Genomic DNA, 72,089 nt, shown 5'->3' with positions numbered 1-72,089 from the left:
CTAAAATGTAAACAAAGAACTGTCATTGTCAAAATACGATTACAGGTATTGGAAACCCTACCAAATTAACAAGAAATGCAAACTTTCACAAACTCAACAAAATATTAAAACTTAATAACTGCACACAATTTAAAAAATCTCGCTATGAAAACTAGAAAACATTTGAGTTCGAACACGATCACGAAAATGAATAATATCAACTACGAGACTTAAAAATGGCGGCACAAAAAATGTTTCGGCTCCCAATTGTGTTACCATTATCATAATTTGATTTTCTACCATAAATCTTGTTTTTTATTATTATTACTATATGAAATGAAATTGGGTTAATATAAATATTGGAAAATGTGAATTGATTTTAAATTATTTAGATTATTATGTTATTATTGTTGTATTAATTTAATATTGTCAAAAATAAGAAACTACCATTTGAAACGTATTTCCTTGATAGGTCAACACCTTTGTTTACATTTTGGACACCTAATTATGAATAAGACTATACATAAATAACATAGTAAACCAACACACACATTGATATAAAGTTCCTTCATATGTGTGTGTCACAAGTATTAATTGCTGGTAGCGTAATAAAAATTGTTTATCGCTCACATCTGCGCCGTTTATTTGTCGAGGGCCCGCGTTCGAGTCCCGCTGCAATTATTACTGATATACTGCAGCCCTTTTTATTGGGGTCTATGTATCTATGGTGCTATAAATCGAGTATTGGTTTGTAAATTTATGTTTATTGTACAAACTAAGATACATGAATCAGATTTTTGTCACTGCGAGCTAGCTAATGTAAGCCATTTTTAATGAAACCTATTAATAATTGATAACTTTGTCATATTTTAGTTCCATCTCCGGGATATAATCTTTAAGCAGACATTTACGACAAAGATGACTGAAAAACCAAGTTAACGATATAAAATGGGAGATGAGATGAGGTTGGTGGTAGAATCCTTTGTGGTGCGACTCCGGCGGCACCTCCACCACACTTATTTCTGCCTCGCAACAGCCGTGTTAAGCGCTGCTGTGTTCTGGTTTGAAGGGTGTGGTAAGGGAAGCATACTTTTCCGAGGCGGTCCAGGTCAGGTTCTTAGTCCTCAGGGGTAGCGGCGCATCTGTGGCCAACCTTAGGTAGGAATATCTAAACCCATCTTGGGTTGATTACAGATCTCCATGGGCGGCATTAGCCACTTACCATCAGATGGACTGCATGCTCGTCTGCTACTTGTATATAATAATAAAAAAGATATGATGTGATAGCATGGGATGGGATGAAATGAGATGTGACATGAATGGATGATATGAGGTCTTCATAATTTCTCTATTCTAATAAGCACCTAACATCAAAAAATAGAAGTGAGTTCCTGATATATGAATCGAACTCACAGTAAAAGATACTAAAACGAATACAACAAAGCTATAAATATATTTTGAATTATATAAACCGATAAATACTACTCCAGTAGGAGTAGTCTTGGCCGCGTTTCAAAGTCTAAAGTACCATTCTAAGTTATATCGAAGTTCACTCGACTGTCTACAGTGTCTAGACTAGACTGCAATCATGTGTTAACAATGACAAATGACGTAATAAAAAATAAAAATACATCGTTATAAAGAAGAAATGAAAAAATAAAAAGATACGAAAGAATGGTTTTGGTGCTAAAAGTTCGTGAAATTGCTGACCATATATCTTATACTAGCTTGCTGGCAAACTTTGTACCACCTCAAAATCTATTTATCAAATATATTTCACATAAAATATAGCCTATGTTACTCGTAGATAATGTAGCTTTCGAATGGTGAAAGAATTTTTAAAATTGGTCCAGTAGTTTTTGAGCCTATTCATTACAACCAAACAAAGTTTTCCTCTTTATAAAATTTATTATAAAATTCTCGTGTCACAATGTTAGTTACCGTACTCCTCCGAAATGGCTTTACCTATTTTCACCAAATTTTATATGCATATTCAGTAGGTCTGAGAATCGGCTACTATCTATTTTTCATACCCCTAAGTGATAAGGGTTGTTCACCCTTAACATTTTTTATTTATATGGCAACACAACGTTTGCCGGGTCAGCTATTTATATATACGTGATCAATTCTAGATAAGATTAGTTTGTATGATTTCTCACAAATGAGTTGCTACCTTAGAGGACTACATACAATTTATAACAACCTTACGTAAATTAACGATACTTTCCTGCCATAAAAAGTTGACACAAGTTTCTTTCCAATAAACAAAAAAACAAAAACATACCGATCGAAGAAAGTTTTTCTTCTTTTCAACTGAAGACCCATTGGAAGTTTTATCGGAGCAAAGTTTGCTGAAGTGCCTCATCAATGTCGAGTCTAGACTAGACCGCAATCACGTGCTCTAGTGTCTTGTTTTGTGTCTAAGAGGGTATAGGAGATCGGAATTCTTTTTTATTAAACTGAAGAAAATGCAGCCGCTAATGGACATTTGGTACCAAGTCAGGATTGGAGTCCTATCTAGGGTTAAAGACGTGTTGCTACCCCTGAGGATTAACTTGGACAGCTTCCTGTAAGGATACTTTTTATGATATAGAAGCAAACGAGCACGTAGGCCACCTGATGGTAAGTGGCTACTGCCGCCCAGGGGCATTTGTAATCAATCCCAGATAAGATTAGTACTACTTAAAGTCGGGCTTAGATGCGTTACCCCTGAAGACTAAGTTAGAATGCCTGAAATAACATCTTTCTAACCACACCCTTCTAAGCACAGCAGCGATTAACACTGTTTTAGGTGTTTTCCTGTCGCGCGTATACGACTCGCTGCAGTTTTTTCGCGACTGGTGTCCGTGTATGAAACGATAGGATGCAAGTGACATGCATGCGGGTGAGACAGACATGCGGGCACATACACGCGCGACAAGAAAAGCGTTCTAACTGCTTTCCTTAACACATCCTTAAACCGTAGCACATTAGCACTTAGCATAGTTGTTGCGACACAGAAAGAGATGTGTGGTTACTGAACAACCAAAGAAACTATTTAATTTAGTAAAATAATGATGTAATGTTAGATTAACATTAGCAAAAACATTTTTGCTAATGTTATCCCATAAACTTTCATTAGTTTGTCAACTTTTGACGTTTGTGTATTAATTCAAGTATTAATTTGCGAAGTATTAATTCAATAACCAGTTTTCTTATAAATTATCTATTCTTATTCGATAAATTAGTTTTATTCTAGACCTGAGAGACTCAATATCAATCGACCAGTTTAATTATTCCCAGAAGTCAATCTAAAGATATCGGATTACTTTTTTAAACGTTTCGGAAGCTAAGAAAAAATATTACAGCTATTAAGCTGAAGTTGCTTAATTGAAAACATTTTTAATTATCCCCAAAATAAGTGGAGACTGATGAAAAAATTCCGATCAGTAACTAAAGCAGCTTTGAGGCTAAATTTGTAAGTATAGGCCGTTGGAATGAATTAAAATTCAAGGCAGCAAATCTTTGACTTAGAGTGGTCCAAGTTATAAGAGATGAGGCGTGGTCTAAGGAAAAAAGTTGCCGTCTAGTGTTGGTCCACAATGACGTTATTGTGATATTATGTATCTTTTTTAACACGCTTTTATTAGCTTGGGTTGGATGTATGTATGTATGTACGTAACTACGAACGGAATCTTTGAACCCGTATTCTATACCGGAAAAAGTGTGGGGCGGTTTTTGAAAACTGTTAAATGGAGCACCCCACACTTTTTTCACAATTATACTATTTACTGTCCCTTAATTGATACCTAGATTTAAAATTATTTTATACTTTTTAGTTGATTTTAGCATAAAAGCGTGTTTTTTTAGTTTTTAAATTATATTTATTTTTTATTATAATACTGCTGTAGAAATCCTATGGTTTGAAAGGGGAATGTTGAAGTTAATGGATTGTCCTCAGAACTGCTATTTGGTGTTGAAGATAGAAAGAAGGAAAGAAATAACTTTATCACATAATCCAATGTACACACACAAGTAACAAGGTCAAATTAACTTAATCACAGATGTTGGCTATAAATCTCTATGGGTTGTAGTGACTTATCATCAAATGGAATGTATGTATATTTCCTTGTTGGTACCCTTACAGAATGTGTAGTAACTGTCCCTGTAGTTCCGGGACCGGAATAGGGCTACGGTATCTTCTGCCTGTCGTAAGGTTGGAGGTTGAACCGCACAGCCAGCGACCCCGGGATGGACGGCGTTATGTGTGATGGCATACCGTCGTGCACACCAGACACACATAACCCTGTGTCGCTCCCACGGCACCGAGTACCTTTTGAGGGATTCCCCCTCGTTAACAAAAAAAAAGAATGTGTAGTAATCATTAATAAACAATGTTCAAGTCTTTGATCGACTAGTACTACCGGTGACCACCAATCCTACATAACCACTTGTGACTCCCACGAAACTCGGTACCTTTTGAAGGTTTCCCTGTTGAAAAGGAACCGCAACCTAATTTTGACGGGATTTTCAACGAACAACAGACAACATCCAGAGAAAATAGGGAGTGAATGTTTCCAGATCCCAGCAGCCCTTACTAATAACTTCCCCGCTACCCCTCACCACTTAAATTGATTACCAAAAGCGTAGAGTGCGGACATTTCTGGAAGGATTAAAGGAACTGCCAGTGGGAATTTATTAAACGTTTCTGTGAACTGGAGATAAACTGAAACAACGATAATGGACGCGTCTGTGTTATGCTGTTTTGAATCTGGGACAATTGGGAAACTCGCGTTTTATTGCTAATCAGCATTGTTTTGGCGACATCGTGTGTATGTATGCGTGTATACATTTTTAAATAAAATAGCCTAGTGCGTGTTGTATTCGCACCGTTCAGTAGTACCAAATTTTCATTTATTTTTCATTTGTTTCTTATTAAAGTGTCCCATAATATAGTGTTCCGATTTTACCCTTTGGGTGCGGAACCCTAATAATGTCGTACTATTTTTATAGAATGGACGTTCAAAAAATATGAAATACATTTTGGCGTATAATTTTAATAATATTGTAGAACGATGACGATGAACAAACGACCATATAGTCCATTTGATCGTAATTGCCTACGAGGGAACATGGAAAGCGAAAATAAACCCCAGTTAAGATTAAAGTTCTGCTTGAGGGCTAAGCTGGAAAGCCTCAGATAAGTTAAAACTGGAATATAGAGGCGCTTAATACTGCAGTTATAGGTATGGCGCTTATGCCTTCGTAGTCGGACCATAGATGTCGTGTGGATCGGTAAACTTCATTAACCTTTTAGAACTTTTACTTTTTAAAGAACTTCAGTAATTATAGCTCACAATAAATTACAAAATATAGAACTCAAAGTTAATAATCATGTACCTTAATAGGCGTGTCAAACAAAATAATAGAAAGAACAGAATATAACGTAAAATGGCGTGGTTCCTATCAGAATAACATCAAAATGGACAATTGTAATCGAATATCCATTACAGAACACGCGACTCCACGCCATTAACAGTTTTATTTAGTTTAGCTTTTGTGGAATTGAAATTGAATAGATAAAACATATTTTGTACCTTTATCGTGATTACACTAGCCATCGTAATATACAATTATTTACATTAAATAATATAATATGTAATTTTGAGTTTAACTTTGAATTGAGTAAGGTAGTTAAAATACAAATAATTTATATATGTAGGTGTTAGAACCCTATGTGATTCGACCCCAGCAGCACCGCCGCTATACAGAGTTCTGCCTCATAACAGCAATGTTAAGCGCTGTATAAGTACCTATAGTTATCTCACCGCCTTGTAATTGAAGGAAGCCATTAAATGGCTTAAACGGCTGACGATTCTGTCAGCTATTTAATGGCTGTCATGGTGTAATTTACGCGAAACAATGCAGACTTGCGCAGTAAGTGGTGCAAAAACACGAAATCGAAGAAAAAGTGCGGAGAAATATAGTTTCATTCAAAATAGATGACAGTGACAGTTTCAACTGTCAAAACTGGTTACATTTTCTTGTTAGGAGTGAGTAATCTTTACCAATCTATGGTTGTGGTTTAAAGGGTGTGGTAATAAAGACATACTTTTCCAAACTGGAATAGCTCTAATTCTATGCTAAATCTTCAACGGAGCATCTGTGGCCGTCCTCAGATAGAACTCTTATCTAATCAGGGGTTGATTACAAATGTCCATGGGCCACCAGTACTCACTTACCATCAGGTGGATTGCATGCTCGTCAGCTACTCCTACATTATAAAAAAAGTAATGACAAAAAAACCTTGGATAGAATCTGAAAAGTGGTAGAGTAACTGCGCCACGCTTACAGTTCGTTACATTTAATGATCTCTACTTTTAAGAAAATTGAAATGGATTTGTAGGAGAGCGTTGCTAATGTAGAGGGATTTATAGCGACCTTTAGCACTTTATGTTGAGGTTTTATTAACATTTTTCTGTAATGGAATGAAATTACCCGTATTTATTGCATAATTATGTTAATCTGTTACTCTATAGCATGATTTAGGGCTGTCGGGATATTTGTCGCGACATTTATTTGAAAATATGTCCGAGAACATATTTTAATGAGCCATATTTATGATAGAAATTAAAGGGTTACGATTACCTTTTTTTTTCGAGGAACCCTTAAAAGTTACCCGGTGCCGTGGGAGCGACACGGGGTTATGTGGGACTTTTACCGCACTAAGCCCCAGGTGGCCGTTCTCGGCGCTGCGTAGAGACTCCGGGGTCTCCAAAGGAACGCGGCCAGAGTCCTCTCAGCGCACTGCCCCGTCGGGCTCCGTCCAGGTGAGTTTGTATCACCACACCGTCTGGTGTATATGATGGAATGCGACCACACATACCGCCGCACTCTTGCCGCCCGCAACCCCTTTTAGTCGCCTCTTACGACAGTCAGAGGATACCGTAGCCCTATTCTGGTCCCGAAACTACAGGGACAGGGTTACGATTACCTACATTGTCATCAAGTTGTTTTGAACAAGATTATTTTCAGACATTATACCTACAATGTTTTGTTTTACTAGAGTGATACAATTATATCTATTTCTACTCCAAAGTTCTGTTAGTTCTACGTAAAAATAATAAAAAAACCAATCAATTATTGATCAACCCTATTTAAATTTTTATCATGAAATTATTTTTGAACATGCAATTAGTAGGTATGACTTTTACTATACAGCAGTTGTCGGCGTCGCCCTATTTCAGTATTTTTATCAAAATTGAAGCCAAACGAAGCGTAATCAGCGAACGAAATAAATAAAAAAGATACGATAAGGCCCGCATCTACAACCTCGTAATCAGAACATTGTTTGGACGCTAACAGTTTTCACGGAACTATTTGTTTCCGCCATTTAAACCATCGCAATCACTGTAATGTGTGCACAGTTTGATTGGATTGACTTTGATTTCAATTTTCATTTTTAAGTTAGTTTTAGCGGGAGTGTGTGACAGCCACTATGGCAGAACGATGGTGGAAGTAATACGGTTTGACAGAGGTAGCATCTGTTCTTTGACTACGGCTGCACTACCACCACCTGTGTCTGTCTAATAATAGCAGTGTTTAGCGCTGTTGTGTTCTGGTTTGAAGGGTGTGGTAAGGATATTCTTTTCCGAGTTATTCCAGCTTAGTCATCAGAGGTAGTAGCGTATCTGTGGCCGACGTCAGGCAGGAATCGAATCTTATCTTAGTTTGATTAAAGATGTCCATGGGCGGTAATACCCACTTCTCATCAGGTGGACTGCATGCTCGTCTGTTACTCCTATATAAAAAATATCACGATAAAAACGGTTTACTGTGAAAGGACAAGGGTCTAAAAGAACCTACGGCATAAATATGCCCGGATCTCTTCATTAAACGGCACGGATTTACAAAAGATCGGCACATATTGTTCGAAATGTTTACTACTTTTGGCGGAAAACGATTTCAATAGTGGCGTTTTCCGGGTACAAACCGGAACCGGCGACAATCGTTGTATTGTGCGCCACTGAACACAATGGGTCGCCTGATGTGATTCAGTGAATTGATTGGTCGGAGAATAGGGTTGACGGAAAAATATTGAATTATTATATTTGTTAACTTTACAAGGTTTTATTTGTGTATTTTATTTCTTCGTATATGTGAGTGTTAAATCTTGCAAGTGAATTTTAAACCAATTATAGTCCGCGCCAAACTGCTAGTCCGCTCTGAAGTTGTTGCGAGCAGGTGTAGTTATACAATTTGCTATGGCGACGCGATCTATATTCAGAGCGGACTAGTAGTTTTACGCGAACTATACCTAACCCCAATTATTTCAGCTGAAAGTATTACACATTTAGTTTGGAAGATAATTAATACCCAGCTTAGTTAATGTTTATGCTACTCTAAATCAAATATGGCATACACGTTAATTTTTTTAAACATCATGACATGTGTAACAAATAAAAGGGATTTTCTGAGGAGAATATGAAAAATTTACATCACCAGAAGTTTGGTTTTTAAAACGTTTCTTATTTTGTTTATTTATTAATTATGTTTTTTTCTAAATTGAAATAGGAGATTAGCATTAAATCCACCTATGGTAGCAGTAGCCCATCAATTATTTGGGCATATATAATAAAGCCCCAATGTGATTGCATTAGAAGAAGTCTACCGCAAATACGTTGTTACCCCGGCTACCCCGAGTAAGTGGTGGTAATACCTGGTGTGTGTTGAACTAAACATCTTTCAAACAAAAATACAGCAGCGTTATTAAAAGGTAGAAAGTACTCTACAAAATTAAAAACCACGATGGTTCATACAGCAAAAGACAAACAATATATTATATTGGTACAATAAATTCAGCTTTGTATGTAGAGTCTGTAGACCATTCAATATAAAAGTTTACTCAATCAATATTGCAGGTTGTAGCGGTAAAAATATTATTATGATATTTACATAGCGAAATTGAATGACAGTAAAATTTAAAAGTTTGAGAACCCTTTGTTTTTTATATAATATAGAAGTAGCAGACGAGTATGCACTCTATCTGACGGTAAGTGGCTACTGTCGCATATGGATATGTGTAATTAACCCTAGATAAAACTAGAGTCCTACCTGAGGTCGGCTTGAGGATTATGATGGGATACCGGATAAATATGTCTCCTGTATACGTTTGGTGTATACCCTTAGGTATAGTCCGCGTAAAACTGCTAGTCCGCTCTGAATATAGAAATGAATCGCGTCGCCATAGCATATTGCATGACTTCACCTGCTCACAACAACTTCAAAGCAGACTAGCAGTTTGGAGCGGACTATTCCTATATTTCTTCTAGAGTGTTTTCTCGCATCTTTTAAAGGAATATGTCATTAATTTCTAACATGCATATAAGAAACTTCTAAGGTAGACTTGTAAATGTTAGGGCATTTAAATCTTGGACCCTTAACGTTGGCGAAATTAATATCACTAAAATATTATGACAAAAACTAAAAACCTTCATATTTTAATTTTACTATAAAATAAAACCTGATAATAGTTTAATAGTGGCAGCCCTAGCCAATTTCGCCATGAAGTAGATTATAGTTAGGCACAATAGCCTTCGGTTGAAGAGCAAATATTTATCATTTTCCGACAAACACATTAGTTGAACAACATCATTAGAAAAGCAAAAATGTCAAAACATAATCTTATATTAAGTGCATAAAATGTTACTTCAAATTCATTAAAATTAATAAATTTAACTTCTTACTTATATTATTTGAACTAGTATTAGTAGTACTACTGAAAAAGTATTTTATGTAGTCGATGCAGCAAACTGTAGTAATTTAGACGAAACCAACAACCTCATATGTTAAATTCATCAACCCGTTTGGGTACAGCCCAATTGGGGCATGCTAATAAATGAGACAATACAAATACAAACACTCGAAAAGAATACTCTACACTTTTAGGTAACAACCGGTATTTTTTCCTAAAAATTAACGATCGTACTTCAAACATAAATGAAAAACCGCATTCAAAAGAAGACTATAAATATCACGGATAATAAGAAATCAAAATACTTTCAAAATAACAAGAAATGAAAAACGGTATTTTGTCTACAATATCTCGGCCACCGTGCAGGGCTTGAGCGCCTGCCACATTAGTTACGAAACACCACCTGGGTCTGCTAATGTTTTGTAAACTTTTGTTTTGATTGCCACCGAAAAGGCGAAGCCTCCCTTTCAAGTAGGAAATATTTGTAAGCTTTTTCAGTTTTGACAAAAAAGTTGGTTGAATTACTTTTTGGAGGTTTTGGTAGAACCCTTTGTGGTTCGTTCCGGCGGCACCACCGTCACACCTATTTCTACGTCTTAACAGCAGTGTTAGCGCTGCTGTGTTCTGGTTTGAAAGGTGTGGTAAGGGAGATATACTATTCCGAGGCGTTTCAGCTTAGTCCTCATGGGTAGCGGCGCATCTTTGGCCGACCTCAGGTAGGAATATCTAATCCTGTCTGGGGTTGGTTACAGATGTCCATGGGTGGCAGTGGCAACTTACCATCAGGTGGACTGCATGCTAGTCTGCTACTCCAATATTATAAAAAAAGGTTGTTTAATAATATGAAATAATTTTTGATCCGAGATTGTTGTTAAACCATTGCTGTCCCACTGGCCACGGGTCTCCCCTGGAGACAGATAAAAAAGATAAACTTATCCTCTTAAATAAAATGTATTAAACGCTTAGAAGCCATCATGTGTCGTGGGTAAATATAATTCGATATGATATAAAATTTTCAGAATTAGCGACATTCTCGAAATCAAAATGCGTCATGGCGCACAAATACATATTCGCAAGTTGTATTTTAATGCATTGTTCTGTTAAGCGTTATTTTTTTTTGTCTATTAGTATAATCATCGACAAATTCATTTCCTACCAAGATCCGAGTAGCTAACGAACTGTCACATTTTGCCGCCAAAATAAGCGGCCAATGTAATTAGGTTCGACCCTCGTACTGCCGCTTAGCGCAAATATTTACTGTTGTGTAAATTATCTGTTTACTTTGTACCAACAGAATAAACTGTAGGAAATAATTGGCCACGAGCGAGTCGGATTCGAGTATAATCTTGGATTTTTTTTAATATAGCAGTACCAGACGAGCGTGCGGACCAGCTGATGGTAAGTGGCCATAGAAGAGAAAATCAAGTAAGTGGCTATTGCCTCCAATGGCAATCTGTATTCAACCCCAGATTAGATTACTACCTGAGGTTGGTCACAGATAATAAACGCTAAACACTTTCAACACTCACAGCCCCAGAACAGATTCCTGAATTCATCATTCAGATATGTTCTGTCTGGCCGGGGATCGAACCCGGAACCATTTGCGTGTCAGACCGGTATGGTGACGGCTCCGCCACGCGGTTCGTTGACGTGTTGCTACCCTGATTCCAACATGGTATTAAATTTATTTAAAAAGTCCTAAAATATTTGTTAAGTATAAAAAATTAAACATTAACACACACTAACATAATCTGTTGAAACTAGCACAGATAACAAATTCAATTTCGTAAAGTATTGCTACATTGATCACGGTTCGTTAGTTCAATGGTTTAATTGAGTTCAGTTTGAACCTGAGCCGCGGGTCAAAGGACGATTAACTTTGATCGGAATAACTCGAATCGAGATCTGAATGAGTAACTCAAATTGAGTGAATGAGAAACGACCCGTTCAGCTCAAGTTATTGATTTGGAACTGTAGATATGATATTTTTAGTAGCTCTACTTTTTATAGCAATAACAAATGTCCATTTAGTTCATTTGAAGGTGGGTAAGTGGGCTATTTTATAATTTTTTATAGTCTAAAAACTTAAAACCACGCTAAAATCGCACAAGGAAAATCGTTAATCCTGATTCCTGACGACCCTGATGAGGAGAATGGGATAAAATTATTAAAATCGTGTATTGTCATCGGTTCTTGATAGTTGTTCAAAATTTTAAATTAATCGGACCGTTCAAAGTAGGTAAAAATCGAGTTCAAAGATTCCGTTACATACATACAGATCAGGCTAATAAAAGCGTGGTAAAAAGAAACTATATTTTCAACCCTTATCACTTACTACTAGTAAAGCAAGATATTATTATAAGGTAAACCTATAGAAAAACATTTTAATAATCCATGGTTGGTGTCTAAGCTCGAATTTCCATAACAATTTACGAGGGGATACATAAATAAAGTTCATTAGGGGAAGGAAAATGGCGAATAATTTAATAAGGACTTTATTGCGTTCTGTTATTGTTATCGGAGGGTCGTCCATAAAGTATATTGAGTAGTGTCTTGACATATAATACGACTACCACAATTTTAAGTGGCAGTATATATAATAGTAAGGTTTTGATACCATTTTTAGGGTTCCGTACTTAAGGAGTAAAAACCCTATTACTGGACCCCACTTCTGAGCCTTCTTTGTCTGTCTGTCTGTCACGGGGCTCTTTCGAAGTATAATAGATATACCACACATCTAAATGGCATTGTATATAAGTAAGATATTGATACCCTTTTTAGGTTTCCGTACTTAAAGAATAAAATCACTGTACCAGTAGGGTATGTCTTACCATCGTAAGATGGTAAGGCTTAGAAGTATCAAAGCCCTCTTTGTCTGTCTGCCTGTCTGTCACAGGTCTCTTTCGAAGTGTAATAGACAGAGGTTTGATAATATTACAGTGTGTATCACTATGGCATTTGGACTTTAGGTAAAGCTCCAATCCTTGGATTGTACAAATTTCGATGGATAGCGAATACTTATGATTAGGTAAACTGTTTAATTACATTAAATACGTAAAAAGCTGATTAAATTGTAGAATTGAAATAGAAAACAAATATTGAGTCCACTTAATGGTTATTGGATAATGCCCACCATAGACATCTGAAAGTGACGTCAAAAATTATTAAATTCTTATCTGGGCCACAGATAGTTTGATACCCTTGAGGACTAAGTCTCCCTAACCACACACTCAAACCAGAACACAAAAGCATTTATCCACCGTTATTAGACAAAAAATGTGGCGGTGGTGTCTCCACACAAAGGGTTTTACCACCTTACATGTGTATTAGTAAAATACCCATTTACAACACTGCATTACATAATCTATGGCTCGAAGCTATCTTAGTCCAGGATAGTAGCAACAGGTGTCCACGTCATTGTTTCAGCTTGATTACTGACATACCATGATCCCTTTAATAAACTTTGTCACCTTTGGATATTAAGTAAAATAAATGATTGTTGAAACAATGGAACCAGGTTCACAATTCTTTGTGGTTTTACTATTTATTACTACTGCCTTATAATTCCGGAAAGCCGTTCATCAGTCTATTTCTATACTTAATCAAGTAATTCATTTATAAGTTGATATATTTCACTTTGTATTTTATTTTTTCGATAGGATAATATTATTCTATATATCAGTTTGATTGGGGCATCATAGGGCCGAGACTTGATGCGACATAAAAATAAATGAATGAATGATATGAATATTGCTAGTACGGAACTCTCCGTGTGCGAGTTTAGGTCGCACTAGGCAGCTTATTTCTTTCTTTTATTAATGACATCATATTGTTACATACAATTAGCCAATTATTCTACTTTATTTTAATAATTGACGTCATTATGTTACATACAATTATCAAATGAATAGTACAACCACATTCAGTAATATTCGTACTAAGAGTTGGTTTTTACACAAATACGATTAGTTACCACCACATCGCAGTCACGGATACCGGCTCGTTAGTTCGATGGTTTAATTAAGTTTGTGCCGGTTTCATTTAACTTCGATCGGAATAACTCGAGATCTGAATAAGCTTCAACTGAATGAGCCATTTCAGTTGGTTTTAATCGGTTGTATCTGATCTATTACTAAGAAAGTGGTTGGTTTCTGAAGTCAATAGGCCAACTAAATAACTTTTCGCTTAATGTACAAAGTTTTGAACAAGCTTTTTTTGTAATATACGAGTATCAGACGAGTAAACAGTCCACCCGACGGCAAGTGGCTACTGGCGCCCATGGACATCTGTAGTCAACCCTACTCGTAGAAAGGATGAGATATTCCTAGCTGAGGTCGCCCACAGATGCGCCGCTACCCCTGAAGACTAAGCTGGAACGCCTCGGAAAATTATGTCTCCCTTACTCCCTTTAAACCAGAACACAGCAGCGTTCAACGCTGCTGTTATGACGCAGAAATAGGTGTGGCGGTGGTGCCGCCTGAGTCGAACCACCGAGGGTTCTACCACCTAAAATTCAGCTTCAGGTGAATGAGCCATTCCAGTTAGTTTTAATCGGTTGTATCTGATCTATTGGTAAGAAATTGGTTCGTATTACTCAATAGGCCAACTAAATAACTTTTCGCTTAGTAACAGAGCTTTGAAGAAGCTTAAGTTGAATGAGCCACTTGAGTAGGTAGATTTAATCGATTGTATCTGATCTGTTTGTTATGAAATTTGGTATTAGTATTTAAACTCAATTAATAGGTGTAACGTTACTTAAACTTGTCTGAATAAATTTAATCACAAATTTGTCAAATCAGAGAGCTAAATAATATATGCCTTATGATATTTAATTCTTATTTACGAATGATTTTCTAACAAAATAACATAGTATGATTTTGATTGATTGTACGAGTATATTAATTGGTTACGCAGCGACATAAGCACAATATGATTAAGCTCTTTGATAATAGAAAATAACTTTTAGCTTTATCTTGTCAACATCTGAATAACCTAATGTTGAATGAGCCATTTAAGTACTTGATTATAATCGGCAATATCTGAATTGTTTTTCATTGAATTTATTTCATAATTGATACCTCAACTCAATAAGTGTCAGAATTAATACCAGAATTAAATTTACTAGGATTTGAATAGGCTTAAGTTGAATGAGCCACTTGAGTAGTTGATTTTGATCAGCTCTAGTATCTGATACGTTTATAATATGAAATTTGTGGTTGGTATTTAAATTTATGACAGAACTACGAGTATCATCAACTTTTGACTAATATTTACCGTGATTTAAGAAGCTAAAACTATTTAAGTAGTTAGTTTTAAATTACTGTTGTATTCGATCTATGTTCTGTGGCAGAATTATCTTTAACTTTGGATTTTAATTAGCCGACATCTCAAAAAGACGACTACCAGATATCTATCCTGCCGAGGATCGAACCCGGAATTCTTTGCGCATCAGATCGGGATGGTGACCCCTCCGTCACGTTAGTCGTGAAGAAAAAAAGATACGAAATGTAGAGAGTAACACATAAAAACGAGATTCGAAAATATATCAGAACGAGTAATATATTCACATTAATTTATCCATTCCACCCGTTCGATGTCTGAATTGAAGTATAGAGATCTCTTCGAAGGCAAGCGTGAATTGTGATTGATGATTATGTTTAGACTCAGACGAAAAAATAAGACTACGCCTCGTAGAACATTTCTTAAAGAATTGTAGTAGAAAAAGAGCATCAAGTCCACTTGATGGTAAGGCATAGTCCGCGCCAAACTGCTAGTCTGCTCTGAAGAGAAGAACTACAAGCAACATACTAACACAGCTATGTCCCCGTGGGCGAGAGCGGGCAATTTGCTTTTCTACGCGACTTGTTTCTATATTCAGAGCGGACTAGCAGTTGGGCACGGACTATACCTATGGATACATACTTCATATCGAACAGGGGTTTTAACTGAAGCCGATCATAGGTGTGTTGCTACTCACGAAGACAAGATCGTATTAAGATTTAGCAATATCGCGTGTGCAACTTACACAGGCACGCACACATGTGCACGCGCAAGTATGCATGCATACACACATGTACACATGCATACTTGCACCAACGCACACACGCAATCACTCAACATGCGCTTTAACACAAGGCACATGCGCGCGCGCACACGCATATACACTCACACCCATATAAAAGCCCACACACATTCTCATACCGACATTCAACTAGAAGCACTAAGAACTGATAAAAACATCTTTATAACTCAAAATTTACTTATTAGGAATCGAACCTGCTACATGAAATAAAAACCGTCATGGTGACAAGTTCCAAACCGATCGCACAAAACATCTTTGGAAAGATGCATTGCTTATAAAACATTCCTTATATTAAGCAATGGGCTCTTCTTTACAAATACGACACGACACGATATCGGCACTTCAGTAGCACTACCATGAGTTGGCATAGAAACGCCACTATAGAAATTGTAAATAGAAAACTATTGTCATTTCCTAGTGAATAACATAACTACTATCGTTACGGTATTTCTTGACAACGTCTGTCAAATTAATGACTCATGGGACCGAATTTGTATGGCAATAGATCATAATGACATTCGCTAGCGATTTGATTTCGATAGGTTTTTTACGTATCGAGTTACGCCACTACGGATTTTACTTCTACGAGTAACCACCAGAGGCGCTGTACAATTTTTCATACATTTATTTTACGCAGTCGCTAGCGAGTAATACTTTTGTAAACTCATGGTAGTGCTACAGACGTAATATATAACACCGTAAGTGTATGTACTTCGTGTTTCAAAGGCTACTTCGCATATGTAAAGGAAGAGTAAAGCTCTTATAGACTTGTTTTTATAAAAAAAAACAAATTGTTCAGATCGTTATTTCGATTATTTAATACAACCATCCGAACACCATCAGAGATTTATTCGCTAGTTGGAATCATTGCTTAGTATCGATAAAAGTCATCGGTACTTTTGGTACTAAAATCGGTTTTTGGTTTTCTATCTCGGGTCTATAATCCTTCATTGAATCTTTTTGCTTAGATAGAGAATCACTAGCGCCCGTTGTTAATAACCAATCTATCCAACGTTTTGCCTTTTTGCCATTTGTTTCTATTTGCAAACATTAGATAGATCGATTATTAATAACAGTCGTAAAACAACCTTGTTCGTCACTAGGTTGACAAATTGACAGAAGAACTGACAGAATTTACAGTATCGGTGCCGTGTCGTGTCGTGTCATGAAAACGCGCTCAATGGCATATCAAAACGATATTTAATATATTCCTCCCTATCGATGTATGTTAGGGGTTGTAAAAACCCGAGACGGTATGATTGATGGGTGATTCACACTCTGTAGATATTTTGTTCCAGTTATTTTAGCATCAATACTAAAGAATATGTAAATCTTACGATATTCTACATGGGTGTACGAATTATTTTTGCGCCGTTTCCTTTTTTGGAGCTCTAAATATTGTTTGGGTAAATAAGTACTGTACCGTAATGTAAACGTTCTCTATGAAGTCTTCTATCGTTCTGCGAAAGTGTCATAAAATCGAATTCAGCTGTTGTTAGGATACATTTGGCATACAAAAATGGCGTATAAACTTATTGAGATAGGTAGACACGATTTGAGTTTGAAAACAGTTAAGACTTACTATGGTACAGTTGAGTACAGATAGAAGTCTGAATGTCAGTAACCACTCACATAAAAAGGACTCTGCAGTTTCCATAAAATAAATATACTCGTATAACTCAGACGCACTGTACCGTAATCGTGATAATATTATTGGCGATTTTTTTTACAAACTGAAGCACCAAACGACCATGTTAATGAGGCCGTTAATACGACTACGTATATAAGAGAAAAAATAGAGGTGCCTACTCAGAGACCCTACGGCTGTTTGTCCACCGCACCGTCACCGAGCCGATACCGAGAACGAGATTATTTTGGGGCCGATTTTAATCTGTCGTGCCGGCGATAATTTGTCCACCGTGCGCGATATCGGCGGTTTATTTTGTTCCAGATGCCACGCGTGATACGGCAGTGTATGGACAAGTTCCAACGTGTTTTATTTTGCCGGCACATCGGCTCGTCAAAATCTCGGTGCCGATTTAGCGGTCACGCCGATCTACTCGAAATATCAGCGGCCGGGATAACGGTGCTCGGGCGAGGGGCGTGCGGTGGACAAGTTCCGTACAATCGAGAAGTGGAGTTTCAATCACTAGTTATCATGAGGCTATCATCGGGTGCATTTTCTACCACCTAATATTCAAATATTAGGGGACTATATGAGTGAAGCCGCTTCGCACTCAGCCAGTTCTAGTAACGTAATCAATTTTGAAGCTGCAGGGTACGGTATTCACTTGAACTGTAATGTTGGTCCCGGCCCTCATCAATCATAGGATCTGCCATGGTGGTCTTTTGTTCTGTAATCTACTAATTCTCTAGTTAATTTCTCATCTATGATTATCACTCTTTGCACCATATGACCGAGCCCATTTCGCACTTGGCCAGTTCTAGTAACGTTACCAATTCTGAAGCTGCAAAGTACGGTATTCACTTGAACTGTAATGTTGGTCCCGGCCCTCATCAATCACGGCTTTCAAGGTCTTTTTACTCATTGCCTTTCTGCCGTTTTATTTATTTGCTTTGCGAAAAAGAAAACACTTTCGAGTTTTTTTACAAACTAAGCGGGAACATCGAAACTTTTTCTGGAAAGTTTATGGTTGCTTTTGATAAGGACGATATCCTTACAGTTTCAATGAGATAACGATGAGCATAGATGAAACCTAATTATGAGATGTAAGGAAATTATGATGTCTTTATGATATAGTAATAGCCTACTTTCTTCATGTCTCATATATCTTTAACTCCGTCCAAAGGTTGTCTGGAAGAAATCGATCATTAGCGATAAGACCGCCTTTTTGTATACCGTCTCTAATATTATTTTATGTGTTTATAGTATTGTGGTGTGCAAATAAAGAGTATTTGTTGTTGTTGTTGTTGTAGGATAGGATTATGTAGTCTATTTTATAGCAAGTTCCCACTGCATCCCATTGACACCTGTAACCAAATTTCAGAGAATATCAAAGTCTTAAGTGAAGTCGACAGACGCATTGCTATCCCTGAAGACTAAGTAGCTTCATCTCGCTGGCGCACTTAATATGCTGTCATTTGGCAAACATGCGTGTGGCTTCGGAGTCGAATATAAAGGGTTTGCTAATGATCCAATGATGATGATTACAGATCTATTCGCTACATCTTAAACTCATAAAATATGAGAGCTGTATTATCGTTTTCTTATACATCTTAGGGCTCGTACACAACACTGCGATGCGACGTCGCATCGTAAAAATCTGCGAGCTCCCTCGACGCATCGCAAGAACTTGCGAATTAATTCGCATCGCACATTCCTGCGATGTTTCGTCACACTTGTTGACGCCATTTTTAGTTCGTTCTGAGACAGCGTGTGGGAAAGACGTACAGACCTGTATTTGTTGGGTGGGAAGACGTATGTAAAAAATTGACAAAGTACGTCGTTGACTTTTTTATATTACTGATTGAGGAGCGCCCTGTTCTTTGGGAAACTAAATATAAAATAAATGATATATGATAAATGGATGAACCCAAAAATTTTCTTTGTTACTCTTTCCTGTATCTCTTAAGCAATAACAAAAGTGCACACTTCTTTTTACGATCCATGTCACGACCTAATTTTCAAAATACGTTCCGTACGGTTGACGGTTGTCGAAAGAATGGTCACCCTGGGAGACGCTATGCCGCACGATATCGCATCGCAGCAATTCGTGTCGCAATTTTCTGCGTTGCGAATTCGCATCGCAGTTTTGTGTTCGAGCCCTTAATAAGAAATCTAGCAATTGTTTGGATAGGTCTCGTGCAATCGACGTGTTCAACTTCAAAGTAATTAATTATTAACGAATGATAAATTAATAATGTGGTTATGAATGCGCTAGTTCTTATTTTCGTAATGTCCATTTTCATTAAATATCGTTCAATAAGTCGGTATCGGCGGTATATCGGCGGTATCTCTTACATTAATGTATAAAGAAGGAATATCACCTCATTGTATCGATCAGGTCTCGATACATTATTAATGTCCCCAAAACGCCACCGGATTCCCCAAACCAAAAAGCTTCAGGATTTAGGTCCATATCTCTAAGTGCATTTGGGGCAATATCGTGTGCATTGGGTGAGAAAGAGATAGTATTACATAAAAGTATAAGCGTGTCCCTTTCTCAATAACAGTGTAAAACGTCTGATCTTAGAAATGATGTTATGGGAGCCCGGTGTCGTAGAATTCTTGATGTAAAACTTTGCTGCATTGCGTTTGAAGACAAGAAGGTCTTACATCCAAGATTTGTTGTTCTAAATTGGACTTTTTGTAATTTGTTGAAGGTCTAGATTAGAATGGTGCAAGAGGTGGAATTGTAATAATAAATGGAGTGTAAAAGGCATCGTGTACGGCATCATAAAGTCAACTTTAACACTATGTCGCAATTGCAACAATATCAGTGTCGTTGCAGAAGTGTCGTCACATTTTTTAGTATTGGCTTCTGAATGTGGTTTTTACGGTTACGGCGCTCACCAGCTGGCTTCTAGAGATTTTAATGTCGGTGTGCGATCTAGCGTAAAATGTAAAATGTACCCAGCCCGGTCTAAAGTTCTGTGGAATTCTTTTCACGTAACAAATACATTTGTTTCAGTGTAAGAGTTTGGTTTTCGTAAAATTCGCAGCTGACCCGTGATTTATTTTTATGTTACTGACAAACTCGGCAAAACGGTCACCATACCAGCCTCACATACAAAGTTTTGGATTCGATACCGAGTCAGATTGTCATATACATCATAATAAAAATCCCTTCTCGGTTATGATTTTTAGGCCTAGAATGAGGCCTTGAGTGAAATAATTATTATATCTACATTTATAATATGTGTGATTTACGCTGGTATATAGCATAATCTCTCATAATACAAACATTTTATTGAATTTAAGTTACTTCTTAAATAGATCAATTTATTTTCTTATGATCCTAAAGCTACTAAATCTATGAGATGAGAATTATTACCAATTGTGAAGATCCCGATAATCCTGATGATCAAACTATATTACTAATCTTGAAGATCAAACCAAGTTATGAATCCTGAAAATCCCGCCAATCCTAAGGATCAAAGATAACAAAAGCTAACGGTTCAAAACCGAACAGAGCAAAGGTGTATTTGCAGTAGCTTATTGTATAATAGACACTAGTATCTCTTAAATGGGACCTAACGAGGTCCAAACGAAGCATTTACTCACTAACGACTGCGATAAAATTTGTGCCCCCTATTTATGTGATGCGACCAGATTTTTCTCTTTAAAGTTCTGCTAAATTTTTGCTGGGAAACCAGATTGTGTAGGTAAACGGTTTATTCGATTGTATTAATTTGAAATATTATGAAATCTTTGAGTATTTGGTTACATTTAAATATGCTTCTATATTCATATTTGAAGGGCACCTAACGGAGATTCTCATATGAGGTGTTCCTTAAGAGCTCCTTAACTGATCCTGAACTTAAACAGTGGTGCTTCTGTGATCGAATATCGAGAATCGATAGGAATATACAATATAAGACAATGACTACATAAGATTAACGGAATTTTTTTTTTTTTTTAAATCTTGTCAAATCTGCGAGGATTGCAAACATAGAATAATATGTATTCTATAGTTTCACCAAGACTAACACGTAATATTATGTCCGTTTCTAAGATAGAACCCTTTGTGCTTGGACTCCGGCGGCATCATTACCACAACTATTTGTACCTAATAACAGCAGTGTTAAGCGTTGCTGTTTTTTGGTTTGAAAGGTGTGGTAATGGACATATAGTTTTTAGAGCCATTCAACTTCAGGGGTAGCGGCGCATCTGTGACCGACCACACGTAGGAAACTAATCTTATCTGAGATTGATTTCAGGTGTCCGTGGGCGGTAATAACCACTTAGGATCAGGTAAACTGCATGCTTATCTGCTACTCCTATATTATAAAAACCTAGATAGGCCAAAAGCAAAACGATCACCCTGAAGACAGTGGAGAGGCAAAAATAATAACGACGATCGGAAGCGCAGAATGTGTAATCGAGCGGCGCGGTGAATAAATCAACATTAATATACACGGAGGACAATGGGGGGCGGAAAATAATTTAATATACACCAACGACATTGGGGAAGACGGTTTGGGTGATGGATTTCTGATAATGTTTAGACGGGTTTTGCGGATCAAAATATTTTTGTACAATTATTATTGAACGTCAGTACCGTTGCTGTATTTCAGCCAACAGTTCACCTGATGGTAAGTGGTTACTGGCATTTGTGACCAATTTTATTTAGAACAGGTTCTACCTAAGGGCTCAGATGTGTGGCCACTCCTGCGAACTAAAATGGTTGCCTTATATCTTCGGCTGACTTAACTGGCATCCAACCTCTTCCAGCGAAATTGGGAACTACTAGGAATAAAATGAAACTTTTTGTAATTTCAGATATCTCCCACCTACATTAAGTATGATATTTTAGAATAATTGGCCAAGTGGATGTCGAACTTGCAGACGGAGTGGTCCGTATCACCAAAATTTTCATCTTTCTATTTTTAGTACTTGTTGTAATAGCGGCTAACCTTATAGATACTCTGTAAAAATTTAATTTACGGTTCAGGAGATAGAGAACCTTTGACAGTCGAACAGATCGCAGAGTCTTAGTAAAAGGATTCCGTTTTTACCCCTTGGGTACGGAACCCCAAAAACTATTCGCGGCGTGCGCTAAAAATTTAAATCCTCCAATAAAGAGGTCTCGAAAACATTTTGGCGAACGGAAATTTCGTATACGTTTCCAAGGTACTTGGCGTTATTTCGTTACAATTTCCCGTCCCACGAAACTCTTTTTCGATGCAAATACGTCATTAGGCTTTCAACGATAACAATTTGAAAGGACGAATTTTAATACATGGAAATTTCCGTTCGATCTCGTCTGCGCGCAAAATGTTTTTTTCTTTTTACATTATGAGGTCGGGCGGGCGTCACTGTAAGTCTATTATAATGGAAATAGCGAACCTACCTAATATAAAGACTATAGACATAAATAGAAATTGATAGTGAAGACACTTAAAAGGTGATAGAAGGGGCGAGAGTACCACCGCCACACCTATTTCTAGCACAGACTATTCTTTTTTTTTTGTTTACGAGGGGGAAACCTTCAAAGGGTACCCTATGCCGTGGGAGTGGCACGGGGTTATGTGGGATTCTTACCGCACTCAAACCCCCCCGGTGGCCGTCCTCGGCGCTGCGTAGAGGACTCCGGGATCTCCAACGGAACGCAACCGGAGTCCACTTGGCGCGTTGCCCCGTCGGGCTCCGCCCAGGTGAGCTTGAAACTCACCACACCATCTGGTGTTCACGACGGTATGCGACCACATAGGCTATTCTTAGAAAAATATCAAGCTCAAAAAATCGAATTTGAAATCTTTATGACCGACGACTTGTCTCAAATGCAAGCACTTCACTTTTTATTATTTCAGGTAAAAAAAAGTCTTACGCAATATAACACAATGACAAGACAAGGTATTTCAGTTATCAAAATCTTGTTTAAGGGCCGAAACATATAAAAGCGTTGCGATGTACAGCATATCAAGAACATTGTTCAAATCAAATCAAATCAATTCAATTTATTTGTGAATAAGATTATTGTTAGTTGTTACATATTTTTGTCACATAGTCGCTTATTCAGCCACTGAGTGGCTTACAAATATACGTCTCATCTATTAACTATAATTATAATTTTAATTCTAATTCAACATGAATCGATAACAAAGTGGATTACTGATTATATCGCTCAAAAAGGATTTTAAAGTTTAGTAGCATTTTTTTAAGATCGGTACTTTTTTCTGTATGTGTTTTTTTGTTCATAAAATACAAAACATAGTAAACACTATTACAATTTTTAAACTAAAAAACATTATTTACAGAATGTAAATATATACAAAAAAGAAAAACAAAAATACAAAAACAAAAACACTACGATACAAAATTATCGCTCTCACTGTCTTTGGGCAGGGTTCCCAAAATGCTGGCAGCATTTCCTCCTTGAATTGCTATAGCAATTCTTTAAGCGAAATGTATGCCAGCTCTTGAGTCCCCAAAGACGTCGACTAAACGAGTTGACAGTTGCTTAAACAAGTGCCAAGCATCCGGACCCCATGGACCCAAAGATTTAACACCAAACGCCGCAAATATGTAGTTATTAGATAAACTGACATATTTATGACGTTTAGTGTCTTCAGCAGCGGTTAATTAAACATTTTTTAGTTTATTTTTAAACCCATAGATGTCCTGGGTCCGGTTGGTTATTCAAGCAAACCTCGGAATGCACGTCGCGATGCACGCAAACTGTGTTGCCGCTACCGAATTGCGGCGGTACATGGCAACGCTTTTATGTGCTCCCACCCTTAAACCTGAGTGAAATTTTATTTTCTTCCCCCGTCTCTTTGGGAGCTTTAGCACCAAATGAACCTCAACACGGCTCATTAAAAATTAATTGGGTCTTACCGTCGGCTTATGATCTGAGGGTGTTTGAGTTGCCACCTAATAAATATAAAAGATAAGCAGCTTCGGGTATTTTCTTTATATCTCTACCGCTGTTTAGTGTTTTGTAGCAAAATTGGGAAAAAATCTTAATAAAAACATGTTTTTTTCCAACGTACAACAACGCAATCCACGTATTTGGCTGCGTCATGACGGCAATGTTAAGCGCTGCTGTGTTTTGGTGTTAAGGGTGTGATAAAAGACCCTTTTGAGAGGCAATCCAGCTCAGTCCTCAGGGCTAGCGGTGCATCTGTCACCGACGTTAGGTAGGAAACTAATTTTATCTAGATTTGACTACAAATGTCCATGGCAGTAGTCACTTATCATCAGGTGGACTGCGTGCTCATCTTCTCTTATATTACAAAAAACGTGATGGTAAATAATCATTGCCGCATACGAACATCTGTAACCTCACACATAAAGGACCTTAAATCTATAAATTAGAGTAATTTATAATATTACAGCTTGAACAAAGGATCAAAGTTTACCAAGCTTACAGCCTTAGTACAAGATCATTCAGTATGAATATAAAGCAAAATTAATCCTCGGCGCGGCCTGACGGCGTGCAAGAATTTGAATAGTTTTAATGAGATGGCCAGAAAACTTTGTGCAATTAGTGCCGGCGCAAATCAGGAAGGGTCGACAGGGGTAAGAAGGTTGCACACTGCACTGCTTCTTCGGGAACGTGAAGTATTAATTCTTCAGCCGCGAATTGAAAGACTAGAAATAAAAAATATATATATTTAAAATAAATGAGAAGCCGAAAAACTTTGTGCAATAGTGCCGGCGCTAATTAGGAAGGGTCGACAGGGGTAAGGAGGTTGCACACTGCACTGCTTCTTCGGGGACGTGAAGTATTAATTCTTTAGCTGCGAATTGAAATCGTAAAAATAAAATATATATTTAAAATAAATGAAATGCCCAAAAACTTTGTGCAATTACTGCCGGCGCAAATCAGGAAGGGTCGACAGGGGTAAGGAGGTAGCACACTGCACTGCTTCTTCGGGGACGGAAAGAATTAATTATTTAGCTGCGAAGGGCTTTCCAATGGCTAATTAAATCAATGAAATATTTTTAACTGACTTTTTAAAATAATTTTGAAGAAAATTTGTATCTAATATATGCGTGAAAAATTGTTGGCATTAGTTCCAAATAGTCTAAATAGACACATACATGCAGAAAAAAAAATGTTTTATACAATTCTTGGTATTTTTAAAAGTATTTTAGTTTTTTATGATGAGTTATTTAGAAAAAAAATGCTTATAATGCAGACAAGAACTTTAATGGAGTATTGCAAGTAGAAATGGAGTGGAAACCTGTGGTGGAAAATAATAAATATAATAACGAAGACGAGTGATTAAAATCTTCACATTTATATTCCCTATTAGACTAGTGTCGCGGCGATGTCGCGCAGACGCACGCGACTAGGTGACAGGAACCCGTTATTTCGCATCCAAAATGGACGACTGTGCAAGGGTTATTTTAATAAAGAAAAAATATTTTCAGAGCATGAAATTTCGAATAAAAATGTTCGATGATTCATTAAAAATTCACCATCATACATTTTATCCAAAAAAACATTAATACATTTAAACCAAGAATAAATAAAATAAAGCAAAGTTTCCGTACAATGTGTAAGCTCCCTAATCACGATGTTTTAATTATTAAGAGGCGTGTAGATTAAGTTAAAGACTCACTTGTGGGTACTTATTGTGCTAAAGTGCTTTCTAGGAATAGTTTTATAATTACCAAGTTCCTTGTTGCTTTAATAGTAGCGCGAATAGTTCCTTTCAGAAATCTACTATCGGGTACAATTAAGAGGTGTTTTACACATTATAAAATCATTTTGCAAGGTAGTTTTATTTTTTTCATGTTTATACCTAACGATAAGGCAGACGGGCTACCGTGTGGAAGGTCACCGTCGCCTATGGACATTTGCAACATCAGAGGGGTCGCCAAAGCATCGCCGGCTTGAAGGAGAGCTCTTTTTGCACCCCTCTTGAAGAGCCTCATGTCATAGCGCTCAGGGAATGCTTCAATATTTTTTTTAACATGATTTTATTAGCTTGGGTTGTATCTCTGTATGAATGTATGTATGTACGTATGTATGTAACTATGTAACGGAATCTTTGAACCCGATTTTTATCCATTTTGAACTTTCAGTTAAATTCAAAATTTTGAAGAATTATCAAAAACCTATGACAATATACGGTTCTAATAATTTTGTGCCATTGTCCTTATCAACATCCTCAGGATTAACGATTTTCGAGGCGAGATTGTTCAAGCACCTTAGATAAAGTTCATCGCAAAGTTACTAGCTCGCAACAATTATTACTTTTTAGTTTCAATAACAGTTATAGCGTGATTTTTAGTTATTTAAAATATATTTATTTATCTACTAGAAGTAGCAAGGTATATAACCTTACATTGTGTATTATACTGGCAGTATAATTAGATCTGGAAGGTATCAATATCACACCTTTTTCTAGCGTGCTGCAATTCTTGCGTTTCGGGATGGGGTGTGAATGTTAGGAAGGGTTAAGTTAGCTGATCTTATATATTAAGCGATCACTTAGGTCTTTTAAGTGACAATGCATCTGTGATTTATTTTAGGTGATTTTTACCCGACTGCCAAGGAAGGGTTATGTTTTTCGCGCGTATCTTGTATGTTTGTCTTTCTTTATTTGATCCGATCTAACAAACGGCATGATGAATTTCGACAGTTAAGGTGTCATTATATACGTCTCAATGACCCGAGTGTCCTTAGATAGGTGTTAGAAAAAAATAAATAAAATGGCGGATTTTCGGCGCGAAATAGTAACACATTTAAAAAAAAAAGCTAACCGAACCTATCGAATAGGGTATCATATGAAAGTAAATTAAACGAAGATTATAAAAACATATTTGTATATATATAAAACAGCAAGGTGACTGACTGACTGACTAACTAAATGACTTTTTCATTTTTTAGAAATCAAAGTACAGCCAAAACCACTCAACTTAGAGTTCTGAAATTTTGCACAAAGGTTCGCTATATAGCGTAAATAAGTACTAAGAAAGTTCTTTTGAAAATTCTACCCCTAAGAGGGTAAAATAGGGAAAAACAGATTTTTTGAAATCCTTTAATTTTGAAGCAACGGCTACAAAATTTAGTACTTGGCTTTCTGGATAGGAACAAGGACACACCTATTTATCCCCATCCGAAAAATTAACCCCGTAGAGGGTAAAATAGGGGATAAAAGTTCATTTGAACAATCGTCAATTTTGAAGCAAACACTATGAAATTTTGTATTTGGCTTGTTGGATAAAAATAATAAAATTCTACCCATTACGAGGTAAAATAATGACCGGAACTTTGAATTACTGAAGTTATATATTTTATAGAGCGTAAATGGTGGATTGTTTTTGCGAAACACGTTTTAAAAAAGTTAACCAAACCTATCGTGTAGGATATCAAAATAAAGGAACTTAAAAGAGATTACACATACATAATATAATATATACAATTATACATATATATAACTCATCGAGATGAATGTCTGACTAAATGAGTAGTGTTGCTGTGATAAAAATCAACGCAAAGGGAAACCGCTGAACTTTAGAGTGCTGGAATTTTACTCATTGGTTCTTTATATAGCGTAAATGAGCACTACGAGAATAAAATAGGATAATATGTTTTAACATATTTTGATTTTGAAGCAGACACCTACTATGAAACTTTGTACGTATTTGGCTTTCTGGATAAAAATAATAAAATGCCTATTTCACCGTTTTTGGAAATTCTACTTCAGCTTTTATAGTGCAGTCGGGTTTTTTGATTTTTTAATTAATTTTAAAGTGGTAGAACCCTTTGTGGTTCGACTCCGGCGGTACTACTGCCACACCTATTCTGTAGTAGTGTTAAGCGCTGCCGCGTTTTGGTTTGAAGGGTTTGGTAAGGTAGACATACTTTTCAGAGCCATTCTAGCTCAGTAGCGGCGCATCTGTGTCCAACCTCTGATAGGAACCTTATCAGGGTTTATTACAGATGTAACATAGGCGGCGGTAACCATTTACCATTATGGCCTGCATGCTCGTCTGCTACTCCTACATTACAAAAAGGCGGAACCCTGTTTTATATAGAGGTGGTCACGGGCTGTCCATTGGCGGCAGTAGCCATTTACCATCAGGCGGACTGCATTCTCGTTTGCTATTACTATTCCTTCCTTACATTTCTACTTCATTCTTCTTTTTTACTTTCGCTACTTCTTCTATATTTCTGATTGTTCTTTAAATAACATACTGTATTGTAGTAATTCTTGTTTAATTTAAGCATTGTAGCAGACGGATGAACATCCTACAACTCGCGTTGAGTTGGTGAAATCGTCAGATTGTTATTATGAAGGTGTATTCTTGTTTTGTATGATGCATTCTACCTGTTTATAAATATGATTTTATCGTTTTTTAATGTGATTGAAAGTAGTACAAACTTAGTGTTATGAATCACGGCTCTTCGTTTTTGGGGCCCAGAGTTCGAACACTAGAAATAACACTGATTTTCGAAGTTATTATTTCGAAGATCTGTGCGTTTAACGGTGACGGAGAACCTTGTCATTGTGTCAAGTCTATCAATTACCTATTTTTTTTTGTAATATTATAGCGTCCAACGAGCGAGAGATAGAATTATTGTTTTACCTGCAGTCGGTCGGTTGCAATGTCGTTGGTGGCCTCGGAGTCGAACGTTGAAGGGCTCTAGCTCATTTAAATTGTTATGTAGATCGAATCACACTACCATACCAGGAGTTTCCTTCTTGTACCTCGAAAGACTTTCCGGAATTGTTTCGCGGCGTGAAACTAATGAATGCGACATTCTGAGGCAACCGTGCTCGCTGCTCATATTTAGTCAATTTTGTAACGAGCAGACAAAAGGTAGAATCCTTATGCTTCGATTAAGGCTGTATCGAATCACACTACCGCACCCAGAGTATCCTTCATGTATCTCGGAAGATTTTCCGGACATTTTTGGCGTGAAGCTAACGAATGCGACATTCTGAGGCAACCGTGCTCGCTGCTCATATTTGGTTATTTTTGTAACGAGCAAACAAGGGGTACAATCCGCATGCTTTGATTAAGACAGTATCGAATCACACTACCGTAACCGGAATATCCTTCATGTACCTCGGAAGATTTCCCGGATTTTTATCGGCGTGAAGCTAACGAATACGTCATTCTAAGGCACCTACGTTCATATTTACTTATTTTAGTAACCAATGTACAAAGGGTACATTTAATATTTATTGTGTATCGAATCACACTACTGTACCCGGAGTATCCTTCTTGTACCTCGGAAGACTTCCCGGAATTGTTTCGCGGCGTGAAGCTAACGAATGCGATATTCTGAGGTAACCATGCTCGCTGCTCATATTTAGTTATTTTTGTAACGAGCGGACAAAAGGTAGAATCCTTATGCTTCGATTAAGGCAGTATCGAATCACACTACCGTACCCGGAGTATCCTTCTTGTACCTCGGAAGACTTCCCGGAATTGTTTCGCGGCGTGAAGTTAACGAATGCGACATTCTGAGGCAACCGTGCTCCCTGCTCATATTTAGTTATTTTTGTAACGAGTACAGAACAACGCGGCGAGTTTTAATTAGACCATACGTTGCCAGTTTAAATTGTTAATTAGTTGCTATGTGCTGTTTCAAACTAAAAAAAAAGATAAGAAAGGCGTTCCCAAAGGAACGTTGTATTGAAGCGGATTTCGTAATTATGTCAGTGTCTTTGAAAGCTGTGAGAAGTTTTAATAATGTATACACATAAAACCGTAGATTCATATTATGGCGGGACTGAGACATTTTAATATGTAACACATAACACACAACACACACAACTCACGCAGTTTTCAATTTCTTTATTGCTGATATTTCGACCTAGTTGCATGGATCGTGGCCGAATCTGTGGCGGGGAGAAACAGTTGACAAATTTTGGTGGTAGATTAATCTATCTACTTTAGATCTAGTTCCTTTTTCTCAAGGTTCCATATCACGACACGTAGGACACCTATCAAAATAACATCGAACAGCGTTTAACATTGTAGAACAGTGTAACAACTCGTCTGAGAATTTTGTGATAATAACTAAATGCTAGTCTGAGATTTTCCTTCGTGCAGACCGTAATCGGCGTACGGCATACTTCAATATGTTGGTAAGGCTAAGTCTATTTTTTGTTTGGTCTGAGTATGCTGCTTGTGCTACGTATTGGAATGAAAGAAGTTGCTTGGGATACTTTTGTTATAACAATCTTCATGCTAATTCAAAAGTTATGCAATGGTATTGACATGTACATACAAGTCTTACAGCATACTTGTGTACAAGTGTACAATTTTTATTATGAGCACTTTTTATTAGGATTGAATATTGCAAAATAAACGTAAAAATATATTACATGGAATTTATGTTCCGTATTGAATAAAAATATTTCGGCGGTCAGCCACAGATACGCCACCATCCCTGAAGACTAAGCTGGAATGCCTCGGAAAAGTACGTCTCTCTTACCACACCCTTCAAACCAGAATAGAGCAGCGCTTAACATTGCTATTGTTAGGCACAAATAGGTGTGGCGATGGTACCGCCGAAATCGAACCACAAATGTTATAAGACCTTCAATGTGTTATAAGAATCATTTATACATTATTATGTAACTTAACAATAAATTTTTAGGTTACCAACAAGCAGAAGCTTAAGAAATACCAGGAAATAGATATAAATTAAGTAAAAATATAAATATATTTGTAAGAATAATCTTGCAAAAACCCTAGCGACTTTCTTGAGCGAAAAAATTCCGGGAATTGTTCCACTCGTAGTTCCACTCGTATAGTTTTAATGAGACCATACGTCGCTTTAAGCGCTTAATTAGTTATTACGTTGCTCTGTTCGTTAGCGCTTCAGTTGGAAGAAGTTGCTGCATTTGTGAAGTTTCACATTATGCAACTTAGTGTGTGGGTGGATGTTGTGACTGCAAGTGGCCAGGTTTAGATCTCAGACCTTTGATTTTTCAAAGTTATGTGCGTATTAAAAATTAATTATCACTTGCTTTACCGGTGAAGGAAATCTTCCTGAGGAAACCTGCACACTTGGGAGATTTATAAAGAATGAAGTAAAAATATAAATATATTTGGAAGAATAATCTTGCAAAAACTTGCGACTTTCTTGAGCGGGAAAATTCCGGGAATTGTTCCACTCGCAGTTCCACTCGTATAGTTTTAATGAGACCATACGTCGCTTTAAGCGCTTAATTAGTAATTACGTTGCTCTGTTTGTTAGCGCTTCAGTTGGAAGAAGTTGCTGCATTTGTGAAGTTTCACATTATGCAACTTAGTGAGTGGGTCGATGGTGTGAATGTACAAGTGTGCAGGTTCAATTCCCAGGCCTATGATTTTTAAAGTTACGTGCGTATTAAAAATTAATTATCACTTGCTCTAACGGTGAAGAAAAACGTCATGAGGAAACCTGTATACTTGAGAGATTTATAAAAAAAAATCTCAAAGGTATGTGGAGTCTACCAATACGCACCTGGCCAGCGCGGTGGACTATGCCCTAATCATTCTTATTCTGAGAAAAGACCCGATTACTGTCCGACTACTAAAGATGGACAGTAATGACGACTACTGAAGCAAGATTTCATTACTTTAATTAAATAAATGTTTCTTTCAATTTAATATAAATGTATTCCTTTTCAGATGACCGAGATAATTGTATTCTCTAAGCTATGTCCACTGCAGTCCACGGGTAACGATGCTGACGTCGGGATTCCTCTCAATGAGACCTGTCTGAATACTGCGCTCAGCGCCACTCAATGGCGACCCGTCATAGACTAAACTATAGCAGTAGGTTAAGTAAGAACTATCGAAATAGTTATGGTTTTTGTTTGAGTAGCAGACGAGCAAGCAGTATATCTGATGGTATGTGGCTACTGCCACCCAGGGACTGCAATCAACCCCAGATATGATTAGATTCCTACCTGAGATCGGCCACAGATATGACGCTACCCCTGAGGCTGGAACGCCTCGGAAAAGTATGTGTCCCTTACCACACCCTTCAATCCATAACACAGCAGTACCACACTTATTTCTGCATAATGGAGGCAGAAGTGAGTGTGACAGTGGTGCCGCCGGAGTCGAACCATAGATAGTTCTATCACCTTTAAAACCCAAGCTAATGAACATGTAGCGCCTCTACCGGGAGTACAGGGAACTATTTTGATATTAGCGAAATTTTCTGATATAGCTTTTGGACCTATGCTATAGCCTTGGCTAGTCATGCAATGAAAGGAAAACAATTGGACTGGTTAAGAGGTTTCAAGCATGTGATATACAGATAGTAATGTACTGATAGATGCTAGATACCTTCGTGGATATTTTATAGTAGAACAGCAACAACACAATACATAATTGTTAGATTTCCATGGATGACATTTTTTGTAGGAAAATTCTTGGAAGTGGTTCAATTGTAGGTAGTTTTAGACATAACTACGGTCTGATGTCTCCGCCCTAGCTGTAATGTAGACACTTTTTGGTGGAAAAACAACGGAGGACTCGGTAAGTTCGCCGTAGGTATGAAAAGTTTAATTACGTACTTGTTGCAAAGTCTTCTAGTAGATATCATTTAATTATTTATTTATTAAAAGGTTGCCAACATTCTTGACACCTTTACATTTTAAAATAAACAATACACAAAAGTTCAAGGTAAGTGCTAGAATAATTATAGGCAACGAGAGCATGAAAAGGAGGCTTCAAATTACACAAAAATAAAGTTAAATTAAATTATATTAACATAAAATTTAATTATGTCACAATAAGTATGTATCATGCATGTATGTATCATGTCACAACTTAGTAGAACTTACTGAACATATGTGATCTATGTCCACAGATCAAACCGCTAAGCGGCCGCCAATTACTGAAAGTCAGGATTTGAGCGCGATCGCTTTTACAGCGATACCGACGCGTTTTTCACCGCTATTGCGGTCTGTAAATCCTCTGCAAATGAAACGCTGATTTTATTTTAATGTTTTATAATTTATAGCACCGTAGTCAGGTCGTTTTTGTTTGGTTTCAGACATTTTTTGCACAAGTATGTTTCTCTTACCACACAAGATGTCTATATGTGTGTAGAGGTCTCGGTTAGAATCTCATTTTGTTGTTATTAATTTAAATTTCGAATATCATTTACATGTAAGAAAATTAATAATCGTTTGATTTAACGGTAATGGAAGTCATCGTAAGGAAATCTGCATACCTGAGAGATCTACAAAAAATGATTAAAGGTAAGTAGTCTACCAATATGCACTTATCCAGCGCAGTTCACTAAGGCAGAAGGTCGCTTGTTCTAAGAGAAGAGTTGCCAAGAAGTGGGATAATAATAAATGATAGTTAATGTTAATTTGAATTTCAACTGTGTTATATAAGGTTTGAAGGTGGTAGAACACTTTATGGTTCGACTCCGGCGGCACCACCACACCTATTTCTCCCTAATAACAGCAGTGTTAGGCGCTGCTGTGTTCCGGTTTGAAAGGTGTGGTAAGGGAGATAGACTTTTCCGAGGCGTTCCAGCTTAGTCCTCAGGGGCGGCGGTGCATCTGAGGTCGACCTCAGGTGGGAATATCTAATTCTATCTGGGGTTGATTACAGTTGTCCACGGGCGGCAGTAGCCACTTACCATCAGGTGGACTGTATGCTCGTCTGCTACTCCTATATTATAAAAAAAATCAGAATGTGAAATCGAATAGCAAGATTTTCCACCAAATGGCAAGTCACTCCGACCAGATGACATTGCTAAGGAATTCCAAAGGAATTTGTACATTAATACGACTACGAGTATATTAAGGTGTGTGATAACGAGTATATTAAGGTGAGGTCGAACGAGTATATTAAGGTGAGGTCGAACGAGTCGAACGAGTATATTAAGGTGAGTTCGAACGCATAATAGATATTTTCTATCAAACCTAGATATCATTAGATTCCTACCTAAGATGAGCCACAGATGCGGTGCTAGCCCAGAGGACTAAGCTGGAATACCTCGGAAAAGTATGTCTACCTTACCACACCCTTCAAACCAGAACACAGCAGAGCTTAACACTGCTGTTATTTAGCAGAAATAGGTATGACGGAGGTGCTTCTAACCTAACCTAACCTACCTGAGGTCGGGCACATATGCGCCGTTACCCTGAAGTTTGAGCTGGAATGCCTCGGAAACGTATCTCTCCCTTACCGTATCCTTCAAACCAGAACACAGTAGCGCTAAACACTACTGTTATTAGGCATTGGTGTGGCGGTGGTGCCGCTGAAGTCGACCATACAGGAGGGTTCTACCACCATCTAATTTTAAAATAATAAATAAACACTTCTACTTATCCATGGACATTTTTTATACAAAAAAGTCCCGAATTAATATGACTCGTATATATCGGGTGAGCAAACCACATTTCACACATAAGAGCATTAATGTCGACTCAATGCGAATTCATAGTGTGATAAGTCGGGATCAGAGGGTGAGGTCGAACGCATAATCGATATTTTCTGTCAATCCCAGATAATATTTGATTCCTACCTGAAGTCGGCCACAGATGCGGTGCTAGCCCAGAGGAGTAAGCTGGAATGCCTCGGAAAAGTATGTCTACCTTACCACACCCTTCTAACCAGAACACAGCAGTGCTTAATACTGCAGTTATTTAGCAGAAATATTTATGACGGTGGTGCTTCTGGAGTAGAACACAGAGGGTTATCACCATCTATTTAAACCACAAAAAACTCTTCAATTTTCCAATGATATGCTTGATAAAAAAGTCCCGAATTAATATGACTCGTATATATCGGGCGAGCAAACCACATTTCACATATAAGAGCATTAATGTCGACTCAATGCGAATTCATAGTGTGATAAGTCGGGATCAGAGGGTGAGGTCGAACGCATAATCGATATTTTATGCGCATTCGGTTCACTTGCTGTCGAACTTCGCCTTTTATTATTATTAATGTTGGTATGTTAAGAGATTTGTGCAATCGTTTCATATTTTGTATTTTTTTAATTGTAAAACTTGTACATGTTATTATTACCTGATTGCGGAGGATAAGGTTTGATGGTATGTTAAGAGATTTGTGCAATCGTTTTTTATTTTGTATTTTTTTTATTGTAAAACTTGTACCTGTTATTATTACCTGATTGCGGAGGATAAGGTTTGATGGTATGTTAAGAGATTTGTGCAATCGTTTTTTTTATTTTGTGTATTTTTTATTTGTAAAAATTGAAATACATGTTTTTTATTATTTGCTTGCAGAAGGTATTTTTTCCGAGCGCATGTATGTATCTTTCTTTGGCACATTCTATAACGGCTTCACGGAATTTAACATATGAATTCGTCTGAATAACGGGAGTCAATATTTTTAAGTACTCGGGTTTGTTTTATAACAATTGGTAGTTTTCACTGATTTTTTTATTATTTGTTTATAGGAGTGCTGTTGACTTCAACATTCGTTTCAATAGTGTGTCATGGTACCGCGAATGACAACGGTCACTATGACTCTACTAGCACAGTTTAATGTAATACACTTTACCGAGATATTTGTTCCCATAAATATTGTAATCAATAATAAACAATAATAATCTAAGTATAAACTAGACAAATCTTTAACATACTTACATGTGATAATACAGACCCAGTTGACAAGTAAAAACTTCAAAAACGTGATAACTTAAAAACCCTAACTTACTGTAGCGTGCAATATTGGCAATAGATTCCCGACCTCCTGAATCCTCACTTAGTATTCCAGTCCGCTGTCTCTATAGAGTCAGTGGAGCATTGTGTGCGGGACATTAACAATGGCCGGTGTTTCGAAGCGGGACATCGGTAGCACTACCATGAGTTGGCATAGAAACGCCACTATAGAAATTGTAAATAGAAAACTATTGTCATTTTGCTAGTGAATAACATAACTACTATCGTTACGGTATTTCTTGACAACGTCTGTCAAATAATTGACTCATGGGACCGAATTTGTATGGCAATAGATCATAATGACATTCGCTAGCGATTGGATTTCGATAGGTTTTTTACGTATCGAGTTACGCCACTACGGATTTTACTTCTACGAGTAACCACCAGAGGCGCTGTACAATTTTTCATACATTTATTTTACGCAGTCGCTAGCGAGTAATACTTTTGTAAACTCATGGTAGTGCTACGGATATTCAAGACGCGGATTCTTCTGCGCTGAACAAACCCTATAGCGGCGGCTACGTTGCTTTATTGCATTTAACTGGTACGTTTTGGATGAAAAAAAATTGAAGAAAAAAATGATAAAATATCCTGGATAAACGGTGTGACCAGAATCCACATACAATAATTTAATTTGAATATTATGTATGTAGGTACTCTATTTTTAAAAAGTTAATCATTGGTAAAAAGTCAATAATTTAATTGTATTTTTTGCCTACATAATAATATATATTTTGATGTAGATTATACGTCAAATATTAGCTTCATGTCATCATAATTATAAATAAAAATAATATAATTATAGATAATTATCAATATCCAAATGATCAAATACGACATTTCCGTAACATTATTTTCTTAGCGCAAAATCATTTCACAAAACTTAAAATCTTAAGTGACAACTTAAAAATCCTAAATTTCCAATATTGGCAATAAATTCCCTACTTCTTGAAACCTCACTTAGTATTCCAGTCCACTGTTCCTATACAGTCAGTGGAGCATTTTGCGCGGGACATTAACAATGGCCGGTGTTTCGAAGCGGGACATCGGATATTCAAGCCGCGGATTCTTCTGCGCTGAGCAAACTCCATCGCGACGGCTACGTTGCTTTATTGCATTTAACTGGTACCAGTTTAATATAATAAATCTACGTTTTGAACCAAAAAAAATGATGAAAAAGATTATAAAATTCTGGAGAATCGCTTTGACCAAAATTAAAAAATATAAATAGAATACTACGTAAGTACATATTATTTTAAATTTTAAGCGTTGGAAAATGTCAGTAATCTTCTTTTTAGTGATTGCCTACATATTGTATATTGGTAGAGATTATATGAAAAACATTGCTTTAATATTATCATAATTATTTATAATTATCGCGTACTGGACCGATATTGAATTGATTCAGAACGCGATATCCGTAACAATCTTTCCTCATCGCCCCATATAACTTCAAAAACGTGAGAATTTAAATATCCTAAGTTTTCAATAATGGGAATACATTCCCTACCTCCTGAATCCTAACTTAGTATTCCAGTCCACTGTTCCTATAGAGTCAGTGGAGCATTGTGCGCGGGACATTAACAATGGCCGGTGTTTCGAAGCGGGACATCGGATATTCAAGCCGCGGATTCTTCTGCGCTGAACAAACCCCATCGCGACGGCTACGTTGCTTTATTGCATTTAAAGAAAGAAAGAAAGAAAGAAACCATTTATTTTACATGCTATACAAGTTACAACATACATAAGAAAATAATAACAATGGAAGGGATACAATAAAAATAATAACAAATAAAATAACACGTGACGTAAACGATACATTATAGCAGCAAAAATGGTCGCACTCAGTCTCTGCCGATGCCTGTGAGAAATAACAGACTCCGGCGACTGGTTTTCAGTATTGGTTTTTTTAACTGGTACATTTGATAAAAAATATATGAGTGTGTAAAGCATAAAAGATTAAAATCCACAAGCAATCTGTAGTATTATAGACACATCTCTTATGTCACTTATCAATTACTTTTTTATATTTTTGGAATATTCATTCAAAGCAATGGCTTTGTGTTATGAAATATCAGCTGATTTCTGCCGTTTGTAAGAGAAGTGTGATAAATTAGTGTATAAAGATGTATTATTGTAGTGTCGATGATTATGGAAGAATATATTATAGTATTTTTGGAACCCGTTTTGAGCGTTTTAATACTAGAAAGTGCTGCCTTCTTTAATTGGAATAAGGAAATAACTGGCTTTGGGTAAATTTCATTACTCTTCAGAAGGCACGTCTATACCGAAGTTTCTAGCATGTAGCAATTCATGCGTTTCGATGGAAAGGAATTTGTTACGGCTGACTTACGATAGATACACACAAAGCTGCAATGATTGTTTATCATTAGCATATTATTATATATTATATTGAAGGTGGTAGAACCCTTTGTGGTTCGACTCCGGCGGCACCACCGCCACACCTATTTCAACCTAATAACAGCAGTGTTAGGCGCTGCTGTGTTCCGGTTTGAAGGGTGTGGTAAAGGAGACAGACTTTTCCGAGGCGTTCCAGCTTAGTCCTCAGGGGTAGCGGCGCATCTGTGGCCGACCTCAGGTAGAAATATATAATCCTATCTGGGGTTGATTACAGATGTCCATGGGCGGCAGTAGCCACTTACCATCAGGTGGACTGCATGCTCGTCTGCTACTCTTATATTATATAAAAAAAAAAATATATATATATAAGATCGTTAGCTATTTTAATATTAAAAAAAATGGCTAATTGCGAGACGAACTCGCACACGGAGGTTTCCATAACCAAATGACAGACGGACTTTATGGATGCTTAGTAATAGGGTTCCGTTTTTACCGTTTGGGTACAGAACCCTAAATAGCTTTCAGTCGTCTTATAATCCGTTTAACAGTACATACATTCTATTAAATAGATGCACGCTTATGATATTATAAGAAACTGAGGCAATTTTATTCTTGTGAATCGATGAGAAAACTTGAGGGCGACATCGCAGAACTCTATATTACTTTATTATATTTGATTCTAAGTCATAAGCGAATGGAAATATCATTCCTGTAACACATTAGTGATCTTTAATTAGTTTCTATTAACTGGAAAATTGTATGCCTATATGCTATTTATACTTAATGCAAATAAGGAAAAGAAATATAAATTTGTGCCTAGGATTCGGACTTTGGAATCTAAGTGAGATTGCGAGGTCTCAAACAGGCTACCAGTGCTTTCTTCACATATACTGCTATTTCTATTCGTTGGAATCGCAGGCTATTTTATTCGTGTTTAGTACATACAAAATACAATGAAGTTTACGTAGTTGTTATGTGGGAAACGGTGTGCTGAGTAAACTTCAGCTGGACATTGCTTTTTGAGCTTGCACTTTATTACATGTGACCGCAAGTTACAAGCGTCCGAAACAAATGTTAGATACTGATATTATTTTTGGAAAATCTTTTACTTTATTAGTTTAAGTTTTGTGTACCGGTGGAAGTGTGTAGATGCAGTTTGTCTTACATATGAGGTGATAAATAGCAATGGAGAAGGCGAAAGCGATGCACAGTTCGGGCGGAATCTCTGTTTTATATGGACTTGATTACACAGGGTGGCGCAAATTAATCACCCTATTTTGTTTTTGAATAACTTTTGTACTGAATAAAAAAAAATGATTTTGAGTATATAGATTAGTAAAGATACTTCGCCGCCTTGAAATTGAATGAAGCCACAAACGGCTTATTTTAGTAAGTTCTTTTTTTGAATCCTTGACAAAAATGTTTTTACATTTTTAGAGAAAATTCACGAATAAATAACTAATTTACGTAATAATTACGTAATTTACGTAATAAATAAATAATTATTTCAAATATTTTAGGGACATTTTAGCACGGAGCCGTGGCAAAACTTTTTTACGCAACTATTTCAATTCTCAAAACTGGGTACATTTTCTTGTTAGGAGTGAGTAATCTTTACTAATCTAGTCTATAGGGTGATTAATTTTGCGCCACCCTATACCCATTGGCAGCAGTGAACTTTTACCATAAGGATTTTGTTTCTTCAATAAAATAAAAAATACTACTCACTAAATAATTACAAATTCTTATAAGTAAGTATTTCAGTATTGTATTTATTTATCTACTCGTATTATGTAAGTTGAATTTATTATTAGGCGTTTTATTATGAACTGAAAAACCGCTTCACGCTATCGCTTGTGTTATAAGCTTATGACTTACGCTATAAATTCTTTCATGGCCCAGAAACGAAGAATTTTCAAACTATCCCCTTTATTTATAAACGGTTTATTAGGAGTATCGAAAGTTTTGTAATATGGCGGCCACACGCACTGGCATTTTGTTTGAATAATATTCTAGAATTTTCCCGCACTTCCATATTTTAGACTTACACGCAAGAATATTACATAAATTTACAATAATATATTATCAGCATCAACTCATTACTGTCCCACTCTTGGGCACGGGATCTTTCAGAATGAGAAGGATTAGGCCTTCTCAGGTCAATTGGTCGACTTCACATTACTTTGTAATTTTTTTTTAAAGATTTCTTAGGTGTTTAGGTTTTCTTCACCTTGTTTTCCTTCACCGTTTAAGCAAGTGATTATTAATTTCTAATACGCACATAATTTTAAAAAGTCCGAGCTAGGATGGATAGGTTGGAGGCAGGAGGTAGGATAAACCTCGGACCCCTCCATCAAGAGGTCTAATTTCTTAACCACTAGAGTATGACAGCTATAAAATATAATCTGTATCTTTTCTTGGATTTCTTCTATCTGTATTTTTTTTTTCAAAATCGATTAAGCCATACATTTTTAGATGCATTGCTCTACAAGAGGACTAATTTATAATGCGTCGCATAAGTGTCTCTCTCTTACTACTCCCCATTACAAGAAGGCACGATCCACCGAAAGTGACAGGGGTTTGATTGGTAGACTTGCACCCTTGATACCTTTTTTAAGCTTTCAGGCAAACTTTCCTGACGATGTTTCTCCTCACGATTTAAGCAAGAGCTAAATCAATTTCTAATACACACATGCTTAAAAAATCAAAGATCAGGCACCTTTGATTTTCTCACTTCAAATTCGAAACCCGGCCGACTGAGAGGCCGACATTTAAAACACACTACTTACCATGTGTAAGAATAAGATGTTATATGTTACACGAGTGGAATACACCAATTTCTTGATAAAAATGCAGACACGCTCAGATCATCTTATAAATTCTCGTAAAACGTTTATACAGCAAACATGCAAACATCATACATACGAAGCTGGAGGTAATATCGTGGTAATGGCGACCAAGCGACGTCGCTTCAACAAAATATGATTTTCATAAAGAAATGTTTGCTACATAATATTTTGGACATAACAAAATGGCGGCATAAGTACATTGTTACACTGCAAGCGAGCGACGAGTGACTATTCTTTACATATTTCTTATGTGCGTGTGTATGTCGCTGAACTCCTCCTCCTCCTCCTCCTGATTTTGATGAAATTTGTTGTGTGTGTGTGAGGGGACTTGAGAATGGTTTAGATTCACAATTTAGTCCGTGGGAAAAGGTTTTTTTTTTAATTAATTTTTAATTCGTAAGTAGTTATAGAATCGGAAACTATGGATTTGATCAAGTGATCATCTTTAGCAAAGTTGTTGTCCAAGAGCCCACGAGGGTTTGGGAGTTGGTAAGACCAATTTTCGACAGATGGCACCACTGTCATTCCAATGCAGGTACAAATTTTCCGGGTTATGTATGTCATATTATTTCATTAAAATGCGGGCGAAGCCGCGGGCACCACTAGTTTAATTATATATTTGTTATACGAAAGTATTTGATAACTTTTTTATACCATTGAATTAGCAAGTGTGCATGCACTCCGTCTGGTGGTTGGTCACTGCCGTCCATAGACATCTGTAATGAACTCTATATCGAACAGGCTTTTACCTGATGCCAAGCACAGACGTGTTACCTTTCGTGTGGATTATGATGATTGAAATAGGTGTGGTGGTGATACTGCTTCGGTTGAATGAACTAGTTCCACCACCGAACCAATAACAAAGATTTCAGCTTAAATATGTGTGTGTGTACTCATACATACATTGATTGGAAACGGTTTTTCCCCAGGCCCCATTACTGAACACTTGATATTTCTGTAACTGTGAGAGATTTGAAGCATCTCGTGGTCAACCAATTGCTGTCTCACTGCTGGATATGGGTTAGGAAACCCAGTGTTAGGGAGCCCTTTGAGAGGGCTCAAAGAGGGGTTTAGGCATAGTCCAACTCTATGACCAAGTGTGAACTGAGACTTTTACGCACTTTTGAGATTTTTTAAAGAACTCGGAGGCGTATTCATCTTCGCCGTTGTACCAGTGGAGTTTAAAGACAAGACTAAACCAATGCTGATTGGTGAAGGAAGGTAGGTTAGTGATTATTCCGAGACGGATATGATCCAATTTCCTACCGTGCCCGACAGCTCAACTTCGTAGATCGGTATGATAAGCCACGGCTATACGCGCGCCAATTTACATATTAAATAATATTATCGGTTGCAAAATGGACAATATAGACAAGTATAACAGAAAACAACATTTCTATTTACTTTGAGCTTTATGTCTCGTTTTCATTATTTATGTATTGAATATGCAAGTATCGTTTCTATTTAAATTGTTTTAGCTTAAGCTTATGATTTGAATAGTATCATAATTTAATAAAATATCCTGTAGTTGTTATTTTGAACGTTTTCTGCCTATTAACAGCGCGTTCAGCGCTGCTGTGTTTAGGTTTGCAGGGTGGATTAAGAGAAACATACTTATTCAAGGCGTTCCATCCTAGTCCTCAGGAGTAGAATCTTATTCTTATCCTATCTGGGGTTACCCACAGTCAGATATCCATGGGCGGCATTTTATTATCAATTGGATTGCGTGACCTTTTCCTACTTCTTTATGGATAAAATAATATATACTTATATTACCTACTCTTACAGCTTTAGTTACTTATCGCCACTCGCTTATGATACGAAAGGAATCTAAATCATGACGATTAAATTACACGTCTTAATTTATATTATTTTTATAGCTTCATTCTTTAACAGTTTCTCGCTTGTAATATGCAAAGATCCTAACGCTAGACAAAAGAATGTCCCTTGCGTCTCGTCCTAATGAGGGACCGGTCATTTTACGTTCATTTCAATGCAAATTTAAGGGTTTCGCGATGTTTAGAGGGCTATGCAAATAAGACTAAAAGATTTTGATTAAAATTTATCAGGTCTAGTGGAGACGCGAAAAGGTAGACATTTTTTTGGGATGATTCTTTTATGTATAGTCCGCGTAAAACTGCTAGTCCGCTCTGAATATAGAAATGAATCGCGTCGCCATAGCAAATTGTATGTCTACACCTGCTTGCAACAACTTCAGAGCGGACTAGCAGTTTGGCGCTGACTATAATATGGTAAGTAGTTCCAAAAAAAGGTTAATGTTTTGCGAGCGTATGCTTTCTTTGTATAATATAGGAGTAGCAGACGAGCATGCAGTCAACCTTATGGTAAGTCGATACTGCTCATGTACATCTGTAATCAACACCAGATAGGATTAAATATTGCTACCTGAGCTCGGCCACAGATGCGCCGCTACTCCTGAGGACTAAGCTGGAACGTCTCGGAAAAGTATGTCTTCCTTACCACACCCTTTAAACCAGAACACAGGAGCGCTTAAAGCTGCTGTTATAAGGCAAAAATAGGTGTGGCGGTGGTGCCGCCGGAGTCGAACCACAAATTCGACTACTATGCTGTAATTCTTTTTTTCTTTCTTTCTGTTGGAAAAATAAGCAGTCGGATTTTTAATTTAAAACAAGTTGTATTATTGTTTGTTATGTTTATTCCAAAATTAGTGTATTTACTCACAGATTAGTAAATAATTAAAATAATAAATGTGTTGGCAAATACCTAATGTGAAAGGTTAATTATGAACTAATCAACATTGAATTGGACAATCAGTGTGGTTTAAAATAGTGGTGTTTATATAAGCCTAATATTTTAATAAGTAATTGCTTTACCGCTACACAATTAAAATAATGGAGACTGTTGATATTAGTGGCTTATAATGTAAAATATATAATACATAAACATTAAACTTATTACATAAGCCATAAAGGTACAGCCAGTATGGTTCGATCGGGAAGGTAGCACCGGCACGCTCTTTTCCGGCGTGAAGAAGTTCTTGCTTTCCAATGGATGAGTGGATATGGGTGTCGGGTTCGATTCCCGGACAAACCAATATTTAAATTATGAATTTTAATTTCTATTCTGGAACTGGATTTTTGTACTTGTCTTTGTCTATGTCTATGTCTATGGGTCCCACGACACAGGAAGAATCTTAGTGGTACTATGCGTGTATAAAAACGTGTATTTATATTATATAAATGTAATGGGATTCAAAAAGGTGCATTAAATTTGTTCTACTTGAACCGATTTCCATTCTTGACTAAGATATTCATTTTATACATACGTCAGCCGGCATCTACACCCTTCCGCCAAAACGCAGAACTGCTTCATGCTAGAAATAGCTATAGTGATGGCATTTCACTGTCCCACCTAGTCCGGTAAAATACCTAGTCCCTGAACCTGTTCCAGTATATACGCCTCACTTCTAACGGTTACACGCCTTTAAAAAAGTACTACACGTTATAATGTATATGCTATTGTTCATAAATTTGTAAACTGTGATTTGATTAATAATTTCCACATTTAAATTAAACAAAATGGCCTCCGTTCTGTATTAGTTGCGGTTCACCACAGAACTGATAATTTCGCTATCCCGCCGGTCGAGTTAACACAAAACCATATTGACAATTCAATGCAACATTCATAATTGTCTAATGTTATAAATTGACATGTTTTCATCTATAATGATGTTTGTGGTGTGATTAATTTCTAGACTATTTTTCGGTTCTAAAATGATGTAGACTCTATTTTAAGGTTTAATTAATTGTGTGCATAGTGTTAGAAATATATTCAAATTATTTAATTATAGTATTAATTTAATTATTTTGTGTTATTTTCATGATGTGTTATTTTTATAACAATAAGTGCCCATTTATATAGTCACTGGCTGTATGCGTTACCATAAAAAAAAGAAAAAAAGAACGCTCTTGGAGGGAGACTTGTATTTTGCGCGAGAAATAATAAAAGTTGTAAATTGGTCGAAGAAATAGTTTTATTGTATTAAATTCAGAAGTGGAGTAATCTCAAAATAGTAAAAGCAAAACTGATCTTGCTTCATTTACTTGTGAACAAAGAGAATACGCCTGGTTAACATCTTACAGGGTTCGAAGGGTATGGTAGGGTAAAGTACATATCTGTGCAACCCATCTTTGTGGGATTCCAATTATACTTGGGGTTGATAACAAGTATATAGCGGTAGTAACTAGTTATCAGAAAGCGTGACAGCAAAGTAAAGCTTGGCCTACAATTAGGGGGACTGAGGTCGAGGGCGAATCCCAGGCAAATTTTTAATCATCTTTAAATTTTAAAAGTTATGTGCGTATTAGAAATTAATTACCACTTACTATAACGGTGAAGGAAAACATCGTGACGAAATCTACACGCTACAATTTTTTTTACAAAAAGTTTTCAAAGATGTTTCAAGTCTACAAATTCGCACCGATGGACTATATAATAGCGTACATCCCTCTCAAGCTAATAGGAGTCCCATGCCCAGCAGTGGGCTCAAATGCGTTGCTGATGATGATCAAGTGGACTTCAACCTTCTTCTTTCTTAAACTTCAATTCATTTGCTTTTTTAATCTCTTAAAAAATCTTTAATATGAGATACGACTTTTTAAGAATTTCTTTTGGATTTCCGATAAGATTTTCGCTTTCAATAACTTACAAATCATTTTAACTTTCTAAAGTATTGGTAAAGTCTTGAAAATGAGATAACTCTTCAAAAGTAATATCTGGATTCTATCGTAAACTTCTGGGCTTAGGTTTTTGTAATTTATAAAGTTTTTTGAATTGCATATTTTTTGTATTTGAGAGGTTTTTTTTACAATTGGTGTAGTAAAGGAATTTTCAGTGCAATCGTAGGTAAGTAGCCTCTGTTGCCCATGGAATTGTTTGAAGGTGGTAGAACCCACTGTGGTTCGACTCCAACTGCACCACTGCCACTCCTATGTATGTATTTCTGCCAAATAACCGAAATTTTCAGCGCTGTAGTGTTCTGGTTTGAAGGGTGTGGTAAGGGAAACAAACTTTTTTGAGGCGTTCCAGCTTCGTCCTCAGGGGTAGCGGCGCATATGTGGCTGACCTCAGGTAGGAATGTAATCTTATCGGGGGTTGACTACAGATGTACATGGAAGTAGCCATTTATTCAAGTGGATTACATATTCGTCTTTTACTTTATTATAAAATAAAAAAAAATCTAGTTAAATTTCTGATTTCCCATGAAAATATAGCAAAAATAACAAAGATCCTTAAATAAAAGGGATATCTTAGCCCCGAGCTACCCAAGACTAATAATCATGGGGTCGGCCAACCCCTTCTCACCCCGGATTTATATTAAATTCCTCAGTAGCAATTTGTCGAAACAATTCCTACAGGACTATCGGCTGCGATTTTATTATTCCTAGCTATTCCACATAGTTTGACTCTGATTATTTTGGTCAAATATTTTCGAAATTTGTTCCTTGAGGTCGCATCTGGTTGGTTTTTTGTTGGTGTATGATGTCATTACAATTAGGGATGTTAGTGACTGATTCGTCAACTGCATGCTTGTCTGCTAGTTCAATTTAATAAAAGAAAGTGCATAAAGGTGGAGCGACAATCTCCTAAAATATGACCAACGCATTATTATGTTATATACTCATTTATACAGTAATATAGTACGACCATCGCCTACCATCAACCAAATTACATGAAAGTTTTATAAGCATAAAGGAGCTGTACTCGTAACGTAAGATTTAGTGTGTCCTTCCCCTAATATTACGTTTTGCAAGCTTTTTACCCTGACTTTGTCTATATATGCTGATATAAGTAGACAGTTATTTGAAAAATAATATACTTAATGCTTTGCACAGAAAGTATTCATAGGTATAGAGTGCTAAACTTAATAATTTTCTGTTACTTTAATACATGCAATTTAAAAATTGACTTGTTAAAATTACAAGGTACTTAAACTACAACTTTAGCTGTAACTATTTGCAATTTTGACAGGTATCGTAATTATACAAATTATTGCACAATATTAAATATACCAGTATTACAGAAATCGTCTTAGGAAATGAAATAATAAATTTCAAAATTTTACATTGTAATGAAAAGTACCAATGTAGAATTTAAAAAGTAAAATTATTAAAAAAAGTGTTTAAATTATTAAACGCATTTTTAACAATTATTTCATACTATTTATTGTATAATATCTTCTGTCTTGAAACAGTTATTTTGTAAAATTCTAAAATGTGTTTATAAAGAACATTGTACAAAAAATATTTAAGAACGTACAGAACATAAGAAATATCTTTGTAACCTTAAACATTACGTACTTACATTACATTACACAAAGCTACACGTTACATTACATTACGTAATATTATTTATGAAGCACTCATGCTTATTCGCCACGTCTAATAAACCCTCCGTTGTTATAAGGGTCGGTCCCGACTCGTTATTTGACGGTTTCGGAACTTCCCTTGATTTGGGTCGAGGTTTTTCGATTAAATGGGAATTTAGAATTGAAATACTGTGTCTGTACTATTACACTATATATCGTGGTTTGATTGGAGCTATCGCCACAACTATTTTTGCCCTTTAACTCAAGTTAGATAATTTACAGTGGTCGGCAACCTTTTTGACATGGGCCGCACAGTAACCTCATAAGTTAATGACGGCATTTGAAAGTACTCTCTGTTGAGGATAAAAAACGTCAATTAGAAACATTGATAGTTTCTAAAATTTTATCGCGAAAAAATATAGACGAGAAATTAGGTTCTAGGAAGGTACTAGTCCGCAATGAGGTTCTAAGAAAATCCATAAGCTCCAAAAAGGGAGTCGCTGGCTACATGCGGCCCGCGGTCCGCGGTCCGCGGGTTGCTGGTTGCGACCACTGATCTATAATATGATTTTTGGCTTCTTTGGCTAGGGTTCAAATATAATTCAAGGATATAAAAAACAAACGCAATACAAACACCAAATCAAATGAAAGGGGAAGTCCCAAAGTAACATTCGTGATATTCCTACAATATACATAGCATTACAAATGAAAAGTATGCTATTATACAGACAATATAACGTATGTAAAATTTAGTTAAATTCGAGATATCCCTTCACAACATCACTAAACGAGGAAGACCCAAGCGCTGCCACTCTTCCACTCCATCGTCATCCATCACGCTGCCCGCGCAAATCCCACGTCCCCACCTGATCCCCTGCGCTTTATATTCGCCCTGCAAACGCAGTCTCAGGTAGATTCAGTAAGAATGTACTCAGAATTCAGTTTCGCCAATTTAAACGAAATAGATGTGTACAATCCAACTTGCGGACAATAAGAAATTGCAGTTTAAAAATATTCTGAGAGCGGGTTTATTAATTACAGGCACGTCCAGGTGATATTGAAACATAAATTTAATAATATAAGGAAATGAAAATAAATATAATATTAAACATGTTTCTATTTCTGTTAGGTACAAGTGATTCTTGTTATATCAAAGAATTTAATACGATTTTAATAAAGTAAAATTCTTTGTATTTTAACTCTCCCATGTCTGCCAATGAGATCGCAGAGGAAATAACAAATGTATGATCAATCTTGTCATTTTCATTACTGGCTCACTGCTGAGCACGGGTATCTTCTCAAAATGAGAAGAGTATCAGTAAGATCATAATTCTATTCGCAGTTGATATCAGATGTTCATGAGGGATTACAGTGACTATAGCACTGCGTACTTCTTTATTACTTTAGTTTAATAAAAATGCGAATGTATTATTTAAAACGTAGGTAGTTTACAAATGATAGGGCCCAATTTGAAAGCAGAAAAATGCATATTAAAAGAATTTTTACAAGTCTAACACGCACCGGGCAAGCCATGGATGAACTTTTTTTTGTGCGATAAAATACCCCAGGTTGAAACGAACATTCCTGTAGTAGGGCGTTACTACTAACTACAATTCCTTTCATTTTCCTTGTCATCAATCAAGGTGGCTACACGGAAATCCTCACCTGATCCCGGTCCATTCTATATTTGTCCTCAGTTGTAGTTTCTACTTCATATTACTTTTTTACCTTAGACAGCAGGGAAATTTCAAGTAAAGTGCAAATTTTTATTAGATTTTCAATTGTATTTTAGGGAATACATTTTCGAAAATTATATCTATGTGCTCATCAACATCGTCGTTTAAGAAATTGAAATTGTGCAAAATTATATGCCCTATCACAGTTGGTTAAACTATTTCTGTTATAAATTTATCAAAATATGTAATGTTGGTAAATTCGTAATCAAAATCATAACCTTTAATTTAGTAAAATATGGTGTTGTACCATTTAATATAGTTTAATAATCCGACTAAATAATTACGAGTATATTTCTCTTTGTGAAATTTTCACGTAATATCGGACGATCATGGTTCAAAAGAATTACCATAATAATATATTCGCTACTATTCAAATATACAATATTAATAACGTTTATATTTTATCATCAGCCTGTATGTAAAAACTATATGGGCTGTTGCATAAATAATTTTATCTTCATGCCATACAATTTCAAATAATGCTAAACTCTTGATTCATCCAAAAGTAATGCCATATATTCTGGTCGCGTACTTAAAATATGAAATCTTAGATCCTTATTTTTCAGTCATTCATCTTCCCACATTCCCACCTGATCCTCACGTTCTATTACGTCCAGAAAATGTAGTTTTTCGGATATAACTCTTCCCCTCAAATCCTCGCTGAAAAGTGGTTCCTGGTTTTAAAGAAACGGAACAAATTGCGCCCATATATCATATTCCTGCTAGACTGATGGAATTCCACCGGACCTAATGGATTCCTTTTTCTTTGGAATTAACTTTAATTCCAGTGCGATTTTTACAATTTTAAACGACTTTTGTAATTGAAGATGTAATTGAATAAAATTCATATGTGCGTCATTAAATTTGAATATTTTAAGTTTTATCATTCCATGCTTCATTTATGCATGTATCTTTGTATTATATACAGTTGTATTGTAATGGGTAACACGTGAATAAGGATACGAACATTAAGTTTTACATCTTTCTTAAAGTTTTATTATAAAATTACTTGAAGAGGATTTTTACGGCTCATGTGAGCTTCCATAAAACGGATAATGGAAAAAATGAAGACTCAAAATAAAAATTAAAAAAGTAATGTGCTTTAATCATTAGTTCTGTGTAATGAAACCAGTTATTTTGCTGACGGTACAACTAACTATGATGTTAACAAAATATTTAATGACCTCTTGTAATGGTTAAGTGTAAAGTAAGCAACAATTACCACAACGTTTTTATGAAGTGAAGACATGAAATATGGCCGTAATAAATAAGTTATTGTTGAGGCGACGAACTGACTGATTACTAAAATTTTACGAAAGGTCGAAAATATACCGGATTTTAAAATTTTAAAATTATAACATTATAAGTAATTCATTTTTTGTGTATATATTTTAATTTAAAGAAACCCAATAGACACATACATAAGTACCCAGACCAATATTAAAAATCTAAACGCTTCATATAGATCTTATAGATCATATAGATCTAATTGAGGTTTAATTTGATTATTAATTCTTATAATAATTTATTATAAAACATTGGAATCATCTATTTTAATATACGCGACAGAGCATCTACGAATAATATTAATTGATTAATAACTGATACCAGTAAGTGCAACCAAAGGTTTATTTTTTGCAAATGATAAAACACGATATAATAAAACAAAATTAATCAAAAAAGCTGTCATCAGTATGTTTTACGTCTGATAAATCGTCGCAATATAAACTTTTATGACTACAGAGACTTCAGAACTTTACCGTTTAAAACTTGAAGACATGTTTTTAATTTCCGATCGGCTGAACATGAGTAAGGTGCTGTTAGCATAAATAAACACACGGTTGACTTGTTCTACGAATGGATTTTGTTTCGTGACACGAATCTCGCGACGGTAAAAAATAATGGACTTTTTTGGTCCTTCGAGTCGGATAAGTTTTTATCTTTTATTGCATGAAGTATCAAGCGTGGGAGCAGTTGACTTTTGACAATTGGTTACTGACGTTCATAAACGTCTGTAATCAATGCCAAATAGAATTGGAGATCAACGTCAACAATCCGACAAGTCAACAATCCGAAAAGTCCGACACAGATTATCTCTTTGCAGATAAATTCTTACGGTCTTATTCATAAAAAGTTATAGCACACTTATAACGTTGCTATAGTATGATTGTCAAAAAGTGTTATTCATAAACGCATTTTAGGCACTAAACCGTTCTATAAACCATCTATAGCTTATAGAGGCCAGAACCCTACTATAACAGTGCTATAAGGCAAAGATGGCCGACTCTCAACAGCTGATTCGTGATTACTAACCTAATTTGACAATACGTTTTTAATAAATTATGTCAATGTCCATTTTGTATACAAACTTGAAATAATTTATTTTAATATTCGATAAATAACATTATTATATCACTATTTTAAATTACAATGCAAATTTTACAAAGCTTAGATTATTAAAAATCTAGAAAACCGTCCACTTTGAAGAACATTGCACCAAAGAGTGATCGGTTTTCATTAGACTATAGGAAGCGTTATCGCTTTAATAAATCGACAGTAAATTTTATAATTGATCTCGTACGTAATGATCGTAAATTAGATCGCAGAGGTCCTGGTACACCTTCTGAAATACAGGGTTTACTGCCATAAGATATTGCGAATGTTTACAAAACGAAACTTAATTGAATTTAACTTTATATAATTATATCAATATTACATAAAAGATTAATATCCAACCAATTTTCACTCCTTTATCTTTTAACAATTTTTGCTTCACATCCCATTTTAACAAATATTATTTTAAAATTCGCGGTATTTACAAATACAATGACACTGACATGTGATTTGGTTTTATCGACAACCCATTGACAAGAATGTCAAGATAGAATATTTTTTAGTACGAAATAATGTCATTTAATGATGTTTATCTATGGATATTCGTCAATTTGTTCGCCGAACTTCACTATAATGGCAACATTTTCATTTATAGTTGACTTTAGCGACACATTAGTTATAGAAGGTTTATGGAACGTTTATGAATAAGCAATTTTATAGAACGTTTTATAAGCTTATTGAACACTTTAACTAATGAGTGCTTAAAACCTTCTATAAGCATTTTTTATGAATAAGACCGTTAATATTTAGTGTGCGTATTGCAAGCAATAGACTCTGCCTAATAATTTGACAAATTAGCTTACAGCAGTATTGACGTATTATTATTGGTTGCATTTGTTATATTACATGTATACCTATATTTCTTATATTTTTGATGGGCAAAGCAATGCTTCTCGTACAATGAGTAGTTCACGAACAACAATGATTTATGGAGTCTTATTACCACTTTTCAGTAAAAACTTATGAATATTATGTATAAAAACTTTTGAATTTAAATGTAAAACCCGAAACACGCAAAAGTCATGTTTTTAATTTCCGAACGAGTGAACACGAGTAAAGGCGCCGTTAGAATAAACGTTCACACGGACGATTTGTCCGCGACCGCGGGTGATACATGTCGGGTGATGTAAACGCGGGATCCTGGTTTCACAACTGCGTGGATATGGCGTTACGGCATACTCGTAAAAATGCAGATTTTTATTTTTTACTGAATTGGGTAGCAAAACAGTTGACTTATTGTATGTATGTGTATAGTTATAATATATAAAAACGCAGTTGTATCAAATACACATAGGTAGCATTACTTTATGATTAGTTTAAAGATGATTTACCGGGTTATTTAATTAAGAAGTGTTCTTGTGGCAGCTTTTGCTTCAATAATTTATTATCAAAAATCAGAATAATGTAATTAATATAAATAGAGTATCTTTAAAGAACTTACTCTTATTCAAATTCAGGCTTCTTGATTAGTTAAACAATATAGTAATGTAGCGAAAATCTGCATTAAAATGTAACCTTTATATTTAAAGCCACAAACATCGTGTTTTTAATTTCCGACCGAGTGAACACGAGTAAAGGCACCGTTAGAATAAACGTTTACACGGACGATTTGTCCGCGACCGCGGGTGATACATGTCGGGTGATGTAAACGCGGGGTTCTGGTTTCACAACTGCGTGGATATGGCGTTACGGCATACTCGTAAAAATGCAGATTTTTATTTTTTCCTGAATTTGGTAGAAAAGTTTATGCACAATATGTTTATTAACACAAGCAGTTTCTACTTAATACGCAGGGGTAACATCGTTTTAAGATCAGCTTAAGGTCGACTACCAATTCATTTAACTTACTGTTATTCACGAAGCAGATTTCTTTACAATATTTTTTGTGCAAATGTGCAATAATTTATTTTAATATGCTTACAGTATCTGTGAATTATTCGCGACCGCGGGTGATACATGTCGGGTGTTGTAAGCGCGGGATTCTGGTTTCACAACTGCGTGTACGAGTTACGATGTAAAGTGCAGTATTTTGTAAAAGTTAAACGATATTGTTGCACATTTTGTGAAACAGTTTATGCTTACATGGAGAAGTGATTAAAGTCGTTAAAGACAAAATTAATTCTCTTCGCCACCCGTGTCATACAAATGTACACAACATATTGTGACACAAATGTATAATATGAAAAAAATAGGACGCAAATGGCTTGCGTGAAGTTGGAATGCGTGTGTGGGCGTATACATCCATAATTGCGGATGGGACGCACATGCACGTGCAAACATGCCCTTAAAATAAAAGTTTCATTTGTTCTAAAAAAAATTGTAATCTAAATTGGGTTCATTTCTATTCACCTCACGGTCTTTTTTCATAGTGTGTAAGTGAGGAGCCAACAAACACCGCTATTTTGGTTTAAACACTTTTTTGGACAAGTTATACACATGACAATATCGGGTGATGTAAACGCCTGTTTCTGGTTTTGCAATGCGAGTGTAGAGTTACGACTAAAAGTGCAGTTTTTGAAAAAGTTGAACTAGTTGCACTGTTTTTTGGGAAATTCGGCAGTAAAGTTTACTGGCGTTATTTTTTAAAGGAAGCTGATACATGTAGATCAATATAAATAAAGTTGAACTTTTCTTTGTTTTCAAAGGTGGTTTTAGACCGACGGCACTACCGCAACGCCTATTTTTGCCTAATAACAGCTGTGTTAAACGCTGTTGTGCTCTGGTTTGAACGGTATGGTAAGGGAGATACTTTTGTATAACTTTGTATATAAGACGCTTTCTATACACACATCCCCACACAAACGCCATGGACACATACGTAGACGAATATACAAATAGTCTGATCGGGAATCGAACCCGAAACCCTCTGCGCATCAGACCTATATCGTCACGCGGGTTATCGTCGTGGCATAAAATATAAACAGTATTTATTTTTATTTCTTTGGAAAAATAATTACAATAACATTATTATAATAGACAAAGCATTTTATTACAAAGGGAAATTTAAACTTACAAGGAATGATCAGTGGAAAATATTCACAATTAAAGTTGCAAATAGTGCCTTAGGATTTCATTTCATGGTCTTAATCTTTTCCATTTAAGGCACTTGTTCTATTTCAAACGGGAAACTTATTTTATCGGTAACGCTTACCATTTTTAATTGCAGAAGATAAATGAAGATGGTAAATACGTTTGTGTTTCGACATCGGAGTCACCACTACTACACGGGTATGAGGGAAATATACATATCCGAGGCATTCCAACTTAGTTATCAGGAGTATCAACGCATTTGTCAACCTCAGGTAGGAATGTTATCGGGGGTTGTATACAGATATTCATGAGCGGTAGTAGCTATTTACCATCAGATGTGGAGATAAAGGATGAAAAAATAAATGAAATTATGTTTTATTTATTAAAATTTACTTCTACTACTATCTACTTGTATATATAGGTCAAGTGATAAATATTATCTTTTACCCCATCGCAGTCAGACAATTTAGAAATATTTGCATATCCGCTGTTGAAACGAGAAAGGAATTAAGAAGAAAAATCTTACAAGAAAACGGTAAAGTTAATTGGAGATTTATAACGATCTCTTATTCTGCAAGAATCTTCCATTCATCTGTAGTCTTTGTATGATATATAAGAACTAATTTATATTGAAACAGAATATTTAATTGGTGGTCTCTTACTGGGTTTGTTTTAGAAAATTGAAGTAGAAAAAGCTTATGTAGTCTACTCGAATGTAAGAGGTCATTGCTACCTGTAATCGAATCGAGTCCTGAGGTCGATTTTTTTATAATATTGAGGAAAATAAATAAATAAGTTTGTATTATTTATTGTTTGTATTTATAAATAAGTTTATATTAGTGCATACGTAATTAGATTATTTTTTAAATTTAGTTAGTATTTAATTTTATTGTTTCAAATATTGTACTGCATGTACCTTATAATTATCCAATAAAAATGAAGCAAATTAAAAAAAAAATTCAGGAAACAAACACATATGTAGTCCACTTGTTGGTAAGTGGGATTCTTTGGAGATCGATAATCAGATGACATCCAAACAGATGTGTCGCTATCTTTGAGGACAAGTTGGAACGCCCTCAGCCCTTAAAACCGGAACAGCAGTGCCGATCACTGCCGTTATCAGTAGAAATAAGTGTGCTATGATGCCTCCGGAGTCAAACCACAAAAGGTTCTACAGCCTTAAACTCTTTTGAAAGTTCTCAAACTTAGTTTTTCCAATAGAAAATATTCAAGAAAAATGGGTAGCCACTTAAGTAGAGTTAGAAAACGCTGACGTTCCCACCATCAAATTTGAATAGTTCACTTAGCTAAATCGCCTATCTGGAAGTTGATATCGTAAGGAATAATTTACATATAAATCATACTAAGATTATCTAGAGAATTGAACGAGTTTTTCTCCTCTAAAACTGTGTAATCTTAATAAGGATCACTTTATGCTGTGATTATAAATATCTATAGCATTTTTTTAGGAAAATTCTTGGGATTTGTCCGACTTATTTTTTATGTAAGTGAAGTAGTAAAAGAAAATGTATTGCTTAATTTGGTGATGTAGAACCCTTTGTGGTTCTACTCGAGCGGCACCAGCGTCACACCTATTTTTGCCTAATAAGAGCGGTCTCCCGATAAGATTAAGGCCGTACTTAAAGTCAGCCACAGATGTACTGCTACCTCGGGATACTAATTTGGAACGCCCCTGATAAGTATTCCCCTTAATACACCCTTCAAACTCTGGTTTGTGTGTGTGTGTGTGTGTGTTTTGTGTTCTTACACATAAGGCAGAAATAGGCGTGGTGGTAGTTACTCCGGAGTTCACACCACAAACCACAAAGGGTTCAACTACCACTAAACCAAATATTAGGTACTCATTCTTTAGTACCACCTTCGAAATGCAATCACCTAGTGATAAAAAATTCAGTCCCACATTGAAGTCTTCGGTTCGAATCCGAGACCACAATCAATATCACATCACATAGCGTCCTCATTAAACGTATCAAAATGAAACATCTCGTTAAAAACTTAATAAAAATGTTCACAGAGATTTGCACCAACTCTTTTCAAACTAAGATTGATCTCAGCAAAAGATTCGACGAGGGAAACTTGCGCACAGTTTTGTACTTCTATTTAGTTCTGCATTTACTTTTTCTCGTTAACACCGCCTTAATGCAGGCTCTAGTGGTTTCCTTACTGCTAAGCAAGTGCTACGTACGTTGGGGGATGCGGTACAAGGTGTAAGTGGGAGCGTTTTGAATTATTTTAGTTTTTGTTTATATTATATGAGCAACAAAAGAATATACTTAAAAGTTGTTGTTTTTGTTGTCTAAGCTTTCAGGAATAATAAAACATAAGCCGTCACTTGTATATTTTACTGAGGTCTCTCTTTAATCTTTGGTTTTACTATATGTCGATCAAGATGTCGATCAAGTTGGAACACGCCCTGTCGGCATTCCCTTAGTGTTATTGTAGCTGAACTGTGAATTTTTCGAAACCATTTTTATGACATAAAAGTAGGTGAGCATGCATTCCACTTACAAAAAAGCAACCCAAAAAAACATTCTTTAAACTAGCTGGTGCCTCTTGAATCGAACACTAAACTAACACTTTAACGGTGGTAGAACCCTTTGCGGTTCGACTCCGGCGGCAGCACCGCCACACCTATTTCTGCCTTATAATAGCAGTGTTAAGCGCTGTTGTGTTCCGATTTGAAGGGTGTGGTAAGGGAGACATACTTTTCCGAGGAGTTCCAGCTTAGTCCTCAGGGGTAGCAGCGCAACTATGGCCGACCTCAGGTAGGAATATCTAATCCTATCTGGGGTTGATCACAGATGTCCATGGGCGGCAGTAGCCACTTACCATCAGGTGGACTGCATGTTCGTCTGCTACTCTTATATTATATAAAAAAAAACTATTTTTTATATCATCTTTAAATTTGGGCGATCGCTACCGTCTATGCCTTAGACACAGGTCCCGCGGGCGCAACTAGAAGTGTAGCTTTTAGTACGAGTATAAATCAAACGTGAGTCATGGCGGCAACTATCGCGGACAACAGATGGGGCAAGTTTTGACGCTACCAACTTCAGCTTAAAGAGTGGATAGACATGTAGATTTGTACGAATTTGTGACTTTGATACTTTTTTTGAGAACTTCAGTTAGTTTCAGGTGGCTTTTGAGTTTAAACTTTCTGTTGGTAATCTAAAATATGCTTACTTCCTCGGTCCTTCGAAAGTTTTGTTGAGGAAGAAATGTTCTTGAATGGCAGTAGGTATACTTGATACCACGGAACCCACGGAGGAATACTTGTAGTAAGAAGCCGTAGGGCTATTTGGGGAGGCACCAATTAGGGGCCAATGGCCATAAATAAATCAAAAACCTGATAGATTGAATTTTTAATTCACCTTTTCCTATCTTTTGTAAAGAGAAAAGAGTAGACCTGTTTCCGGAGTGGAAAGGCCAAGAGGTGTCCTATTTTTTTACCTTTTCTTTCAATGTATCACTACCTGATTACTAGGTTAAACGATGTATTTGCCCATAATCATAAAATTGCCGACATATCCGACTAAGGGTCTCCTTTTAGGACGATTATGAGTTTATTATGGAGAATTTTTATTATGGTTATGACCAAAACCCACGGCCAAAACCCTTCTCAATCCGAGAAAAGAGTCCTAGTATTCATAGTAATGAAATGTAATGGGCTTATAATAGTCACACAATAATAATAAACAATACTAATGAACTCGTAACATATCCAAAACTAGATGAAAAGCGAGCAACAACTACCTTTCAAAAACTTTCACCGCAAAAAGAACTGTGGAAGTGCAGGCGAACTGCCATCGACAACTGTCAGAAGTTGTTCCTTGTTTGAAATAATGTTGTCTATGGCTCACAGTTCCGAACTGTGGGAACACATCCAGTGTTTTAGTTTGCGCCAAAATAGAGTTTTGTACAGCGAGGTGTACCTATTATAAATTGAAATAATATTGTCAAATATAGTTTTTTTAGAAGCTGTGTTTGTGATAGCGGTCAAAGCGCAGAGTCGTACAGTTTACGGCGATTATAACTGATTTATAAAGTTAAGCAATCAAGCGCAGTCTAGAATTGGATGGGTGACCGCTAGTAGCTGAGTTTTATGCGTCTTTTTGTCTTTTATTGGGCACATTGAGCTCGGTGCTGGTTGTTATCAATAGATATCAGTTACTTAATATTTTCAGAGGGCTTGTAGGTGGTCTGAAAGATCCAACGTGGTTGGGTCGCTAACCCGTACCTTACAATTATAAGATTCATTTTCTTAATTGGTTAATATTATCTTTATTTGGTTTAATATTTTATTTATATTTATAAATATTAGCCAAAAACCACCCATCCACAAATACCCAAAATATCATTTCCAAAGCGCTTTTTAATGTGGTCTAATAATACTTCTAAACACTTTCACAAAATAAAAATCTATAATAATATGAACGATATACAAATATTACGTTCCATTCTTCACGATCGCAGCCAAAAAAAAATACATACAGCGAAGCTGTCTTTCAAACCTTTTCAACAACACTAACGACTCAAAACAATCTGAGCGAAAGCAGACTTTCATTTGTAGATTTATGAGCAAAAAGGAGGTTTATGAAAAAAAGAGCGTCGACGATCAAAAGACCTACATGACAACTGCAGACGGATACATGACGCGCCACAGTTTTCTTTTCAAAACACCGTATTTTATGTCTCCGAACAAGACATGTGTAAAGTGTCCATTCTATCTTGAACCCCACGAATGCTGCGCTACACGTTTCCCCACCCGAGTGTGAAACGCGTAGCCAGATGGAGGGATCAAGTTAACTTGGCGCTCGGATAAAGCGTGTTACTCAAGAAAGACATCCCGCCTGCAGCGAACCTCTTTGTCCTATGAAAGGAACAAAAAGTGAGCGATTGTTTTTCGCGTTTTCTGGTGTATTCTGTATGCGGCGTGGATATATCCCGCTTTGGACAATACTTTGTCACTCACGTCTTGTAAGTTTCGCGAAATAACTCATCTTACGTTTAACGCTGTGTTGCTTTTCTTAGAATTGTAGCCTTTTGGTGGGGAATATTTTTATTAAGCATGTCTTCTTTCTTTGGCAAATCCTCTTCTTAGAAATAATATATTTTTACTGTTTTATAAGACACAAATTAAAATATTTTCAGTAAAAATAATAAACTCCTCGGGAAACTCGCATTTATCTGTCGTTATATTTGTTTTGTAGCAGTTTATTTCAGTTTTATTATTTTATCATTTAAAATGTTATATTTTTATTTGAGTGATAAAAGTGATTGATAATACGACCACAGGCTGACAAACAGATTATTCACTTAATGTATAAAGTTTGTAAGGTTTTGAGAACAAGCCACACTCCAAAAATTGCTGCTTAATACGTACGAACTGTAAAGTCATACACTTTCTAATTCTAGCCTAAAACCCGTTTTAAAATATTTCAAAAATCTTAGTGCAATATAAAGAACTGCGCAAAAGAGCAAAAAATTAAATTAATTTTTCCAGAGATGAAACTAAGCTCGATAAATTTCTCGCGGAAAATTTTAGTTATTTTCAGAAACAGTTTCATTTTAAACTCAAATCTGAGCGTGAAACCGCAGCTTAAACTGTGCCAAGTTATTTTTCAAAAAACTAGTAATCTCGCCCGGCTTTGGTCGCATCCACGTAGGGGATTATGATTGTGGGATAATTTGTAATTCATTTTATTTGGGAAATTCCCTACATCGATGTGAAGTTTCACTATAGTACGTATAGACGTCAAAATACTAGATTTTAAGTATTAAATAAAAAAATGAAAATTGTTAAAGGTTAAAAAGGTTATTTTATATATTATAGGAGTAATAGACGAGCGTGCAGCTGATGATACGTACTTCTGCTACGGCTATTGCTACTGCTACTGGTGTCCACGGACATCTGTAATCAACACCAGATAAGGTTATTCCTACCTGAGGTCGGCCACAGATGCGTCACCCCTGAGGACTAAGCTGGAATGCCTTGGAATACTCCCTATATGTATATTTTGTTTTGGTAAATCAAGAACTGTAAACTTGCAAGTACAGGCAGACATAAAAAAATCAGATATGCATTATATTTCTTACTGTTTCTTTAAAATAATTCATTGTCTTATGGTTTTTCGTAGCGGCTAGACACATAAATAAAACGGTTGGTTAGAACTAACAGAAGATTAAACCCGAATCTCTAGTTAAATGCGAGTATATAAAAGAAGAGTAGATTTATGCGATTGCGGTTTGCTTTATAATGTTGCTGCGTTTGCCAAGTATTTTGATTTCATTTTATTTATGAGTTGAGTGTTAATAAGGTTCTGAAAAATGTTTTACGATTTAAAATCGGACTTAAATTTGTACCATGTACGCAAACTGGTAAAATTATCTGTGATTTTTTTAAAAGTCAATTATTGCAAAAACGGTAAACTTTTAGATGGCACATTATAGAGGGTCAATTCCGTTAGTAATGACCTGATTAATAACCTCCTTAAATATACAGGTCGATTTAACCTGTTTAACCCTGTATATATTTTTTAATCGTCCAGAAACGGGAAAATTAGCTACCAAGGGCCGTGCAACTGTGGCGATAAACCTTGTCTATATTTGACTTTTAATAGCAATGTAGAGCTGGCTTCGTTCAATACCCTTACCATGAGTTTTTACGTTTTGACAAATATGACTGTTTTGGTATTTGTTTACGTATTGGCCAGTACAATTTCCAAGTTTTGACACAATCCGCTAGGGGCGCTGATTGGATTTGTATGGGCAAATACGTAAACAAATACCAAAACAGTCATATTTGTCAAAACGTAAAAACTCATGGTAAGGGTACTGATTCAAAGATGTCATAAGACGTTTTCTTCACTCACAGGCGCACATTAGAGTTCCTTGTATCGTGAGTACCATGGCCACGTTGGCCAAAATCAAATACACAAACTCACAGACTCATGACAAATATCCAAATTCATCATTTTAGATGTCTGTTTAGCCGGGGATCAAACTTGGAACCCTCTACGCATCAAACCGGTATAGTGACCACTTTGCCTTAATCATATTAACACATACAAGCGATTCAATTTTATTTATTTGTATGATACATTTAAATTCAGCTATCAAGTTGCAGATAATCACGGAAATGCAATGGCTGGTCGCAATGATCGATTGGCTGGAATTATAGCTGCTGGTTCGCGCGGATTTTTTGGCCATTACAGCGTTTTTTAGCCATTACAAGCGATTCAGCGGTTTGCCTTTAGGGCGATTTCACACTAACTTTGTTTATACGCGACTTTATATGCGCCTTTATTTATTTATGAAATCAGTGTGCAGTCCACATAAATACCGTGGCCGGTTACTTGATGTTAAGTGGTTACTCGTATTACCGTCGATGGATATCTGTAAGCAACTCTATATACGACCCGCGTGGCGGAGCGGTCATCATACCAGTTTGACTCGCTGAGGGTTCCGGGTTCGATCCCCGGCCAGACAGAGACAGTCAGACAGACGCAAAAGATATCTGAATGATGAATTTAGATTTTTAATCTGGGAGTTTGTGTATTGGCACGCACGACACAGGGAAGCCTAGTAAGAGCCTGTTAGTGTAGAAAGTAGAAAGCATATTTTTTATACATCAGGAATTGTACCTAAAGTGACCTACAAATGTAAACTCTTACTTCTTTTAAGTGCTAAGATGGAACGTCTCAAAGAATTCATCTACTTTGCTACACTCTTCAAATTAGCGCACAAAAGCGCCGCATTTCTGTTTCAGTGTAAAGCAGAAATACCGCAGACGGACGTCAAAGACCTTTAGTTATAAAGGACGAGCTTTTTCGCTCGCGTTACGAAGTAATATTTTCTTCCCCTTTTTTATCCCATTGGGGGTAGAATTGATCAAAATCCTTTCTTAGCGGGTGCCTACGTCATAACATCTACCTGCATGCCAAATTTTAGCCCGATCCGTCCAGTGGTTTGGGCTGTGGGTTAATAGATCACTATGTCAGTCAGCCACCTTTGAGTTATATATATTTAGATTTACAATTAAGAATTGAGATGTAGCAACACTGCACGGACCGACTTTAAGTATTTTTATACTATTTATACTTATTTTGTCTATTTCTAATATTAAAGGAAGAATCCTTTGTGATTCTACTCCAACTGCAGCGCGAACACATCTATTTCCGCCTCATAATAGCAGTACTAAGCACTGCTGTGTTCCGGTTTGAAGGGTGTGGTAAGGGAAACATATTTTTCCGAGGTATCATTGAGGCTGACATAAAATATTGTCTTTAGGGGACCTATTTAGGAGTAACATATAGTATCATTGAGCAATTCAACCCATAGTGATATGGAGTGCAACACCAAATCTGAGTCGAACGCATAAAGTGCTGCAGGAAACGTTTCATATATTTTATCCTACTGTGACGTCAGCAACGTCGGCACTCATGTACAGTATACCCATTTGTCATCGGCTGCAGTCTTTTGGCCCATTTGTCGTCAAATTCTAGTGTCAGCGATTTACAATCTTGAACAACAAGACAGGCCATGGTACAGAACGATGGGCATAATAAAAAACGCAGACGAAATAGAAATCTAGATTTATTTGTTGTTTACATATCCCTGGGCGAGGATTGGACTGAGTGTTAAGCTGGTATGATAACTAATAATTCAATAGATTTATAATAACGTAATGTTAGTTAGTAATGGTAGTTAGTTGTGTTGATTAAAAAAATCAACATCGTTGTTTTTTTATTCGAATGCACAATTACATATAAGATAGTGTATGTGTGATATGTAACAGTAGGTGCAGACTTATTTGGTAATTTTTTGCCAGGAAACTTTTTAATAGTTTTATAGATTTTAATAATTCTTCATATCTATTTCATCATACTATTCTGAAGAAAAATAATCGATTTGATCTTGACTTTTACAGAATAATGGCTATAATATCTATCTATTCTTCGAAAAATCCGCACATCCGAACATCTGATTGGCAGCTACCGGAGGTTCGTAAAATAAAACATAAAATGTAAAAATATAAAGATAAGATATGATAAAAAAATGTAGTACGTTTGCAAACGTCCTTATTTTCTGAACGCCATGTTTCATTGCTATTCGGAGTGGAAAATATTATTTATTTTCCAACCATCATCCGCTTAACGCTTGTTTTCTATTTGTAAGCATTTTGAAAATGATATTAATCAGTATTGCAAATTGCGGATTACGAAATTTATGTGAATTTATAAAATTTCTGAAATCGGCAGTAAAATTAAAGGCAAGAAGATTATTATATCGAGTATTATATTAATTGGCCAAGTACGAGTCGAACTCAGACAAGGAGGATTCCGTACCACAAAAAAAACATTTTTTTGTGTATGTTATAATAACAGTCGTACAAGTAAAAGTATTGTCAAATTTTTAATGTTAATGGTTTAGTCTTTACCTTAGGTTACGGAACCCTAAATAAGAATACAGATCGGAGATATTATCGCTGGACTATCAGATACTATGTATGTTCTAAAAGAAATGTTTATGCTCAGTACATCCTAATGTAAACAATATAGTATTAGCAGTAGTATTTTCATTACATTCGGTAGTTTTACGCGTATTCGTAACTCTATATTGTGATAGAGTTCATCTCAGCAACCATAGACTTAATGATACTTAGAAATGTCTTACGTTATTTCTACTATGAAGGATAAGTGGTGTAATCATAATAGTATTAGTTTGAACGAAGGGAATACTTTCAGCATTTGCAACATCAAAGGAGTTGCCACTGCATCACCTATTTTGGAGAAGGGCCAGAGGATGTGGGGTCATGGCGCTCTAAATACCTCGAGAGGAAGTTCATTGCATATTGCACATTAGTGGCACAAATAATCTTCTATTATGAATATCTTAATCTTTGGTTGCCTGGAAGAAATTGCTAACTTAGCAAAACACTAGCTCGTGTGTACTATCGTATTTTTTTAGACAGACAGTTGTTCGCATTTCGTTTTTGTTCCTTGGTTGCGGAACCCTAAAAGCCACACGGAATTTCTACCCAACAGTCAGTCTATAGCAGCAAACATGTGCCGTACTTACTAATGGCGTATTGTGGCGATCGTAAATACCAATTACGTAGGTTCGTGGAAAGAGTACGATGCGGGATGTATGATAATGTTGTCTTCGGAATGGTTTTTATGGCGGCTGTGATCTGCGGCCGAGCGTCGTGTTTGGGTAAGATATGGGTGGTTATTATTTGATAGTGATTCTGTGTCTCCATCGCTCTGTGTTTCTCTCTCGCTGTGTATGTGCATGTGCGTGTGTGCGTGTGCGTGTTTGTGCATGCGTGCTGTGTATTAGCGTGTGCATGCGTGGTTGAGTGAGTGCGTGTTTTGTACGTGTGTGTGTGTTTGTAAGTCTCTCTGTGTCTCTTTCTTGCGCTGTGTGTGTTTACGTGTTTGTGAGTCTGCGCGCGCGTGTTCATGCGTGCGTGCTGTGTATTATCGTATGTAGGTGTGTGTGTTTACTATACCTATAATGATACGTGATTCGTAAATTGTCACCTTCAAAGAGTACGATGCGGGATGTATGATAATGTTGTCTTCGGAATGGTTTTTATGGCGGCTGTGATCTGCGGCCGAGCGTCGTGTTTGGGTAAGATATGGGTAGTTATTATTTGATAGTGATTCTGTGTCTCCATCGCTCTGTGTTTCTCTCTCGCTGTGTGTGTATGTGCGTGTGTGCGTGTTTGTGCATGCGTGCTGTGTATTAGCGTGTGCATGTGTGATTGAGTGAGTGAGTTTTGTATGTGTGTGTTTGTAAGTCTCTCTGTGTCTCTTTCTTGCGCTGTGTGTGTTTACGTGTTTGTATGTCTGCGCGCGCGTGTTCATGCGTGCGTGCTGTGTATTATCGTGTGTGGGCGTATGTATGTGTGTGTTTATTATACCTATAATGATACGTGATTCGTAAATTGTCACCTTCACAGAGTACGATGCGGGATGTATGATAATGTTGTCTTCGGAATGGTTTTTATGGCGGCTGTGATCTGCGGCCGAGCGGCATGTTTGGGTGAGATATGGGTGGTTATTATTTCATAGTGATTCTGTGTCTCCATCGCTCTGTGTTTCTTTCTCGCTGTGTGAGTGTATGTGCATGTGCGTGTGTGCGTGTTTGTGCATGCGTGCTGTGTATTAGCGTGTGCATGCGGGGTTGAGTGAGTGCGTGTTTTGTACGTGTGTGTGTGTTTGTAAGTCTCTCTGTGTCTCTTTCTTGCGCTGTGTGTGTTTACGTGTTTGTGTGTCTGCGCGCGCGTGTTCATGCGTGCGTGCTGTGTATTATCGTATGTATGTGTGTGTTTATTATACCTATAATGATACGTGATTCGTAAATTGTCACCTTCAAAGAGTACGATGCGGGATGTATGATAATGTTGTCTTCGGAATGGTTTTTATGGCGGCTGTGATCTGCGGCCGGGCGTCGTGTTTGGGTAAGATATGGTTGGTTATTATTTGATAGTGATTCTGTGTCTCCATCTCTTGTTCTCTCTCTAGCCGTGTGTGATTGTGTACGTGTGCGTGGCCGCGCGTGTTTGTGCAAGCGTGCTGTGTATCAGCGCGTTCATGTGTGTGTGTGTGTGTGTGTGTGTGGTTGTGCGTTCGTGCGTTCATGCGTGCACACATAAGTGTGTGCATGTGTGTGCGTATTACACCTATCAAAAAGACGAATGGACGTCATGTCTCAGAATAAAAAATCTAAATCTATTATTTAGATGTGAGTGTGCCCGGTATCAAACCAGGTTCCCTCTGCTTATCAGACAGCTGTTATGATGACCGCTAGGTGACGAAGGTCGTCATATGTTTTTCTTGGTTTAAATGTTCAAACAGAAATTAAATATTGTTATAGAAAGTTACTTATGACTCCATTATGTCATATCGCTTTAATTGGCAATATCTCAAGGTACTTAACCTCAAATATATGCAATTTTATTAGGTAAACTTCCGAAAACATTCATAGGGCTGCATTTTAAAACAATAAATAATCCATGAAAACGATTTAAAAACTAATCGTTATTTGCAAAGTTGAATTAACCGCGTGTCCGACATTTTGTGATTCGAACAAAACATGTACAGAATATTTTTTTGTTATTGTATACAAAATGTTACCGCAACGAAATTCGTAAATTGCAAATTTGAGCCGCAGCGCGAGATTTAATAAATTAATCCTGGCGATTCCGGATTTTTCCGATTTTTTACCGATTAATCGGACCGGAACACTCGGCTGACGAAACCGTAAAATCCTTCCATTAAGTTTAATTCCGATTTAATTCCGATTAATTGAAATACAGCGTTTTAAAAATAAATTGTATCTAGAGTTTCGGTACTACTTCGTCCTTTTCTGTTATTTATGTGACAACTGTAGGTACTATTCGCCGGGTTCGGAATAAACGAGTGGATTTGGACGAAAGATATCTGAAGGCACTACCTACCTATTTATTTTTTTAAACATTTCTGTTACACACATACGTACATTTAGGCCAAGCTAATAAAAAATAAGCGTGGTAAAAAATACAACTTGAAAAACGTGTTTCGAAATTTTTATTTAAATTTTTTTATCTATTATTACCTATTTAATTGTAGGTACTTAGCTGGTTCTCTTATTTATTTTAACACGATAATTCGATTAGATCTAATGTATTTAAAAATGTAAAACTAACAATCGTGTTATCTTGCAAACTATATAGTTTGCTAGTTCACGTCACGCGTGTCCCGTGATTGATTTACAATCTACATAAATACTGACGTGTCGAATAAAACTAGAAGCATTGGGTTTGATAGTAATCTTTTAAAATTTGTACTCTTTTTCTTAATCAAATCATGTTATCTTACAAACTATACATTTTGCGTTACGTCACTTGTCACGTAAATGTAGCAGGTATAATCGCTTAGTGAAAGAATCAACTCAATTTTATAATTCAGAACTAAGTATGCGAGACATTTTTAAATAAAAATGAAAATTGTATTTTAAAATATTCGTAATTATATTTGCTATGGGCGCTTAAGCCATTCTCAAAGACTATAATTGAAATTCTTGATGAAATGATTTACCAATACCCTAAATATTGGCCAAACTAATATATTGTAACATTTTTAAGCAAACTCGCAAATAAAAATGTTTTTGCTTATATACCAATGTTTGATCAAATCCGTATTCATACGACCCATAAAGTTCACGTCACGCATGTCACGCGAATGTTTTTGAACTACAAAAATCGAGTGCGCCCAGAATGCAAAATAGTTGGCATACGTTTGGTGATAAACTTTTCGAATTCCGAATTCGATTTTGTTTTTGAGGCTGTACGTTTACGAGTGGCTCTGGAAGTTGTGGTTTAAATAGTTTCACGTTTGTTTTACACTTTTTATATTTAATTTTACGTTTTATTCACGTAGCTTTTGGTACGTACATAAATATTTAAAGGTTGTTTTTCAACGACAAGTTGTCCACACTCTCAGAATGAGAGGATTCTTAGGCCACCGTGTAATTGACTTAGCTAAGTGCGAATTCGTAAACTTCACACACCCTTGAGAATATTTTTAAGAACTCTTAGGCGTGTCGGTTTCCTCGCGATGTTTTTCTTGACCGCTTAAGCAAGTGATAAACATATCTAATATGCACATAACTTGTAAAAATCAAAGTAGGTGTCTGGGAACGAACCTCGGACTACTTAAATGAGAGGCCGAGTTTTTAACCACTAGGCTCACATTTCAATGTTTACACACAATTATTTTGTCAAATCACATTGATGTCACGTTCGTGAGTTTATGTCACGCGTGTCACGTATATGATTTACAAACGGCACAAATTAATTGATGCAACTGAATACACGGAAATCAAATGGAAAGTCAAATTCGAATTATTTACATGTATACTTTCAAATATTATTTGTTAACATTATGTTTGTTGTAACATTAAAATACAACAAGTATGCAAGTAAACTGAAAAAAGTAGTGTCAATATTAAGTGTGTTCTAATTTTAATAAAACGGTAGAGACATAATCACTGACCACCAGGTGGTACCATTTTAAAGTGGCAAACGCCTTCGTGGACCATCAACACTCCTATTGCTGCATTATAACAGCCGAGTTAAGTCCTGTTGTATTCTGGTTTAAAGGGTGTGGTAAAGTAAAGACGAGGCATTCTAAATTAGTCCTCAGGGGTAGCAACGCATCTGATCTTACTAATATTCATCATCATCATCATCAACCCATTAATGTCCCACTGCTGGTCACGGGTCTCCTCTCATAATGAGCAGGATTAGGCCTTAGTCCACCGCGCTGGCCAAGTGCGTATTGGTAGACTTCACATACATTTGAGATTTTTTTATAAACTCTCAGGAATATAACTTTGAAAAATCAGACGCGCGCACCTGGGATTTGAACCTCGAACCCCTCGATCAAGAGGCCGAGTTTCTTAATCACCAGGGTATCACTGCTATTAATTTACTAATATTATCTTGGGCTAATAAAGATGTCCATCTAGTTCTTGTTATAACAAAATAATTTATAGGTGAGCTTCAACGTAACCCGAAAATAATAGCCAGCGTTCTCATATATCCCTCCATAATTGGGTTTTATTTTTTATTCCCATTAAAACTGATCACCGAAGAGCGGGAAAAGCGACATAGATCACAAATCATAAATAATATAACGGTACAACGGAAAATAAAGGGAAATAATAAGAGCAATCGTATTTATTCGGGTATTACGTCTAAATACAACGAACGTATTGCTTTGTGTAAGAGCGTCTTCATATCACGGTTCGGTGTAATCGGATACTTGTCTGATAAGCATCCGATTACACCGAACCGAAAGCGTTTTTTATTATTAAAAAGCTGCCAATTGAAGATGAATAAAATTGTCATCATGGTTAAGACATCCTTGGATGCATTCGACATTTGGTTGGATTATCCCTAGAGGGAACATTTTATATATTACTAGCTGACCCGGCAAACGTTGTGTTGCCATATCAATAAAAAAATGTTAAGGGTGAACAACCCTTATCGGAAAATCGGTATAGCCGTTTCGGAGGAGTACGGTAACTAACATTGTGACACGAGAATTTTATATATACGACGATGTTACTTTCGTCGTCTAATAAATAAATATCAATCATGAAGCCTTGTTGGAGGCTATGGGTGTTCGTGTCGTAAAAACCATCTATCAGAGTTCTACTACGTATCCGACATACGTGATGCGATACCGATATTGGATAGGATAATGTGAAGACGCACTAACCATACTAGGTCCGGGCAATAATAACGTCAAATAACGTCCAATAACGCACCCCTATGATTTACTATTCACCTCGTAAACAGAGAGAATAAAATTGTTTATGTGTGTACGTTAAACATAGCAAATAATAGCATTTGTACCCTGAGAATAAAAATATATACGTACGTAATTCTTCTTAAACTAATTATGTATCTACATAACTGGATGTTTTGTTGGGATTTTGACTATGCTGGCGTCCTCTTTGTGTCCTATGTAAGAATAAAGCGGCCTAGATTCCACCTGGATTCATCTTCGGCTTTCGTGGCGAGCGGGACCTGCGTCGGATGTTTTTCAAACAGCTTTCAATACTTTGAACAAGTTTAACGACTGCTATCTAATAAAAAAAACCGAGGTCGATTTTAACGTATCCTATCTAACTCATGACTGCACTGAACGTTGCTTAACGTTGTATATGAATTAAAATATTCACATAATATCACGTGTATCAAACAATATAGTGGACTGTAATACGTATAAAATTTAAAGGGGTATGACATAATCCTTGCCTAAACAGAATAGTAGATAAAATCACCGACCTTGTCTTCCAATTTGATCTGCAGACTCGAAGCGTGTCAGGGGTGATGCGCACGGCATTATCACAGGACTCAACGAACTAGTAACGGTCTGGTCTTCTTGAGTTCGCTATGCACTTCACGAGGCACACGCGGTAGCACGGTTAGTTCAAATGGAAAAAAGGAGCAAGAGGACGCATACATAATGTCTGTACGGCCTCGTCGAGCAAAGACAATAACTAGTAGTAAAAAGCGGCATTAAAATAAAACTTTGATGGAAAATTTTACATCTACCCACCGACAAATTTTTGTCAACAATTTAACTTTAACATTTTTTCATACAATATGTATGAACGTATTTACATTTACGGTAATTTAAGTGATACTACTTTCTCGACTCAACGTCGGGATAGTAGTATCACTTAAACCCGAATTGGCTCGCTGACAAACCAACACGCCCGTCCTCACCGACGGTCTAGCATGACTGCCCCCACACAGTCCGCTCTCATTCCTTGTCGTATGCGCTCGAGACAAACTACCCACGAGGTGATACACTACAAATAATTTTGTATCTACACAAGAAATATATGTTGTATGCCACCACTCGTGTTTGGCACGTTCAGTATCTACAGATAGTAACGTGTGTAATAAAAAAACTAACTTATGTTGACTACCGCATATTGCAACATTTGAAGTAGGCCTTAACTTCAAAAACAGTGTTCGCCAAGAAACTTGTAAGTCTCGCGCAAACGGCGGTTAACAAACCCAGTTCCCCGTGTTGCAGCGAATCGTTTGAGTTCCGATCCTTAATGAGTAACCCTCATTAAACAACTCCGGAGACAACTCCGTTAACTCTTCATTACAACTTTGTCGTGCGGATTTGGGCGCGTTTGCCAAACTTAGAGCTATATGCACAATTTAGTTTTGCTAAATCTGAGGGATTTGCTAATTGGTAGATCTTAAAAAATGTGTCTTAAGTATGTAAGTCGTATGCCTATACAAAATTCTGAATTTAAAAAATGAGATAATTTTGGAAAACTATTAACTGGGACCTATTCAATTAAATGTTAAATCTACAAAAATACAAAAAAAAAATCTAAAACACAAATTGAGACTATTGAGAATTTTTATGCTTAAAGTTTATGACTATAAGGTTAAGTTACCTAGATTAGAAAATATACATTTGCATTTCAAAATAAAGTCAAAAATATTTTATTCAAAGTAGATATTTTTATACTTGACCAAAACTTCACTTCCCTGGAAAATATTAATTAATGAGCGCATTTCTTGTGGAAATTCATGAAGTATGTCTGCCAAATTCTTGAGAACAATTGGAATAAACTGCAAACTTCAAGATTCCGCGAGTTGTGAACAGTTGGTTGCAAGTTACTGTTGAGAACTACTTCCCATTCTCATTACTTAGTA

This window comes from Epargyreus clarus, unplaced genomic scaffold (genome assembly GCF_041222505.1).
Source record: "Epargyreus clarus isolate Ecla_fem2 unplaced genomic scaffold, WU_Ecla_fem_2.2 ptg000017l, whole genome shotgun sequence".
Taxonomy (NCBI): domain Eukaryota; kingdom Metazoa; phylum Arthropoda; class Insecta; order Lepidoptera; family Hesperiidae; genus Epargyreus; species Epargyreus clarus.
The sequence above is the reverse complement of the archived record's forward strand: the minus strand, read 5'-3'. Positions refer to the sequence as shown.